Genomic DNA, 72,089 nt, shown 5'->3' on the forward strand with positions numbered 1-72,089 from the left:
AACTTCCCCACATGAATTATCAGAGGTGGAGGACGAATGATATCAGACACAATGTCTTTTATCAAATCGTCACAGAGAACATACGGCCCGCTCGGGGATCGAACTCGTGACCCCGCGATCCGTAGACCAACGCTCTCCCTACTGAGCTAAGCGGGCGGGTTTAACTTATGGTATCCGATCCACAAATAAGCAAGTTCTGTATGACAGTGCTATTGAAATATATCAAATTTTGATGCCTGGTAATCTCATATAATTTTGGTTTCATCAGAAAGTGTATTGTCTACTTAAAAAGAAGATATGAATTACATATCAAAATATGTTATAGAATATTTATTTGTTTTACTTTACATTCTTAAATGATACTCCAACAGAAATCCAGTTATTACAGTGTAAACAGAGCAATCATTTTGCAGTCAAAAAACATGACTTTAACTATTCTTGCATATTATTTATGGTCATCTTATTTACTAATTCTTGTGCAGCAAATGATACCAGAAATACATGGGGTTACCAGGCATCGAAAGTTTACCTATTTGTGGATCGGATACCTTAGATCATATGATCAACTGCAGTGTATTAATTCGCTCAAAGGAAGGCTTTTTGGCATAAGTTTTTACATAGAAATGAACTATCATATAAACCATACATATCCTTTTCACATTTTATTTTACATTCCATTAAAGATGTTTGAATAATTTTATGAACATTTTCTTTTGTATATTTAATAAATATCCATAGGGATTTTTTCATAGCTTTTATTATCAATGTTTGCATTTTCGTTTGATTTCACCATGCAAGTAACAAATAATTTTTAATACTTAAAAAAAAACTGTTTTAATCACACGTTCGACAAACGAAAAAGACAAATAAAAAAAAGGCTTGACATAACTATTTTCCAACGCATTCGAGAATAATTATTAATATATGGTTTTTCCATCCAAATTATCGGATGTGTTCTGTCTTCTCAAAAAAACATTGTATCAAACAGTTACTGAGAAGAAAGAAGATACCACATATGGTTATATTGCATACTCATTCAAAAACTCCGTTCAGTTTCAGTAAAACCTGAAAGGTCAATATTTTTCCATATTGACGTCAAATTTTCTTATCGGGTGTGACGTCATTTGTGACGTCAATTTCGTGTTTACCGTTGCGTTCAAAAGTTCTTTAACGACGATATTTCTAATCTCACTCAGGCTTTATAACAAATTTAAATCATTTATATAATCATCTTAAGTGTAGATACGTATGTAATGAAATATTATTTGATTTGCATCGAGAAATATGCACTCGTTCTTACGCGGAATGATACTGCGCTCCTAAATTCGCGAAATATTTCCGCTGCAAAACTCATGCAAACTTCTCGATACAAATCTAATAACCTATAAATATTCAAAGAAATTAACACTGTTTGACACCACAGAGCATCCACCTAATATAATTCCACTGTGTAACACCAGGGGGCACCTTCTCCATCTGGATCCCGGCAGTAGTTTGCAGCAGCACTGACACTGATGTCTGGAAACGTAGCCGGTTAATTGTTACTGTGACTATGAGGCCATTGTACATCCCACCTTTGACAAATGATGCCGTCGCTGGTAGTTTGACGAGTCCCTTGATACAAGTTTGCAGAACCATCAATGTAGCATCCTCTGTTTGCTAAAATAATTATCCAAATGAAAAAAAAAATGTATGACGAACAGTAATATGACAGATGTACTTATGCATTAAAATCATCTAAGAAACGATAATAACAGACACGAGTATAAAAACGTCCTTTTTTCGCGGCTTGAATTATTCATTTCTGTATATACCTAATTTTAAGTGATCAAAATGCATTAAAACATGTTATACATGTTTTTGTTTTAGGTTTAACATCAGATCGTCACAAATTAGGTCAAAAGGTGACATTGGGCAGATTTTGTTGGTGGAAAACGTCCCATGTGCACCTATGCGCAATTTTTCTGGCATGGCCGGGAAACTGGGTAAAACAAGTGACCTTCCGTTAGCTAGCTTATTGGCTTTCTCACATGATAACTAGTGAACCTCAAGAAAGGTTTCGACACGCATCTGTGAGGGGCAAGTGATTCGGGGTCGACCTTAACCACTCGGCAACGCAGGCCCTTAATAATGTTTACAGTAGACATCCTTTGCCATTTAAAAATAAGCGTATCTATTAATTGTCCAGTTAATTTAATTTGATATCTAGTATGTAATATTTGTTAAAGTCATGTACCTCACGTACAGAATAGTAAAATTTACATGTACAATTGGTGATCTTCAAAGATAATATGACTCCTGTGGACATAACCATTTTCGAAGTACAATAACTCAAAAAATCCAAATATGAAATAATTACGTGTAGGTGTACACGTAGGCTCTATTCCAGTCCAAGTTTCTGTATCACAAAACCGCGTAGAGTCACCTTCTGTTAGGACATAGTCAACATTACACGTGTATGTAGCCGTAGCTCCGTGTGTTGTCACTGGTACTGACACTGTTCCATCCGCAATACTAGACAATGAACCACAGTCTGGAATTAAAAGTAAAAAGTAAGACTTTAAGATGTATTCAAATAAGATCGTGTGTTTCATGCACATGTTCAAGTGCTTAAATGACGTAACAATATTTCCATGGAGGATCACTAACAAACCATATGATTGATTTGTTTTATCGAGACTTATTTATAGCATAGATCAACATTAAAATCTACTCACTCTCCATAGAAATATAGGGAGTCACCACGTGATCACCGTTCAACCAGTGAAAATGCTAGAGTCTAATGGGAGGTAAAACAAGGGCAACCTACAATCCTCCGAGATACCTTACATGTTCACTTATAAGACGCATTATTAGGAGTCATATATCCAGTTCAAGACTGGGGAACATCTTATAAGCGTGTACTACAAGGAAATTAAAAGGAAAAGAACACACTTATTGCATGTCCGATTTCTGAATCAGTTGCGGAATATACAAATCATAAAACGCTTTAGCAATACAATCGAATTTAGAATTTTTAAGACAGTGCATCTTAAATACAAGTGTAATTAATTTCCTTGAGATTATTTATACTCCATATAAAGTTTTGGCAATTCAAGGCTCGTCCGGAAAACCTCTGCCTTAACAGCTGATGAATATCGAAGTAAAATTCGCAGTTTTCGTAATTGCGAAGAAATTGTCAAGCTTCATTGTGTTACTAACAAGCTATTTGTTTGAGCGTGTATATATATATATATATATATATATATATATATATATATATATATATATCTTGACAGACAGACTTGCCCATCAAAAGACAAGTTTGGGTCACGCGACTGAGAAACATAGCACCCGTAAACTTCATAAAGTTCATGTTTTTATTCGTTCCATTCAAAGCGCCGACAAGTCATAATTTAATCGTCATGTCAGATTTTTAAATTTATAAATTGTACATATCGTTTGCATTTTGTAGGTAGAAAATCAGTTATTAATTATAAGAAATAAAACGATTTTGCGAACTCAAGCAATTGAATATTTTTTATTTACCCTGTTTTGAAAAGAAATGACAAGGGCATGACAGAACAACAAAGGGTTGCATTTCTTTTAAAAATTGTTTGTTTAATTGTGCCCTTTAAATACAGCTCTTGGCCTTAAGTATAATTTTATATTGATTGCAAATTAATAAAAAAGAATGTTATAATAGAAATTATACTTATTAAAATAATGTCTTAAAGAAAAATAAATCTTGTTTAAATTTGAAATTTTTAGAATTTAATTTGAATAATTATACGTTTTGTGCAATTGGCAGCCTTGCTCCATTGTCCACTGGTAAGGCAAACAGCATTCACGGCCCCATGGTTCTCCACATTGTTACACTTGTATTTTATTTTTCCCCCAATCTTATAGTTGTTGCCAAGTATCTTTCCGTTCTCCGGAGCACTTGATATCTGACACTCTTATGAAAAATGTATGTTGTATATAAAAACCCTTATATGCATTGATTTTGTTTGTGACACTAATATTAAACTGTCACAAATTAAGTCAATCATACATAGTCATTCATACATATAACTGAAAAAGTTACAAATATGTTTTCGTAAACACTATAACTTACAATCACTGACTGTTTGACATAATTAAAAATACAAATTTTCAAATACCATTCACTACCGAAGCTGTGATCAGGCAACGTTTGTTCAAATGTAGAGTTTTCTCTGTAGGATCATCTGATATTGTCAAAAATTTGAGTTTGAAACATATGGTCAAGTAGTTACTAGGAAATCAGCAGTATTTGTAGATGTAACCCAGAGCTAAAGAATGTCTAAAATATCATTTCCTATACCTAAACTTAGTTGTAGAGTTTTAAAGCATTCGACCTCTTAGTTGTTTAGAAATAAGTTTACATGAAAAACTCCAACTAAATTTGCAAACTGAAAGTAAACAGGCATTTAATTGTGTAAACGGAGGTGTGTAAGCGTTACCCATGACACATTCTATGTAAGGTCATTTATTGATGCCAGAGACGGTTTGACTCGGTGGTGTTATATTTCCTGGTCCTTTAAGATGAAAAAGTCCATTCAAAAGTGTTCTGTGTAAGCTAGGGCGCGGAAGGGTTGTTGCATATTTCCTTTTCCTAATGAGCAGACTCAATCAACCCGAGTCCGTTTTGATTTTGCTTTATGGTGTTATATGTGTTCATAGTATTTTCATATAGACTTTATTGTGTAGTGTTAAAGAATACTATCCTGTATTTTCAATGCATATATTTGTACCGTTTTTTCTGAGTCAATTGCGGGATTGATTTTGACTTTCCACATGTTTGTTTGCCAACTAGAATTCTGAGGTCAGCAAATGCATCAACAACCCTTGTGCCACAAAAAAGTCGACTGGTTACCTACGGGGATAGAAGTTTCAGGGTTGCCGCCGCAAAACTATGGAACTCTCTCCCTGACAATCTCAGAAAAGATTCATCACTTAATTCATTCAAAAGAGCTCTCAAAACACACCTTTTCAAAATTTTCTACAACACATAGATACCAACTGTGACTGTTTCTACTCATAATAAATATGCCATTGTTATTTTTGTAATGCAGAACTACAGCAAGTCATTCGTTGCTGACGAAGGTCTCTTAACTGTACAATTCATCATGTAATTAACTAAATTGACAATCCATCTTTTATTTCATCTTGTCACATTTTAAGGGTTATGACGTTCTATGTGTGTGTTTTTCGCAAGACTTGAGTTTCACTTGAAATGTGTGGCATTTCTATCTAAAACAGTACATGATGGCACCATTTACCGGGAGGTTGAACCACCATATGCAGCCCGTCTGGGCGTACCAGATGTTTAAAGCACTGGTATTGGCAATAAGGGTAAAACGACCTCAGGGGTGGGGGTGCGGTCATGGCTGTTTGTTACAATAAGGCTGTAAATATTATCATTGTTCATTTATGATATTGTTGTTATTTTTTATTATTATGTACAACGCCATTGAAAATATCATTTATAAAAAGGGCGTTTTATCAAATTGTTCAGTTTCAGTTCTGTGATTGCATATGTCATGTTTTGTTATTTTCCTACATATCTGCGATGTGTCACATGTTTAATTGTAAAGCGCCTTTGAACGTATATTACATATGAAAAGGGCGCTCAACAAATCTGGTATAATAATAATAATAATAATATAAATAGCAATGAGATATGAGCCAAAACAAATTGATGCATTTTTTTACGCCACAACACAATAAATATACAGCGTTCTTTATAAATGATTGTATCATAGCTCGGTGTTTTTTCTTAACATATTTGGTGCAGGTAATTCGTATACTCTTGAGTACAGGGTGCGGTAACTAAAAGTGTGCAGGTATTTAATACCCGCACGCTAGTTACTGCACTGTTGGAAAGAAAAGTATGCCATCGTGTCTGGAACAGTAGACTTATTGATTTTCTGCTCCTCTAGCATTGGTTTATTTTACCTGGGCTTTACACATTTGTAAAGCAAGGATTTTAAGTACTCACTGAACTGCGGTATATGGCAATGTGGAACGCCTATAACTGCCATATATGGATGGCTATGATACAAAACAGAAAGAACATTAAAACTCTCGGGCAAACAATTTATACTCGGGGGCTACGCCCCCTTGTACAAATCGTTTACCCTCGAGTTTCAATGCTCTTTCTATTACTTGTACAAATACCTGCTATTTCTAATACTGGTTAAATAACAAACAAGTATGAAGGTTAATAGACAGATATTAAGCTGATAAATATGATTAAAAAGCAAACCATGTCATGTAAACATCTTATAAATGTAACAATGTAACGAACATAAAACGTTAACGAAAGTTACAATAACCAAAAACACTTTTTCATCAAGCTTTAAAAAATAGTCTTAAGTTTCCTGACCCTCATTTATTAGGATGTTTCGAAGAAACTTTAAACCCGTATTTGTATAATCTTACAGCAATGGGCGTTGTACTCTAAATAATGTTTCGATTGTATCAATTAACTATCCAATATATCACAAAACTAAATAGTTCAAATGAATATAAACAATTCAACACCTTTACAAAATTTGGTAATTAGTATTCTTCATTCGACATGTTGCTGTGTTTTACAAATCGGTTAAAAGCGGTTAAATTATCATTAAACATTTTGTTCAGTTACAAACAAGCCGTGTAGTTTCGCTTATAAGACGCATTATTAGGAGTCATATGTCCGGTTCAGAGAGTGGAGATCATTTTATAAGTGTGTACTACAGGAAAATTAAAAGAAAGAGAAACTCCAGATTGCATTATCGACGTCTTATAAGTGAGTGCGTCTAATAAGTGAAAATATACGGTATGCCACATTACGCTAATATTAGGTAAATCAACTGTTTCAGAAATATAGCTATTTTTGAATTTTACCATAAGTCGTAATATGTTCCTTGATATAATTTCTGAAACAAAATCAAAAAATATCATTAATATAATTTAAGTATGTAGATCATCGTTACCTTTGTAGATGCATGCTTGACTTTTTGTGTCGCATACCTTACCCATCTCGCACACATCGCATGGACTCTAGAAAATAGACGCAATTGTAACATATTTAAAGGAAAAACATATTTAGAAAATCATAAATCTATCATGTATATCACAATAAACAGTTTTTGTCATATTAAGATTTGCTACCTGAATATCAGTTTTTTTGCGGTCTGTGCAGTGATTTATTAAGTAAACTGGTATCTATCGACTCACACTTAAATCATTTTACACAAGGGAAACAATATGGTTATAGAGGGATATAGTTCAGTGAAGCGCGTATGTCAATCCTAATCCTATCCATTTAATACGAATAAAATGGAAAAGTAATCTATATTACGTAACTACTATACCGGATGACACAGTCATGCATCCAATGGTTCTGAAATTGTATTCTTTGAATCTTCTCATATTTCTATGTGTTTTTGCTTATACTTTTGCGAATATACATATAATTTTACATTTACATTTTTACCCTGTGAAATTCTGTGAGTTGTAACTTTTTAAGAATCGTTAAATGGTTGAAAAAATGTCACACTTTCACAATAGCAGAATACAATAGAGAATATTTACAGAGTTTTGCACAATGATATCTTGCTACCATGCTAACTAGACTTTTTCCTTTCACCAGTAAAATCGCTGAATTTTACTATTGACATTGAGAATACATCCTTCCCTTGGTATAATGAATTTTATTTAATTCTATAAATATCAAAATTTTAAAAAAGCTCGTTTGCAAGAAATGTAAAAAAGGGAAAAAACAAGAAAAATAATTTGTTTCGGTTTTTCAAAAACAAATTACAAAAACTTTTAAATTGAAACGTCCGGGTCTTACACAGTATGTGTTGTTGTTTGCCATGATATGATAATATCTATGATTATTATATACTTATAAAAATTATGTAAATATCACCTTGTATTTAACAAGTAAATATGAACAAGCAGGAACTATTCCGTATTGTACCTTTTGTATTGCATCTATCGCCGGACTACTTTCATTAATTTGCATGACCCGACACAGTTCTATAAATAACGCATATAAAAACTTCACTAATTTCCATTTTAAGATCGATAAACATTGAAGATTTCGTTCAATAACAAGACAACAAACAAAAAGGTTAGAGGTGTATAATGAAAGGGTCATTATAATAGTAGCTAGATCTGGGATTTTGTTTTCGGCTGTCTTAGATTTTGCATGGTCGGATCAGCCTTGGCGCTTGCACGCCTCGTGAGATCCGATCTGGCAAAAATCTACTCGAGCCGAATACAGCATCCATTATAATAAATCTACTGTAAAAGCAGACATTTTTGCGAGGGTTAAAATTTCGCTACATTCGCGATGCCCTACATACCGCGAAAATTGATCCTCGCGTAAATAATTACCATTAGTACGATTAAAATTCAAGTAGTATACCAGTTTTACAATTTCGCGAATTTTAAACCTCGCGAACATACTCAAAGTTGTTAATTCGCAAAATTTTGACTCAGCGAAAATATGTGGTTTTATAGCATTATATTCTTGTTTGAATAGACCCAATTAAACTACTTGGATGCGTTCCTTGCTTCCAAAAGATCTTTTGTAATATTTTATTAACTGTCAAAAGCAGTCACATCGAACTTTCTGTACTAAACGCGACTGCTGATTAGTCTTATTTGAATCGATAATCTTGTAGCTTTGATCGTTATCTTCCGTAAATTTACGTCCATCTCCGAAGTTTAGCCGGGGCCTATAAACCATGTTATCAATAAAATCGATGCTTAAATTGCCTTAAGCTATATCTAATTAATGGCTCAAAGGACAATCTTGTTTTTACTACTAAATGCTAACGGTAGAAAAACGTCAGTAAATATCTAGGCAAACAGTTCTATATTTAAGTAACATTTGTTCAATTTTAATTTGCGGTTTAAGTAATAGAAAGAGCATTGAAACTTGAGGGTAAACGATTTGTACGAGGGGGCGTAGCCCCCAAGTATAAATCGTTTACCCGAGAGTTTTAATGTTCTTTCTGTTTTGTATCATAGCCATCCATATATGGTAGTTGTAGGCGTTCCACACTGCCATATACAGCAGTTCAGTGAGTACTTAAAATCCTTGCTTTACAAATGTGTAAAGCCCAGGTAAAATAAACCAATGCTAGAGCAGAAAATCAATAAAATACACCTCGCTGTCTACTGTTCCTATCCAACAGTGCGGTAACTAGCGTGCGGGTATTAAATACCTGCACACTTTTAGTTACCGCACTCTGTACTCAGAGTATACGAATTACCTGCACCAAATTTGTTAAGAAAAAACACTGAGCTATGATACAATTAATATTATATCAATGCCAAAGCATATTATTTTAATTGTTTATATATTTCTATGTGTTTACTCTAAAAAAAAATGTGTCAACTTACTGAAGCCACATTAATTCCTTTGCTATAACTAAAGTAACTAGACATTAACATTTCTTCTTCATAGTGATATTTAAAACACGTTATCTACCTCCCTCTTTTTTTCATATTTGTAAAACACGCTTTCTCTTTTATCAAAACTTAATTCTTCGTTTTCTGTTTTAACTGATAAAAACACATAAACTGTCTGTGACTTATCACGTTCTAGTTTTTGCATACAATAAAATAAGTTTCTTCATTTATTGGCACTACTGAACGTTGGTTTAAAACACGCTTTCTTTTTCATATTTAATTTAAGTGTCCTAACTCTTATTAAAAACTACGAAAAGCAATATTTATATGCCGATAGATTTATTCTTTTTTTCCATCTTTATTTCTGTAACATAATAAGCGACGCTATAAGTATGAGATAATTAAAATAGGCACTGACATCCAGATCGTACGACAACAAAAAAAAAGAGAAACTTTTTAGATATGAGAAATTTACTTATGTTTTCCTAAGTGAATGATTATAAGTTATGGAAACACATAAGAATACGTTTTTTATACTAATTTTTCTATTCAATTGTAACGGGATACCGGAGGTAAACTGCCTTAATTATAAAGCTTTATATTTAACGACTTTTAGATACGTGTATTGGTCAAGACAGCACCATCTTAAATTCCATCATATGCATAAACGACCCGATTCAGAAAGCAAGTAATAGAAAGAGAATTGAAACTCGAGGGTAAACGATTTGTACGAGGGGGCGTAGCCCCCGAGTATAAATCGTTTACCCGAGAGTTATAATTCTCTTTCTGTTTTGTATCATAGCCATCCATATATGGTAGTTGTAGGCGTTCGGAATTGCCATATACAGCAGTTCAGTGGGTACTTAAAATCCTTGCTTTACAAATGTGTAAAGCCCAGGTAAAATAAACCAATGCAAGATCAGAAAATCGATAGGATACACTCCGCTGTCTATTGTTCCAGACATGCTGACATACTTTCCAATCCGACAGTGCGGTAACTAGCGTGCGGGTATTAAATACCTGCACGCTTTTAGTTACCGCATCCTGTACTCTGTGTATACGATTTACCTGCACCAAATTTGTTAAGAAAAAACACCGAGCAATGATACAAGAATAATTTATCTAAAATAAAAAATTTAATAATAATAATAATAAATGCCCTTTACGCACGTTTTGATCTTTTGATCTCTCTAGTGGTGATTCTAATGTACATGTTAAAGATACGGTTCATATATCCATGGGTCATAATTTTACGGTCTAAAGAAAACAATTCGACAAATAATCAAGGTGACACTTTCTCTTAGAACACACAACTTTGTGCGTGTCATATTTTAAATAACAAAATCCTGTATATATCTAATCCCTCATTCCTTCTTTCACCATGCATTTGCAGTGCCGAAATTTATATCAATTTAGGAAAAGAAAAAAAGAGCTAAAACAGATAAATAATGATGATCTATTAAAACATAGATTGACTTGGGCATAGACATTAATCTTTACACCACAAAGTCGCTGAAAACGTCTAAAGTAACCGAGTCGTCTGCTTGGATATTACCTCCGCATTCGGGAATCTTCGGAAATTTCCAAGCCGTCCCGAGTCTCCATTTTAAAAGAAATAGCGATTGTATAAAAGGCACAAAGGGTAAGCGAAATAATAAACATTTATTTTATTTTTATATAGTTGAGTCGAGCAATATTTTTTCTTTGAAACATCACCGAAGCAAAAACGATTATTTTTTCCGTTTACCGTATTTTACGCAATATATCAAGGAAAATGACCCTAAATTGTGTCCAAAATTTGACTTTTACTATTGCCTTCAATGGAAAATAAGAGTGGTTATATAAACGGTTCAAAGGGTAAGTGAAATAATAAACTTACAATTTCTAAAATTATATCATCATTTAGAGGAAAGATTAAATCAACGAATGCCGCCAAAGCAAATTCGTTATCTTAAACCATTTAAAAGATATAACGAATAAATCGAATTTACCCTTCTTTATTTAATGTGTCAAAAAACCGATAATACCGATTATTGGAAAAATTGAAAGTTGAATATGAGTCATCTCTAAGTAACGTGTTTTTCGTGCATTAATTGAACGCAGTGTATGTATATTTTCTTGCACACCGGACTGGCGTTTTCGGTGATTTAACCCATGCTGGCAAAACACATCTGGCACCCCCCATTCCAGATGACTCTCATGCTGTTAATGACAACTAATGGTTCATGCACTGATTATTTATTGTTTATGTAAAATACGAAAAAAGAAGGTACCTTGATAGTTTCTCCCCGTTCCTTATAGTGTATTTCTCGATTCAAAACACGTTAGTTTACCTTATACCCCTTTCACATCTACGATTTTTTCTTACGATTCCTTACGATTTGCCAACTCGTAGGCAGTCGCACGCAATCTTAAATAGCTCGTCGGTAGTCGTAAATAGCCCGGCACTACTCGCATACTGTCGCAAGCAATCGTGAACGTTGAGGTAATATTTTTGACATGTCAAAAATTTCTTACGATCGTCCGCGATTTGAATTATCGGTGAACAGCTCGTAAAGAGCTCGTAACAAGTCGTAAGTATCGTAAACAACACGTCAACCACTCGTAACCGCTCGTAAATGTATCGTAAAGACTTTGTTTTACGATTAAATACGATGTGTTTACGACGTGTTTACGAGTTCTTACGATTTCTTTCACGATGAGGTACGAGGGGTTTACGATTTGTTACTGGCACTTTACGAGTACTTTACGAGTATGTACGTATGCTTTACGATTTATAAGAGGTATAAAAGCTGCCAGATTGAACAGTTCCTTTCAGTTGCTGTCAATACGTCAAAGGAGTGAGACCTCAATCATATTTGCAACAATGCCACCTGAAAAGAAGGTAGTCAACAAGAAGAGGTAAGCACGCTCGCCTTCGTGCAAATTTAAATTGCAAAAACATGATATTCGTAACAACTCGTAAACAAATCGTAATGTACTCGTAAAGCCTTTGGTGAATCATGATATTCCGTAATTCACTCGCAACAGCTTGTAAATAGCTCGTAAAACGATCGTATTGATCCGTAATTACTCGGAACAAATCGGTAATTTTAGTCGTAAATGCATCGTAATAACTCGGAATAAATCGCAATTTGATCGTAAACAGCTCTTAAATAGCTCGTAAATGTGGGGAATCGGTGAACTTTTACGATTTTGTGCAATCCGTCACAAATCGTAAGAAAACTCGTAGATGTGAAGGGGGTATTAAGGTATTAGATCACTAATAGTAATGTTTACAAAATGGCCTTTGCTTGGTATATTCTGAAAGGTAACCGTGTTTTGCACTTTTTTGCAATTTTTAAACAACTTTTACCGAGCCGTTTTTTATAAATTTTGTATAACTTATGGTATCTCCTCAAGCTCAAGTAGAGACAAATTTCAAAGTGATAGCCACTATCCAAAACGTTTGCAGAAAACTCATTTTACCATTGATTTTAATAAAAGAAACACCAAACTATTGGTAGACAATTATAAAACACAAAATAAAAATGTCAATATCATTTTTTCTATGGTGCCTCAAGTAAATGGATTTAATGAGGCAGAATTCATACTTCAACATTGGAAAAATATGGTCGAATGCTGTGTTTCGGTTTTGAATTTTGCTTATTCCATTTAAAAATAACCTAAGGGCAGACGTAAAACCTACCTAAATTTCTTCCACAATATATAATCTGAGTGAAAGCAAAATAGAGAACTTTCACCGCGTGTAACTCAATATTTTTAAAGATGTGTAACTTTACCCCTTCTGTTTAAGTAGTAAATTCACTTTGAACACCAAGAAATCGCTTATAAGATTCATCTTTTTCTATTTTTGTACAAGAAATCAATAATAAGTCTTGAAAGAAGTAAAAACTTACTAGAAAAAAAGGAAAATAAGGGAAAAAAATTTGGTCCCAGTAGGGCTTGAACCTACGCCCCCTAAGAATTGCAGTAAAAGTAGGTTTATGGTAGGAATTGAATACTCTTCAAAAAGAAGGTTCTCTATTAGTGATCTAATACCTTAAGAACATAACGTTATGCTACAAACGATAAAACTAAAGTGGAACTTTGTTATTGTGCGTAACGCAAATGATCGTGACGTCACTTCTGCTTACGGACGTTAATTTCACGCGCTTTGTGTTCATTCTCTAATATAAGAAAGAGTGCTACGTAAATATTTCTACCTGTTATTTGTAAATACGGTTTGTAAGAAAAATAATATGCCAGAATAAAATGCTAGCATGTATACGATATGCAAGAAAAAATATCAGTCATGTGTTTACGAATCGGATAGAAATATCCGTCCCTCGGCCACCTGCGCATGGGCGGTAATTCGGCAAGCCTCATTACCGCCAAATGCGCAGGTGCCCTCGGGACCTATTTTTCTATCCGTTTCGTTAACACATGACAGATATTATTATTCTGGTCCTTTAAAATCAAAAAGTAGTTTCAATACATGCTTTTATAGAACTACGCTCGAGCCGGTGCTAGGGGGCGTGAGGGGTGTTGCACTTTTTGTTGCTTCTCCTGAACAGACTCAATAAAACCAAGTCTTTTATCCTTATACTTTGTTATAGTTTAAACTGTCTAAACTTCCAAAAACTTCCAAAAGGATTTGTTATTGGTAAATGAATGAAAAAGTAAATAATTAATTAATTAATTAAACAAATGAATAAATAAACCATCTAATAAAAGTCATGGCAAAACGTTGGTTATGAAGTGACTTACACTACGTAGCTACATTTGTTCGAATCTGTTTTTAATATATAATATACAATATACAACCAATAATCTAAAAAGACCATACTGATATATTTTTTTAAAAATATGTTTGTCTAATAATCTTATTCACCCTATCAAAGGTAAATAAAAATGATAACTGCAGCTTTATTATTTTTAGCATTTTCTTTGAAAAAAAATTCCAATGTATTCAATATTCTTTATTTAATTTAATTTAGATGTTTTTATGGAGACAACAATATACTTTGATAAGATATGGATGCTGTAAAGACCATAAATAAGATTTTGGACTAAACGTCCTATCAGGATCGAAGGTGTGTCAAAAAGCAATAAGCAGATCCGTTAGAGGCATGCAAAGAATAGCAGGCTATGTTTAATTGATTATGTTGAATAGTGGTAATGAAAAGCCCCGACGGTTCCTTTGCACAGGCTAAAGTGAAACTTTAATATGAAGAAACAATGATCACCAATGACAAGAAAAGTTAATTTTTTTCTGTGGACCATTCATGAATCAAGTACGCACTAAACATTCTTAAATCTTGTGTGTTTTTCTTAATTTGAAGTAAACCTTTGATAAACAATTAATGGACATCATCATTACCAGTGACCAGAAAGGTCCCTGTATTTCTGGGGATCGGTTTTGAAGAAAATATTAATCATATCATTATGCCATCTGCTTGGTCTAAAGGGGTAATAGTACCCATACCAAAATCATCAACTGCTGATCCCCGGGATCTTCTTCAGTACAGAGGTTTAACACTTGCTTCATCTATGTATAAACTATATTGTAGCATAATTAGCAATAGAATAAGTAAATGATATTCTTCATGATGAGCAAAATGGTTTTATTAAGGGTAGAAGTACTATTGACCATGTTCATAGCTTAACTAGCATAATAGAAACAAGAAAACTAAAGAAACTTAATACATTTGTACGCTTTGTAGATTTTCGTAAAGCTTATGACTCTGTCAACAGTACAACATTATTGGATAAAATAAAAGAATTTGGTATCGATGGCAGGTTTAATACTGCAATATTATCTTTATATAGGAATGTGGAATGTTGTGTAAGGGTAAATGGGTTTGAATCACGTTGGTTCAAAGTTGGTACTGGTTAAAACCAAGGATGCCCACTGTCACCAATTTTGTTTAATCTGTATATCAATGATCTGAAAACTGCCATTAAGGACCTGGATATATGTATTGAAATTGGTAATGAAAAAATTAGTATCTTGTTGTAATATGCTGATAATGTTGCTCTGTTGGCTGAATCTCCAGAAGACTTACAAAGTATGCTGGACACAGTGAATATTTGGTGTAATAATAATGATATGTTGGTTAACTGTGACAAATCAAATATTGTACATTTTAGACCAAATAAGAAAGCTGTAACAAATTTTGTATTTAAAATGGGAACTGATAGTTTAAAGGTAGTTTCTAAGTATACATATCTAGGCGTATTACTCAGTGAGTTTTCGGATTATGCAGAAATGGCCCAGACAGCAGTTTTATCTACAGGCCGTGCTTTAGTAATATCTAAAAGTAAAACCTTTGGTGGCTTCCAATTCTCTACTTTCACCAAACTGTACGACTGCATGGTGTGGCCAGTCTTAAATTAGTCTGCAGCTGTCTGGGGAGATAAAGACTTTTCTTGTGTTAAAGCTGTACAAAATCGTGCAATGAGGTATTTTCTTGGGGTTGGCAAATATACACCAAATACTGCAATAAATAGGGAAATGGGTTGGATACCAGCAAAGGGGTACAGTTACTCGTCAGTTTTGTCGTTTTAAAAATATGACTCATAATCGTGTCAATACGAAAATATATTTATGGGCTGAGAATGAATCTTTCCGTAACTGTAAAAATAGTGTATTTCGTATGTGTATAATGTTAGAACAAAGGAGCCTTTCCCACATCAAAGATTTGCCATCACCAAATGTTGAAAGTTGTGTTAAAGCAGTAGAAAACAAATTGGTAGAGGTTGAGATTCAGGGATGGAAGGATGCATTGAATAAAGTAGAATCACAAAGGGGTAATGGAAATAATAAACTGCGGACATATAGATTATTTAAAAGTGATTTTGGTCCAGAAAATTATATGACATCTACTATTCCGTCTTATTTTAGAAGTGCCATGGCAAAGTTTCGATGTGGGGTAGCTCCACTGAAATTGGAGACTGGTAGATATGAGAACCTAGATGTTAATGCAAGAACTTGTTTTCATCGTAAGAACTGTGTGGAAGATGAAAAACATGTAATACTTTACTGTCCGTTATATAAGCAGGTAAGAGATAAGTTATACAATGATGCGAAAAATAGTTTTGCCACATTTGAACAGATGAATGACTCTGATAAGTTTATATGGTTTTTCTCCAATAATGAAGTAGCTAAACACACTGCTGGAACCTGCTTTTATATTTTAAAATGTAGGAAAAGTATTTTATTTTGTAAATACTAGATATAATTTCTTGCTCGTTTTAAAGAACTCTAAAAACAATATTTATAAATTCTGGTACACAATGTGACTAGGTTTTAGTTTATTTTAGTCTAGTTTAAGTATTCACCCCTTTTATAAAGAGTGATGTTTTAAGACAGTGTTTTATATAAAGATCAGGAACATTGTTAATATGTATATATGTATTCTGTCTCTTATAGCTCTGTATAGAGCGGCATATGCACATTGTTGTTTTACTATGTGAGTTGATATATGCTGTACATGTGATGAGACATTAATAAAAAAAAATAAAAATAAAAAAAATGAACTAAGTTTGAAATCTTGTGTGCTTGCTTTTCTTGATTTATAGTGAGTCTTTATTAAACAACGAATAGATATCATGATCTCCAATGACCAGAAAGCTTCCTTTATTTCCGGGGACCTGTTCTCTAAGTAATGGTCTTTTTTATTTTTTCGTTTAGTTTCTTCTCTAGATTAATGTCCAGTACAGAATGTTGCCATATATGTTTGATTATGCTAAACTAATTTTTATTTTCTTGAGCCATTGATCGTTGAGACTTAACTTATCGCGAATTATCTGTATGGCCACGGAATACATTTAAATGTTTACAATAATTCGAGCTACACAAATACTTAAAACTCACCCAGGTATTTTCTACCATATTTGTAAATACAACACAGTGAGAAATATCGTATACATTGTATTCGAAGTTCTGATTTCATTTTTTTAAACATTGTTTTGTTTCAGTCATTACTTTTAAAGTATTGTTTATTGAAGGACGAACTAGTCAACTTACGGTATATGTTCGACCAGTAATAATTGTGCTATCGTGAAGTCACAATGGGACAATTCGTTTACTCATCAGCTTGATTTGGGCCTCCGTGGCCGAGTGGTTAATGTCGCTGACTGTGAATTTCTTGCCCCTTACCGATGCAGGCTCGAACCGCACTATGGGCTTTGAAATTTCCATATGAGGAAGGCTCCAAGCTGGCTTACGGAAGGTCTGTACTCGCCCGTAATAAAATAATCCACGGCGGGGAACCCGGGATTTTCCTTCACTATCAAAGCTGGAAAGTCGCCATGTGACCTATAATTGTCGGTATGATGTTTATCCCAACAAAACAAACCATCCCAGTATTGTTAAAATTATTTGTTAAACGTCATATCATAGTCCTATACATTATAAAGACTATAAAACCTAGATGTATGGCAATCGGAGCTTTTCATACACTGCTCCCAAGCTTGGGATCTCCTTTCCCGTCAAGATCAGGGAAGCTGACACGCTGACTGCAATCAAAATCCTGCTAAAACCCACTTCTTTGTATGACATTTCGTAAATTGACCAGTACATTTTTTCTTTTCACATTACAGCATAGAATAATATTTTATTTATTTTGTTGTGTTTAACGTCACGCCGACACAATTATAGGTCATATGGCGACTTTCCATCTTTGATGGTGGAGGAAGACCCCAGGTGCCCCTCCGTGCATTATTTTTATCACGAGCGGGCACTTGGGTAGAACCACCGACCTTCCCTAAGCCAGCTGGATGGCTTCCTCACATGAAGAATTCAACGACCCGAGTGAGGGGCAAGTAATTTGAAGTCAGCAACTTTAACCACTCGGCCACTAGAACAATATTTTATCCTAGGGTCACATAAAATACTTTTAAATACGTATATATGCTTGTTTAGTTTTATCTATATGTTTTACATTCATGAATTTTGTTAAAAGTGGAATTATGCGCATTTTTCAAGTAAAAGTCCAGTTGAAATAGATGTGTGTGTAAAAGGGTGGAGGAAATTATAGCTTTTATTTAAGAAATAATAAGTTCCTTACCGTTGTTTATCGTGGAATTTATGATGGTTTGGAGTTCAGATGCGTAGTAATTAAACCACGAGGGCGTTAGCCCGAGTGGTTTAATAACAAGCATCTGAACGACAAAACCATCATAAATTCCACGATAAACAACGGTAAGGAACTTATTATTTCGATTCTAACATGGTTTTTAGTGGTTTATTGCCTGAACATTGTCATACTACATTTCGTGGCGTAAGCCTGTTGTTAGGAAAGTCACGTGGTATAAACATTTCGGCTGTTAGAATAACCTCCCCATTGAAATATAACACTATTTCTTTTTTATTGCAATATGCAGTTTAATGTAGTTACTTCGACCTTCTCATCGTTCAAATAAGTCAAAAAATCTATTATCTCATCTGAAAGATTAAAAATCACAATAAATGTTAAGAAAACTTAAATAGAAAGTTTTAAAACTGAAACGAGGTCAGTAAACGGCAGCCATGAATCATGATGATGGTCATGAGGCATGACAGGAAGTGAACAGTTTTATTGGATTAATTAAAGTTTTAACGTCAAAAACGGTAAGCAGAACTTTCTTATTAAATTATTTTGCATTGTAAACGTTAACTGTAATAGTGCTCGAGGCAATGCTGCCTGTGAACATGTGTAAGGCACGACTGTCGCTGATAGAAGACATGTTCATGTCTATATCCCTGCTGCTGGTGCTGGTGTTGGTTGTGACACTTTCATTTGTTGAACAACCATGCTCAGATTCTTGGAGATCAGATGATATAGCCATAGCTGCGGGTTCTGATGCAGCCGGTAAAGTCTCACTTCTGGTCTCTTGCCTCTTGATAGAACTAGGAGAAATGTTTTCCTGAAAAAAAAAATTGAAAAACCCTAATCAGCTGATCAGTACAATTTTTTCTTTTTTAATTTTATACAAAATTTTAAGTTTTATTTACATTAAAAAAAACAAAATATTTTTAAATTTGTATGTAATTTGCGACTAGATTTGGCAACCATAAATTTACTGAGATTTTGCAGCTTCATTCGCTAGTAAAAATAATTTGACATTCAGATTGTTTTATAATTTTATTTGTGAAGGATAATCTGATAATATTTATAACCGTAAAAACTTCAAAGGACCAAAATATTGAAGAATAAGTCACAGTACTCGGTAATGTAAAATTACTAGTTTTATCGCTTGCGGATATCGTGTGTAGACACAGTTTTCATAAATAATATACAGTAAAAATACAAGCATACATTATGTATTTATACAAGAAAATTTTAAGATGATAGATACTGTACCCATCTTTTATTTTATGCTGGAATTCTGAGACAATTAAATTCAAACCCTAGGGACATAAAATATGATGGTAAACTTGATAAATTAGTGGAAAAACTCATTTTATTGACAGATCAGTAATTATTTAGCATTTTTCTGACTTATATTAAATACATTTATTTTTATAGCTCTTTGGGTGTATCAGCAATACTAAAAAATGATGATGACTTTTTTTCCAGTCTTATATATAGCAGAAAATCTGTAATTGAAAATTCATTCACGGTTCAGATATATAATCGCTTTAGTAGTTAAATTTTGGAAAACTTACTTCATTATTCTGATATCCTGCATAATTTAGGGCTTTGCTGATGCTGTATCTCTCCTCATCGGATGGTTTCACATACGAATTAAGACTGGATACATTTCTATGGCCAGTTACAGACATTATTGCTCTGCTTGAATAGCCCTTCTTATGTAGATGGGAACCAACAAAGGCTCTTACACAGTGATTTGTGTACCTTTGACTGAGACATGCTTTTTCAGACAACCTAGACATGAAACTTTGCAAAGTGTTCACACCCACAGCTTTGTTTGGGTACCAGGTTTTATGAGCAGGCTGGAATTTGTCAATAGGTCGCTGAAAGAGACTAGGGCACTCTGGACTTAACTTTGATATATACTTCAAGTAAGATCTCATCGGGCAACATGGACCTTCGTTTTCATACAAACGTGGCTTTTTTGGATCTTCTCTATGGTCTAAACCATGATTGGTTTTGTCTGCTTTGTTGTATGACATCCTGATATATTGACGGCCCTTTGAGTCCATTTTTACAACAAAGGAGTCCTTCCTAAGGTCATGGAGGCCTTCCTGGCCACGGCGGCCGAACTGACTAAGGATATCATACAGAACTTTATTCTGCAGAGTTCTTGGATTATCCTCTGAAAACAGTCCACTCTCAAACAGGTTATTTACATCATCCTCAGTAATTGGCTCTTTGTGTTTACTGAGGTCCTTTCCTTCACGTTAAAGACCCTTAACTAATCCAGACAAAACCTGATTAGAAAACATGAAGTCCCTGTCTTTCATGATATTTATTTGCCGTGACACAGGTGGTGTAGTTAGATAACGATTTATTCCTGCTCTGATACCTCCAACCATTCAAACTCAGTACTTTCGTAACCGGTTTCTTTCATCCAATCTGTAGTAAATTTATATATTTAAGTAGGGGTGTTATGATACACTAGTCTCACAATACAATATATACCGGGATACAGATACAACGATACGGTACCGTACATATAACGATACATGTCAGCATTCATGTGACAAAAAAAACAACAATTTTACTATATTTGGAAAGTATTTGAAATTTTTCTTCCAAGTTCAAGAAAGTTTTATTAATAATAAACTTGTTTAGTTACTATCTTTAACATTGATTGTATTATTGTTAGCTTTTTACTGTATCGTTTCTGTATCCTGAAACAGGCTTTTCATACCATATGTGTACCAACTGATATATGATAGGTATCGTGATACAGTGAATATCTATATATCGTTAAAATCTCTCATTTAAGGTAGTGGGATCCTAATGGACTGTTCTCCAGATTCTCTATATCATAACATTTTTAAAATCTATATGCAAATACAGGATTGTATGTGAAATATTAAAAGAATTTCACCAACAGTTACGGAAATATAGCGATTTCATTTGCCCACCCCCTATTACTGAAAGTCGGTTAAATTGTACCAGGGGTGCATTTGCAAAAATGACTATTTTTTAATGAATTTTCACCCTTTTTATTTATTATATGATTTCATTTCATTCACAATACATATATCTAATGAAACAAGTGCATATTAAAAGCTCAAACTATAGTAAACAGATATTTTGAAGCTAAACGGCATGGTTACCCAAGAAAAATCACACAAATTTTCACAAATAATCAAAAATACATGTTTTTTTAATTAAAAAAAATTCAGCTATTTAATACTAGTCAATTAAGGTCCTCTTCTATTTTTTAGCTAAATATTATTTCAAACAAAATATACAAAGAAAAAAAATTTTTACCATCTGTAATTTAAGAAATATAATTTTGCATATGGCTACCCCACAAACAAGATTTTCACAAAAAAATGACGAAATACACAATGTCTCAAATATGGTCAAACTATGTTTAAGGAAAGCAACATTTTCTACATGCAACTATATATACTAACTGTTTAAGTTATAAAAAGACAGTTAAGATATCAAAATATTTAAAAATCTTCATTTCTTGTTGACATTGTAAGAGATCCTGGTCATCAGTGTCTTTGAAAAATTAGTGTGAATTTTGCCTATTAGAACTTCATAAAGAAGTTGTGTTTCAATGATACTGCAACAAGTTACATTCTTTGGACTGAATTGAACATTATGTCTTGTAAATTACATGTTTCTGATAAAATAGAGAAAGTCCTGACTGAAAACAAAAACCAAAATATTTTTTCCACAGCTGGAAAAATACTGAGCCAACTTCAGGCAAGTACAATGAATTTTGACCTCTTCTAAAGACAGAAAAATTCCTGAGTTTAGTACATGCATAATTATATATAATTATTTCACTGATAATCAGTGCAGATTAGAATTTCCTGTCTAAATGAAATGGTTACCTGTTTAGGGGGTAACGAGGCTCTGCCGAGTTAACACATATACAGTTACCCGAGAGCCGGATATTCCTATCAACATCGACAACCAGTGATAGAATTTTTTCTTGCATACCATATTCAAATAATAATAATAAAAAAAAAATGAATCAAATGACTTTCTTTTTAGAACTAGTTCTATATAGTAGCTAGTTCTGTATAGTAGTGTATTCATACAAAGTAAGTGAAACCAACATCCATAAACAGGAAAGACATCACAACATTTCGAAGACAAGTAACAAGATCTAGTTCCAGTTTTATTTTATCAGTTTCTGCCTAACTTTCTGTATTTTTTGATAAAATAGTGTTTCTTGAATTGAGAAATATACATCAATCATAGCACAACAGTCGTCTGACACCCCGAGGTGCAGGATAGAATTTCCATCACCAGCAAAAATACCGGAAATCTTGGTCTTGTATGCAAGAAAATTACATATTTGGCAGCATATGTTTGTTTTCCATAAAAGACTAAATCTTGGTTTTTATACACCAAGTAAAAATCATAATCAAAATGCAAATACTTCACAAATATACTAATCAGCATGTCATCAATGATGATTCAATTAATGTACTTTCTGAATCACAGATTATTCATACAAGTACCTATGTCTATGAAGGTACATTTGATGAAAAATACTGACAAAACTTGGGAACAGTTTCCTCTAGAACTTTTTTTGAGTTTGTTACTCTCGGTAAGCCATCACAGTTTACAGCTGTAAATGTATTTCTAAGTCCATCTTCACCTGAGCGCCTAAATATAACTTTCAGATGTTCAACACTCAAACCAGAGCCAGCAATGTTTTCTGCTGTAGGACGTTTGCATATCCCCTTGCTTATTAATGGATCAAAGGAGCGCAGATTTTTCGATTTTTCACAATTGAACAGTAAAGAATTTTTCACAGCCACAGGAGAAAAACTGAAGTTTAGGAGATCAGACACTTCACATAGTTTTAGAAGATGTCCAAGAGCCTCAACATCAGCCTCTGCATTGTGGGCATTGTATGTCATACCAAGATGTTGTCGTGCAAGGTCTTCCTGTTTTAATGACTCTCCAGGGTACTTCTTTCTAAACACAGACAAACTATCGACAAAGCCAAATACTGATTTGAAAAAGACATCTGTGGTTTTGGTTTTCTGTACAGCTGTCATGAGAATTGGAAAGTCAAATCTCCTTCCGTTATGAGCAATGAGAAACACATTGGAAAACTGGTCAAGCCACCTGCACAGCTTCTCAATGGCAGACTGAATATGAATAGACTCTACCAGATTTCCATTCACAACTATATCGCCGTTGTCATCAACACATATTCCAGTTACCCTTTGGGCTTCAGATGTAACTGCCATCTTTGGTTTTGTGTAAACTGCAAACTGGGCACCAGACTTTACCTCCACTGCTGCCAGCTGTGTGATGTGCGGCATAACAGAACCACGTACTGAAGCAAACAATGTGAATGATCAGTACAGAAAACTTGAAGAATTAATTTATCGAGGAGATTTGTTTGGTACAGTGCAAGATCCGAATTTTTCAGTGAGTGAACACCAGACGCAATATTTGCACAGTAGTGTAACCGCAAGATTTAATGTACACCAGTGAAATATTTCTTATCTTGCATGTAAAACAAAAAGTTTTCTTTTTTCTGTTTAAAATTGTCTTTCCAGTGATAGAAAATATTGTGATAAACAAAAAGAAGGTATATGTATTTGTTAGAGTATTGCAATACTGACCAGCAGACTGAATTTAGAATAATATTGACAAGAAAGAGAAAGTGCTGTATCTGTTTAAAATTTTTGTTCTTACTCAGGTCTGTAGTTTCCAGGTCTATGGCTATGATTGTAGGTTGTCCAATTTCAACTTTCACGGGTTTGAAATTGCCACGCGGGACAGCATCTGGAAGTTTCTCAATATCAACACTGGAGGAATGGCCAACTTCTGCAATGCACAATATAATTTCAACAAAAACCTTAACCACAATATTTAGATCTACAATGCAGCATTTTAAAAAAGTCTAAGACTCATGTACGAATTTTACTTTTTTGGAGCACATGCTATCTGGTATTGCAACAGACAATGAATAACTTGTCGAACTTGGTTATCACATAATACTCTTACATGCACATAGACAGGGATTCAAACCCAGGTCGCCTCTTTGAGAAGTAATTACACAGTATGATACAAGCAAACATATTTCAGTTATTTTACCAAGATAAAAAACTTACCAGATTGATATGAAACACCTTCTAAGGCTTCAAGAGCTCCCTGGTTAATCGAACGCTCCTGTTTCAGAACAAGTCTGCGCCTTTTAACTGATGGAAGTTGTTGGCGTTGCTGCTTCTGTAGACGTCGCTTGAGACATTTATCTGCGTACTTTATGGTATGACTTCCAGGTGACAATCCAAGGTTCATATTGGTCTGAAAATTTAAATACATATATGTGTTTTCTTTTCCATGGTTTATATCTTTACTAGTGCATTATAATAATACAGTAATGTATAATGTAATTGGAAAGCTAGGTGATTGCTTAATTTAAACCTATAAAAGCCTTTATAAACAAGGGCTGGCTGTAAGACAACAGACTCAACTTTTCTCAGTGCTCGACTTTGATCTTTGCCAATAACCGACGCGAGTGCAACAGCTCTAGTTTTTCTTCGAAAAGCAGAGCAAGCAATGTAATCTTGTTATCACTTATATTAAAAGTATTAATATCATGAGCAAGTAATAAACAAGAAAAATATCAACATACCATAACATCTGTAGAACTGCAACCAAAGTGGCCTAGTACCGAAGATCAACTGTGTAACAGTAAACGAACAGCAGTCAACTGTTGAACAGAAACAATGTAAACTTTGAACAAGCTAAAAAAAAACAATTCTTCAGTTGTCGTGAAATATAATAAACTGGTTTTATCACATGTTTGACGTCACGGGAGTGTAATGAAGCGATTAAATAAAAATGATAATACACTAGTGTAATAAAGCTTTGACGTTGACGTCATTTATAGTAAAAGTGACGTCGGTCAAACTGTTTTGTTTATATAGTAAAAGAAAGTCGATTTTTTTATGTTTCGATAAGAAAGGTTAACATGTGATAAAAAGAATATTACATTTGTGACTTTCCATATTGAATTTATTAAACGAGTTGAATAAAATTAATAAAATGCTCGGCAGAGCCCCGCATTTTATAACTTTATTCAACTGGTTTAATAAATTCAATATGAAAAGACACTTGTGTAATATCCTCTATTTATAAACTAATCAGTTCATGTAACATTCTGGACATTTAAGTGGAAGAGTGAAATAAAACTTTAACAAAAACTGAAAAATTATGAACAATAACAACAGAACTAAATCAAAACAATAATAAAGTCTTAACAGTTTATATTTTGGAATTACCTCTGGTATATAGTGTCTACCGTCATTAATATAAGAGGCTGTGGCATGCACTCTGTAGTCAAGGGATTTAGAATGTCCATAGTGGTGTGATTTGGGTGCTCGGAGGCTGACTTCTTTGTTGGCATGCTCACACTGCTGACTGGATCCTAAATCAGCATATTGCCGTGCATTTGCTACCAATGGGTCAAATATTTGCTGAAGTTTTTCACGAAGAGTGTCATCCTTCAGTGATCTTTTGAACGGTAGACTTTTGTGTATATACACTTCACCAGGCTTTCGTTTGAATACACAAAACCTCTCATTGCACAATGAATGATCTCCAAACTGGTGGGGAATTAGAGCCTTCAAATTCTCACGTAAAGCCTCACTATCACCCTGATTTCTGGCAAATGCATATTTCAAGCATTTCTCTATATGAATAATAACAGTCTTACTTAAAATAGCCGCCAATTTTAATTTGCCACGGACAATAATTGGCAAAAACGTCAAGTACTTCTACAAAGACTTTGAACTTTAAAATAGTACTGAATGATAGCCCATATCTACCATATACCAGCCAACAACTTTCATCATTCTAGTCTTATTATTTTAATAAATATTGCTATTATAATATTCTGTTTCCCATGGGAATTGGCCGATTTCCTATGGGAAACGGTCATTTCCCATGGGAAAATGGCTTTCCCATGGGACGGCGTCTTCCCATCTTGTTGAATAGCGAACAGCGCAGACCATGATCAGGCTGCACGGATATATGATCTACAATGGTCCAGTTTTTTTTAAATCAACAGTTAACCTTTAGCCTGTTGGCGGCAAGTGATAATGTCTTTGCCTTTGTGGCCAGTGCAGAACAAGATCAGCCTGCACATCCGTGAAGGCTGATCATGGTCTGTACTGTTCGCTATTCAGTCAGTAAATTTTCCATGAACACTCCTTTAAATAATAAATGGTACTGCCCGAACGGAATGATGGATCAGTCCATTTTAGAAATTTTTCAGGGTAAGGGTTAATCAACACTGACATGAGACGTAAACACATAATATATTACATGACAGACTCTTTGCTGTTATACTTATGTCGCCGACCTCGCCAGCCGGTAGATTGAGTAATGACAACTCAAGTCGGGGTTCTAATGATATGTATTTGACGACAGATACGATCCTGCAACTCTATATATATATAATTTAGCATAAAATGGCTATGCCTTGTTTACACTTTTGAATATGACGGTGTGGTTGTGATTGGTTATTGATTCATGCAAATGAATGTAAGTAGAAGATTAATCGAACACAGATATGAGATTAAAGGTCTAAAGGTAGTAAATTCTACGTAATATGACTATTTTGGTCTACTGATTACAGCTACTATATTAACTAACGGAACTGTATAAGGTGTTTTCGACTAAGTATAAAGACTAAAATCTTTCTATTTAGCACTAACTAAACAAACCAAATCTATAAAAATAGTTGTAGCTTTGGCACGAAACGTGTATAAACAAAGGTATTAAATACAACACACTCTATGACACTAACAATAAGAAAAGCACTTGAAGACTTTATTGCGTATACACGTGATTTATTTTATATACCATATTATTATGAAACATTGTATTTTTCTTTTTATTCTGGCAGGTAAAAGTCAACCAATTTTCCAAAGCGTACGCAAGTTTATTTAAATATTGTCGGAAATTTCTGAAATGCTCTTGAATGTCTCCCACCCAGCTAAGAGGCCTGTACTGTTTTTTTTTCATGAAAGACGGATTCGCGTGTATCGGTGCTATACACATGACACGTTGAAGAACAGGCTGTTTATTCGCTAAGAGCTAGGGCATGCCTGTTCTTAGGATTTTCTCTCACCCTGTCCATCTGATTAGATCGCTCTGTTTCTGTTCTGGTAGAGGATGGCTTTTGAGCATTGATTGGTTGTCTTCCTTCGTATGTAAAGCACCTTTGAACGTGTTTTTCATGAAAAAGGTGCTTATAAGTAAGGTATAATATATTATATAATACCGGTATCTATCACAACTACAAACAACCCTTTTGAAGGGCAATCATATCAGAGAGGAGAAATGTACGTCAATTCACATACAAAAATTTCCACTTCGAGTTTGGTCTTTCATGTGGCGCTGCTCAAAAAACGGTCACATTGTACAAATGCTAGCTTGCAGATTTTCGTTAATTTCAACGACATTATGGCTTCAGAAGCATGCATACGGAATATGGCCAGTAATGAAGCCTAATTACATAAAGTATTGAAGTAGCAGAAAGTGTTAAAGCTATTAAGTTTCAGAGTGTTTTGTTTACATTACAGGAAGCACGACATCAATTCATATACTACACAACAAATGTTACGTCGTATAAGTTCTTAAAGGGCAGAGCAATGACTTTGTATTTGTATTGTATATTTTCCATACTTATTTTGTGCCAGTTTCGACGGGTCGGTGTTACGATAAGATTTTTGCTCTAAAAACAACGAAAAAGACCGAAGCTTTCGAATCCCATGGAAACTTTTAATCTTTTTTTCTGTGCGAGCAATTGTAATTGCACTGGCAAGTTGAGAAACTGCGTTTGCAATACATAGACCCAAAGCTATTTTTTTCTGATGAAAGTTTTTTCTTATGTGCGCTACTGGTCAACGGTATACTAGTATATGTACTTATAGATCTGTCAGTCTCAGTAAGGTGGAAAATAAGCATAATTAACGGGCCACCGACTAGCTCCTCTTGTCATATAGTTAGAATAATCAAGCATGTTTGTTAGACCGGAAGTCAATGCTTTACGTCATTTATCCAGGTGACACAACAACTCATTTTTTATTCGAAATACAAGGTACCGGTATATTAATTGCATAAATAGGATAATGCTTTTGGGGTTTAGTCTTTATGGTATTAAGTATACAGAAAACACTTAAATGTACAAAGCGGTCAATTACTCCTGTATTCCATAATAAGTTACATACTAGGATAAAAAGTAACAGTTTTATATCCACATTCACGTTGAATAATATTCTTATTTTACCTTGTTTCTGAGATATAGATCTATTTCACGTAAGTATATCTTCATAAGGACTACATGTATGTTGAAATCTTCACTGATTTCGTGTTGTTCGTTTTGGTAACATTTTATTTTGTTAGATAACTGGACATTGTTTAAACTCTTTTTTAATATGATAAGTGATACAAAATATACTTTTATACATACTAGAAAATTAGATTCCGAAATAAAGCAGCAGTTGAAAGGCTAAATGGTTTTCCATCGAATATGAAAACGCGATTGATAAAAACAAAACTATAGAAACTTTAAGGTATCACTAAAATAGTTATCATTCACTGGTTGAATGTTGTTCTTTATTAATTACAGATTATTTATTAAATAAGGAACTGATCTGAATTCAATCCTATTTCGTTTTATGGGTTGTTTTGAAGTTAAAACATTTGCATTTTAAATCTTTAGGCCATACGGAAGACTAAAAATAAAATTACGCGCCATGAAATGGGGCAAACGCAACATGAAATTAAACATCCTAATAATTATTAGTTTTGTACTATAAGTATTTATTGGAGATAAAGAACAATACAAATTAAATTTCACGTTCCTAGTTCTAATTATCGAGTTATCAGATATGAAAATGGTGTTTCAGAGATTGTTTGTAGCATTATCTATATATGTATGTGACATTTGATATAATTATATTTGCAAGTATCAGTTTCTTGTAAGAGCCTAGAGAAAATGCAAATAGATAGACTAAGTCCTGTGAAACTATATATATTTTTGAATATATATGCATTATATCAGAGTTTCAGACTTTAAATAGATGATACAAATGTATTGTTGTTTGTTCTTCACGAAATGCTAGCTGATGTTATTGCAAGAGAAGGCAGTGTGGTTTTCTTGAAATAGTAAAATTTCGTAACTCGTAATGAATTTTGTTTATATTTCAGACGTTAATACATTAGCCAAAATGGTCACGGTACAACTCTGGTTTCTGTTACTATGTGTAGTGCGCGTGTTTGGCGGTCGTCTAGAACAGTTAGAGGAAAGAGTGATGGCGATTCAAACTTTGACCTTTCAGGTAAACACAACATTTCACCATTTCGGTCAGCTCCTTGATCGCAATGTCACTATAAATTGGTCAAGAAATAAATAATATCCACATATTTGTAAATTGCGTATTTACATTTTATAATTCTTTACATCAAAATAACGACGCGTTCGTTTTTTTCTACTTTTCATTTGTTGAATTCAATACTAGTAACTTTAATTTCTTTTTTGAGGCTTGTTGCTTTGTAGCTTGGAATATGATACGAATAAATGTTGCCCGTTGTTGATTGGTGGGCAAGTTACATAATCTATTTTCTCAATGTAAAGATCTACAATACCGTTTGAGGTCAATTGATGGCGATAATATTTTATAATTGTTGATTAAGGTTTAGCAGTATCATCAAACCACAGAAATATTTGGTAAACGAACAAAACTTAATCAACAACATACCTATCAAATATCTGTTTACCGTACTATCCCGTATGACTGGATACTTACAATATTCTAAAAAAGTTGTCCCCCTTTAAAAAATGAATGTTATTTCTAGAGAAATAAAAATAAACAATAGCTTGGGACATTATTGCAAATGCATGAAATCAACGATAGGTAACAGTACTTTACCGGCATTCAATGCATATATCTGTAAATTGACATTCGAGTAAAATACAAGTTTCAAATGTTGTTCAATTTTCATTTAAAACAACTCTTTCTTTCTATGATTTAGTATTGTTTGAAATTTGTTCTCTCTTCAAAATATCAGCATTTTATATTCGTAATGTACGAGTTTCCTGGTCATAATATCCGTATGTCTCCCAAAACATATTGGCATATTGTTTTAGAAAAGGCCTTACCTTTACATCATAATTACAATACAAGCGCCACTCAGCTTTTGGTTACTTTTTAGCAAAACTTGATTTAATTAATTGAGTAGTTGTATTTGCAGGATATAAGTATGCTAAGAGAGTCCGTTGATAGAAACTATGGAGAAGTACAACGGCTAACCGAGTTTATCAACACCACTCTGTCACAGGTCATACAGACAGCAAAACCAGTATCAACAACAACGCAAGATCAGAAAGATGGAACATGGAGTCCGGAGGGAAATGAAATGAAATCGGACTTGATCAGGCTAAAACGAGCTTTTAGGGATCAAAAATCGTCAGTTCAGGCTTTGCATTCAGAGTTAGACGATAAATTAGAAAATCTTAGGAATGACCTGATATTGCAGGGGAGGGAAACTCTTAATAAAACCGAGGGGCAAGCTAAAGAAATTCTTGAAAAAGTTATGGAGACAATGGACACAGTGAGCTCGGTATGGTCTATCGCAACAGACACTATAGGTGGCATTACAGAAATACAAAAAAAACTGAATTCAACTGCCGATAATATTACAAATACAATAAAGCGTGCATTGATGAACACAAAGAAACTAGATAATCTAATCGAGGCAAGTGGTCGTTTTAGTGAGGAATGTGTCTTGAAGATGAAACAAATTGAAGATAAGCGCAAACAAGAGACTGAGGGTTTAAAAGATGACATAAAGAACACTTGCTCTGTAGTTTCAAATAACTATCAAAATATAATTGATTTACTATTTACACTTCGTCATAGCACAGATATACGATTGATAGGCTATTCTCCATCTTCCGGTCGTCTTGAAGTATTTCTTTATGGCAAATGGGGTACAGTTTGTGATGATGGTTTTGAGATAAATGCGGCCAAGGTTGTCTGCAGAATGCTGGGATATAGACGAGGCGAAAAGCATGGTTTAGCATATTATGGGCGAGGAACTGGTCCTATACTTCTTGATGATGTCAGATGTACTGGTAACGAACATATCTTATTTGATTGTGAGATTGATTACGATACGAGCGATTGTGGACATAACGAGGATGTTGGAGTGTCATGTTACAGATAAACATGGTACGTCTAATACGAAATACCTGTTATAGTATCATTTTCGTAAGGAAAGTCAGTATATTAAAACGTGTCGATTGTTGTACAGAAGTCTGCTGTAATATTGATTTTATATATTAATGCTATTTTTTGAACGCGCTAATAGGCACCACTTCTGTAGAAGAACATCACTAAGACAGAAATTCGTTTGATGTACATAGTTTGTTGTTGTGAGGTTGATATAGTAAGAAACTGATCTACTTTGAAAGCAATTGTTTGCATAGAAGGGAGCAGATTGTTGCACAGTTAGTTTATTTCTCTCGATTCTCAGAATGTCATTTTTTAACTCTTTGCCCATGGAAGGTTAGTTTTAAACCATTGACCAACTTTTTATTTATTGAGGTTATGAATATCTACACGACAGAAGTGATTTGCGAAAGCTGAAGCTACAGATATTAAATGAAATAGAGCTATTCTTTATATTAATATGATGAGTGCATAGCGCGGGAGAAAGCCATATTTACGAAAACGAATACAATTTTTTTTTTCATGCTAATTGATGAAAATCAAACAAAAGGAATAAACAAAACATTGTATCTTTAGTATGTTTAGTGTGTTATTGTAAATGTTTCACTTACAAAACACAGTAAACACTGAATGGATTTAACTATTGAACTTCAATTGTAGTAAATTAAACAGCAGTAAGATCATTGACACATAAGCTTAGATTTAAACATGATTTATATACTTGTATGCACGAGCTCATGAAAAGTTCTTTAAGAAATTGTTAGACACAACCTGAATTTATATATGGTGATCTTTGTAGAAAATTTAAAAATTATATTCAGCATTATAATGTCATTAAATATTTGATAAAAATTCAACATGCAAATAAAAACATAATATATTATGAGTTTATGATGGGCTTATAATAATTATAAGAATTTGTTGTGTACATTAGATTTTTATGATGATTAGCTGAAAGAAAATGTTCGTAATGTCATGAATATTTTACTTAATGCTTTTGTTGTACATTGTACACGTACCATTACCTTGTTTGCTTTGTGTAAATGAGATTAAACCGAAATGTAAAAGAAGGACAAAATTTACAAAAATACTTTTCCGAGCTGTTAACCTTTATTTCGTTTTTGAATTTGAAATATACGCAAATATTTTCTAAACATGGCGGAATAATTATAGTAGTATGGATTGTACACTACGCATTATAATGTCTCTATGTATATTTGTCAGTATGCTTCTTAGACATGTTTTCTTAATGTCACTGTTCACCGCATATTATACTTTGCTTGTCCTCATCGGCTTCTTACTCTATTTGAATATAAATATATTACGAAGTATATAATAAACACTTATATATTCTTCTCTTATGTTTCCTATATGACTTTGGTTGTAGGTGTCGACATTTACTGGTCTAGCAGACTCTGTCATAACAGAATAAAAATATGCAATAAACGATTGTTCAGACGAATATGTCACACGTACATGCAGAGCATTGAGAAACATAGCATCATCAACAAAAAGAAATAGAATAGAATAGAATTGAGCATAATAGAATAGAATAATTTCCAATAATAATAATATCTTTCGGATCTATGCAAATCCGCCCCAACCGCACCCTCATCCCCAATCCTAATATCCCTTTCGGACGCTTGTCCCCACCCCGAAAACAACAACAACAAACACACAGCAAAAAACGACCACCACACCCCCCCCCCCCCCCCCCCCCAAAAAAAAAAAAATTAAAATCACACGCACCTTATATGGAACATCCAATAACGATATATCCTTAATAATTATTATGAAAAATGACTTCGTTTAAGTTGATAGAGTCGAGGACTGCAATAGCACATTACACCCTATTGTTCACAATTCATTTTAAAGACCGATCATTGTGCTTTGTTTAACCGTAATTTTCACACTAACGAATTCGTCACACGTGTGAACATTTCGCATGAATTCCTCACACATTGCGTGACAAATACGTACGAATATGTCTAAAGTAGGCATTGTGAAATTTTCGAGCCCCGTTTTTTAATCACCTCTTAGCACCCACGAAATTTGCACAAATATGTCATACATGTGTGAGGAATTCGTACGAATTTTCACACATGTGACGAATTTGTGTGTGAAAAATACGGTTCAACAGAGGGTCTGTGTGAATTAAGCAGAATAACAGAAAATCAGAACAACTCAAGCAGAAGAGCAGTATGGCAGAATAACTCCAGCAGAATAGTAGAACGACGAATTTCAAGGGCATATTTGGGGGGAGAGGGATCAAGGTCAAAAGTGAACATCTTGGCGAGAAAGTGGACACCATGGAATTTGTGTGTGTGTGTGTGTGTGTGTGTGTGTGTGTTGGAGGGGGGTGAGGTGGTTAAAGTTAGCAGAATAGCAGAATGACAAATTTCAAGGGCATATTTAGGGTTGGGGGGGGGGGGGCGGAGGATGGGGTTCAAGGTCGAAAGTGAACATCTTGGCAAGTTGTTCTCCTATTGACCAGCAACCACTTTTATATTTTCAGAAAAAAAATAATTAAAACAAGAAACAAACAAAAACAATCATGAAAAATAAAATGCCGGTGCCGGGATTCGAAGGCCAGACCATTACATATTCAGTCCAGTGTGCTAACCACTGTGCCACTGCGGAAATTCAAATTTTTATATCAAATTACGTACATATATGTATAAACCTACTATGTATACGCCACAATGGTGTATTTTTCTGGAGCTGTCGGCATTCGCGTCGCAATCGGCTGCTTCGGATATTCGGCTCTTATACCACAACCGTTCGTATGCCACACCTCGAATACATGCCGAACGAGTCCGATGGCAAGGCTGCGCCCATTTTTTTTTATGATTCCCGAAACTAGTAAAAAAATTTTTTCGCAACCCTTCCGCAAAGCATCGGGCTGTAAGTGGACGACAGGTCTCTTTGTTAACATTTTTGCCAAGTCATTCTATAATCCCACTTTGCATGGCAAAGCAATACCCCAGACACCAACAACACCATCTTATATAGTGAAAATCAACAAAGTTCAAAGCGCACTGTGCTCTTAGCCTTTATGCTATAGACCTGGGTTATTTGCAAACCAATACGTGAATCATGAAGTAATTGACCGGACACGAAATTCGACGGGCAGAAGTATCAGTGTCAAAGGATTATCAAAATATTGATTGCTGAAAAATAGGACATTTTACCCCTGTGACCTTGACCTTTGATCCAATGAACCAAAATTATGCTTGGGTCATCTACTCAATATGTTCTGTAATCCGGGAAAAATGCGGCTCTATCAAACATAGCAAAACCAATATGCCTCCATGATCTGTGTAAGTGACTAGGAATGTGTGAAATGCTCGTATGAACAATATTTTTACATATGTTTTTCTACGTTTTTTGACTCGTGAAGTATACGTTTCTGCTTTGGGGGCGGTGGGTATAGGTACAGAACTAATTTTACACAAATGTGTGACATATTCTTACGTATTTGTCACACACTGTGTTAGGAATTCGAACGATTTTTTCACATATGTGACGAATTTGTATGTGTGAAAATTACGGTTCAACAGTGCTTTATACAGGGTACGAAGTCATATGCTTCTCCAGGAAACTTTGAATTGATTTGCATTTCTATTATTTGGTTTATCGGTCTATTAGGAAAAAGTGGCGAAGCAAAAATGTTTGAAATTTTAAATAGCATTTTTCACGTATCACCATTACGCATTCGTATTCTGTCATCATGTTTTTGTATATTGACATTGAAGTCCGAAATACCATGACCGTGTAATTACGAAAGACGATACGCAACGATATGATAGCTATACACGATAGTGTGATGGCGAAGCGTGAACGGGCGATTGCGTTGCGCAAATGTGCAGTAGGTGTGACCATCTTACTTTGAATGATAACCAGGACGAGACAAGGTGTCGCGCGCAAAACCCACGCCATAAGCTGAAAGGTCAAGGACACCTTTGGAAGTTATAGGTAAACTAATGGTGACAATATAGCTTTCTTGTGTGGTCTTTAACGTCCTTATCAATTGAAACATTTTGAAATCGATTAATACAACTGATCATCACGAGGACACGAGGAAACACAGGCAATACCCAGGTCCGTAACTGAAAGGTTGAAATCACATTTAGACTGTTAAATGCTTGTATGTTATATTGTGTATGCTGTGTCCTGATATGTCAACGATAGAGACAATGCCAAGTGGAAAGAAGTGCTCTAAATGAATTCTTCATACACGAATTCCTCGCCAGTGAAGAGTTCATGCGAATATTTCACAAAAATTGTACAAATATGTCACAAATTTGTGACTTTATGTTTCACATCTATACCCCTATAAAATCAAAAACGTCACATTTCTAATTTGTGATATTTTTGGCCTTATTTGTAACAAGTGTGTGATGAATTCTCACGAATTCTTTACGTGTGAGGAATTCGTTTCTGTGAAATTTACGGCGTAAACGAAATGCTAAAGAAGCACATCTGTACTTGAACTTATTTCTGACTTTATGAAGTATAGTCTGTTCATATAGCGTTCCCATTTTTCAACATTCCATGAAAACGAAATTTTGTTTGCAAATCAAAATGTCAGCAAAACCTACAGAGAAGTTTACAGGATATATAGATATGTGTTTACCGTGAAAGTTTTATAATGTATTATTCAAACAGCAACGCGCAATATCTGGGACATTTTACATTGAATCATGATATTCATGGAAATATATGTTTCTTTATTCTGACTATTATGCAAGGAAGTGAATAATTATGTGTATTACTAGTGGTTCCCTTTATGAAATTTTGTTCGTTACAACTTAAACACGTTTGCTAATTTTTCATATATATATTTTTTGTTATAAACCTCTGCCAAAGCACATATAAAAGCGTATTATTAATATACAGATATGTATCAATGTTCTGTAACTCTATTCCTTCAAGTAGGGGGATGCTATATAAAATGCAATAAAACTGTAAGCATTGATACAAAAATTGATACAGGGAAAAACTTTTTATTATCTTTAGTGAAATATATCTTTTATTAATCATAAGAACTATGATATCATTTTGTTTCATTTGTTTTGAGATTCAGAATACCTTTCCAAAATCGATGGGATGTTAGCAGTTAGCAGGTACAGCAGTTAACTGATACAACACTAGCAGTTAGAGAAGTTAATAAGTACAACAGCGATCATGGATGATGAAATAAACAAGTAATCCTAATAGTGATCGTGGTGATTTAATAATAAGCAAGAAGAAAGAAGAATTCGGCCATGAATTTTCGAAAATATCATGTAATTACCGCCCCTGATTTTATGTCATTAAAACCACTGTAGGAAATGTCCATTTGTATAGAAGTATAAAATAGTTTCGTATTTTTGCCCGGACACTATTTTTATATAAAACTCATAGATGAATTTTACATGTACAAATATTCAATTGTTAAGTTACCATGATGATAGTTGAACAAAGGAGAGGAGAAAATGATATAAATTGCACGGAAAGGCAATCAACCGAGTGAACGGGTATCAAAGTCGGCCCTGAACGGATATTCTTGATTTTTCTTGGCGGCGTCCAGTCCCGTAACAGTAGAAGAACCCGGGATCAAAGCGGGCGGGCGATGTAGAAAGGGTGGATGCCCAACACGCCCAGGTGGTAGTCATTCTGGGTAAACTCTTGTTTTCGAGCAAGGATGGACCGATGTGTTTGGCCAGGAATATACTTTAAAACGTCTTTTTTTGCCTCCTGCAGTTGATTGCATGTGGTGGCCGTTGTAGAGGTGTTCGTGCATATGGACCCAGAATAGCGGCTACCCGGAAAAACTTTGGTTTTCTCGTAGGAGGGCATCAAAGTCGGCCCTGAACGGATACTTTCGCTTTTTCCTGGCGACGTCCAATCCCGTGACAGTAGAAGAAACCGGGATCAAGCCGGGTGGGCGATGGAGAGAGGGTGGATGCCCACCACGCCCAGGTGGTGGTCATCCTGGGAAAACTCTTGATTTCGAGCAAGGGTTGACCGTTTTGTTTGGCCAGAAATGCTTTAAAACGTATTTTTTTTGCCTCCTGCAGTTGATTGCATGGACGTAACCATAGAAAAATCACGGGTGCCATGTGGTGCCCGTTGTAGAGGGGTCAGTGCATATGGACCCAGCATAACGGCCACCCGGGAAATCTTTTGTTTTCTCGTAAGCGGGCATCAAAGTCGACCCTGAACGGATATTCTCGATTTTTCTTAGCGACGTCCAGTCCCGTGACAATAGAAGAACCCGGGGACCTACGGCGTATAGGTAATGATGATTGGCGTAGTGAAGTTAAGAAATAAACAGTAACACCACAGTAAATGTGAAATAAAATTAACTTATAGGCAGAAAATATGTTGGTATACATGATGAAGCAACTCTTTAAGGATTAAATTATTTTGAACTTCTTTCATGTTGGGTCAGAATTCCCAATCAACTATATCTTGACTCACTATAGTTAATCCTACCACCACTCATTCATAAATATCAGGCGGTCTCAGAACATTCCGTTTCTTGCAAACCATGTACGCAACTGGGGAATATTTCTCTTGCGACGATAAATTATGTAAACTTAGAAATCAAAGAAATCATTTAAGGTTTTGGTACTAGAATTGATAAAAATTTCGTTTTAATATTTGTCTTCTGTTATTTATCGATATGTATCATTTGAACACACGCCACAAGTGCTACGTATAGAAAAATATAAATTTAAACAAATACACGTGAACTGACTGATAGATCTTCACAAAACTTGGTCTGTACCATTCCTGTATTTGTCTCTCTCAGTGTTGTTCAAATGCTTTAAGGGGCAGTTAGAGGTTGTATGTACTTCTTACAAGATTTCTCAAACAGTCTGCTTGACCCCCTTTTTCGGACCGCCGGGGCAGAAAATATAATAGGGTTATTATAACAGTGGCTAGATCTGGGATTTTGTATTCGGCTGTCGTAGATTTTTGCCAGATCGTATCTTATGAAGCGCGCAAGCGCCGAGTGTGATGCGACCTTGTAAAATCCGCGAGAGCCGAATGCAAAATACTGTTATAATGCCTCTTTTATTACATAACTCTACCTTTTGGTTTGTTGTTTTGTTATTAAACGAACTCTTTCATGTTTCTCGATATTAAAATGGAACTAAACCAAGTTTTTATGCGCGCTATTTATAGCACTGTGTCAGGAAAACCCAGAGCATTAGCTATAGAAACATTTGAAATTCTGAACAATATTGCTCCACCTGTCTTTAATGATATTATTCAAGTTCATTCATGATGCTGGTTATAATTTTAGGTGTACCAACTTACTAGAAGTCCCCCGGATATCAACAAATAAATGGTAAAATTAGTTTTAGATATGCCTGTCCGGTTCTGTAGAACTCGCTTCCAGAAAATGTCAGGAAGACATCAAGCTTTTGCCAATTCAAAAGCCTGATTGCACATTGGAATGGCCAGGATTACATGTGTTCGATGTGTAAATTTACTTAGCAACCTGTTTTGCAGAATTGGACGACATTTTCTCAACGCCTTTTAGTTAATATTATGCTTGTACTCTTAGCTTTGTGCCTTTTACTTTTTTGTTTATTTTGTAGTTTACTTTGTTAAGTTGCTTAAGATGTATATGTATGCCCTGCTGCTTTAGTATGTATACGTTGTTTTCCTTTTTAGTTACTTTAGTATTATACCTTGCTGTCTGTTAATTAATATATAGAAACATGCTTGTCGTAATATGCTTTGAATGTGCTTTTGTCATTATAACATCATTTTATGCTATGTATTGTGTGTTACTGTAAAGGAGCTGCTGCTCAGTTCACTTCAGATCTGATCTGAGTGAAATCCTCGTTTAGCAAATCTTTATTCAGCGCTTTGCGACCGTTTTGTCCATCAGTTTTTTTTTATTCCTGTTTATTTTAAGCTTTTCGTAGGCCTATGGTCAATAGCAGCAGATCTTTTACAGGTTTCACCACATTATTTGTGCTGCTATATGTTCATGTGCTATAACCTTGTCTCTTATATTACAGCTTTCTTACTATATTTTATTTGTTTATCTTTGTTCTTGATAGTCGGTTCAAAAGCGCTTGCCGCTTATGTATGTTTTTCTGTCTTGCCGACTATAAATAAAACTTATCTTATCTTATCTTAGGTCATGCATATTATGAAAGTAGTCCTGCAGCATACATTACAAAAGGTACAATACGGAAACACTTTTCTGCATGTTCATATCTAATTGTGAAATACAAGCCGATTTGTTTTACAGAATTTATATAGGTATATAATTTCTCGTTGTTCTAGTGTTCTCAGTGTATAAGTTGTATGAACGTCTTCAAAGATTTCCAAAACGGTCTGCTTGACCCCTTTTTAGGACTGCCGGGGCAGAAAATATAAAATTATATAAACATCTTCTCCTTTGATCCTAACAGGATTACACAAAACTTGGTCTGTACCATTCTTGTATGGACATCTCTCAATTTTGTTTGTATCGTTTGCCTTCATCTAGGAGCCGTCCAAGCTAAAATAGAAGACACTTTAACGACTTTTCAGCAACTTTTCTATAGCTTAACCCCTTTAACTACACCTAAAAATAGGAAAATACCGTTTAAATGACTTCCAATTATATCATCTTCACAATACCAGGGCTCAGTTGTTCGAAACTTTCTCTGGCGATTAGTCTTACGATATTCTTTTAACGTTATGTTTCGACATTTCAGAAGCCTTAAAAACAAATGAATGGGTTAAGAATAATCAACACTAAAAGCATCTAAACAATAAAATCAAAACGCCATAGATTACTAGTGTTTCCGACCAAGAAAAGTATTTTGAATCAAAATTTAACCGGCCGTTAGTTTAACAGCCGGTTAAGTTTCGAACAACTTAGCCCATGGGAGTAACTTAGTTAAATATAGTTTATAAGTTTAATTTGTAGTTATATCCTCTCAAATTTAATGTCTTTAATACAGATATGGTTTATAACTGGGTTAAAGCAATAGGGTTGTAAAACAAAATTAAACACGAGAACAAAAATGCACTGTTGAATCTTTCTGAAATGTCTTTAAATTCACTATATGGAATCTTTCTTAAACGTTTATTTTGAACAAACAGCACATGTTAGTTCCCGTCCGTTCACGTAAGGTGGACATCGCAATGACCCACAGCGTGCCTCAACAAAATAGAACAACTTTCCATTGGCATTAGATGGTCCTCCGCCAATAAATCCCGGCTCGCCGTCTAAACAAACAAATTCGGTTGTTGCCTGATCGTTTTCATGTCCACTGGTGAGATACCCGCTATATTCCAATGTCCATCCGTCATTACAGATGTTTCGACCCGGTAACGTTATAACACTTGGTCGGTTTGTCCTACAGACACAGCATGGCACATCTTTGGCGAGCAAGGTCTTTCCAAAGAACTTATCCATATGTCTTTCTTTGAGTTCATACTCTGCTCCATAGACGGTTCCAGATACCTGCTCTGAATCTTCATAAACACCCCACACTGGTTCCTCGGGTAAACATAAATAATTGCTTGCGGCACCTCTTTTATCATAATGTCCACCACCTGCATATCCCTTGTACACCATTTCTGTTCCATTTCCGGGACATTCTGTTCTTCCCCAGCGGACGTATGTGTTTCCTGCCCCACTGTACGACTTTGTCGCGTCTTTCTCTTTTATCCTTTTTTTTACACGGTCTACTATTGCTCGAGTATGAAGGCTCTCCTCTGTAATATACAATACAATTCTGAAGAAATTCTGGAGACACGAGACATGATTTTGTTTTGACAACGCAGCATTATAATAGTAATAAGCATGTTTCATACGTATATATTGACGGATGTTTTATGTATTTGGTCTAATAGTTTTCTAAAACAGACTTTCATTTCAATCAACTAGTAAATTAAAAGATGAGAAATTCTGCAGCAATGAAACAAGTCCGACGTCTGATGTCTGTGCGACTGTAAAGGGGATTCAGAAAGTTCTTGGTAGACTCATGTTATTTGTGGGGGTCTCCGTAGCTGAGTGGTTAAGGTCGCTGACTTTGAATCACATGCCCCTCACCATGTAAGGAAGACATCAAGCAGGCTTACGGAAAGTGCCCGCTTGTGATGAAATAATGCATGGAGGAGCACCTAGGGTATTCATCCATCATTAAAGCTGGAATCTACATGTGACATATAATATTGGGTCGGTGCGACGTTAAACCCAACAAAACAATCAAAACATATTATGTGTTGCACACTTATTACATAGACATGATGAATACCAAACATGGCTATGATACGGATTTACGTAGAAAATTCAGGTTCTTCTAACCTTAAAGTAATAATGTATGATGCCTTAATTACGGAGTATATAATATACATCATAAGATGGAAAGGAATTTGAGGATTGTCGACATGATTTTACTCAAACATGTAAATGATCCCGTGATATGTTCAGCATATTTGTAAAAAAAACTATCTAAACTTCAAAAATAAACATTCAATGATAATTTGGATCAAGTGAAAATACATGTTCAATGCAAATGAAGAAACAAAAGTAATCAAAATTACGGCTTTGGTTTTATCATATCTGTCTAGAGCAATATTCACGCGATGGTTATCTGACTCAAACTAGAAACAGTGAAGCCATTATTTATATCGTATTATAATAACAATTAAAAAATATGATTTTTAAAATTTTTGAATTTCACATGGAGGCGCTTTTGAAATCAAAGAGTCGTTTTTACAAAATCGTCCGTTTAGTTTACAAACTTTTCGGAAATTGGCATTTTTATGCCTTTTGTTGAAGTCCTACTGTCTTGTTTAATATAAAAGCAAGATATTGATTTAAACTGTTGATATAAAATAAACTTGATATGTTTCATGTAGATCTATTAATGTTAACATAGGAACTCAAAGTATAGCAAGCATTTTGTACATAGGAATGTAATACACTTTTTAGACTTTTAGAAAAGTTATATAACTAACGTATGCATTGTTGTGCAAAGGAGAACGAAATTACGAGAAACCCATGTTTTGCAATTGGTGATCCGGCAGCAAGTACAGAAATAATTCTTATATCATATTCAGTAACACATAATATATGTGAGTAAATCTTGGTAATTGTGACGGGCTTTGAAAGCATGGTGCAGAAATGAAATACGAGCCTTGACCAAAATAGTCCACATGACCAAGTGATCTTTGTTTGAAAAGATAAAAATACTGGAAACAAATTTTAAAACATGTCACGAATTTCCAAAAAAAAAAAAAAAAAGGAAAAAATTGAAAAAATAAAGTGTTATAACTGAACTCATTTAACTAAATTCTTGTTGTAGATAAATGTACAGATAGGACATGTCATCAAAATTTTATTCGTGCGTGTTTTTAAAAATCTCTATATTTGATCCCTATCAGCAATATTCTAACTGCTATATTCATTTTGAAACAATATTTACAAATTCAGAATATAAAGTGACTTTTACCTTTCAATATATTTGTTAGTTTAATCACTTCCTCAGTGAATTCCTTTATTTTGTTATGTTCGATTTCCAACATTACCATTTTATGTAACATTTTATATTCGTAGTCGGATCTAGATGTACATACTGGTTCCTCCATTTGTTTGACCATTGCAATTACACGTCGGTTAAATGATATGAATAAATATAGTACTGTACACGGTATTATATTAAATGTAGCCACCATGTTTTTCTTGTCTGTACGATCTAACTTTAACACAGCAGATGCCGATCGTTAGAAATGCACTGAAGTTAACAAGCTACAGCTAACGCCAACGCTTCACATTACTGTTGGCGGCTTGGTGTAAGATGATAAGTTGCTGGCCGGCTCTGAAATTCCCTTCAACATTTCACACTTTAGAACAGTACAGAGTTTTCCCATGAACTATTTACAACAGCGGAGGTAGAGAGCTTTGTTGTCATGGGAAATTCGTGAAAAATACAATACATTGTGTTCAACGTTACTTGATTTCATATATCTTACTTTATATCAATTTTATATTAATAGTTAGACATTAAGACAGTGGACGCGTAACGACACTCGGCGACTTCCATGTGATTACGTATTCTCGTTAGGAAATTCGGCATACTTCGGACGAAAACGTTGTTCAACGCGAACATGAATTTCCGTTAATACTAGAGAATACCGAAATCACTTACAGAGCTCACGTAATTTGCCGATTGTCTTTACGTGGCCACTGCCTTAACCCTTACCTTGCTAAACTTTTTTAATGAATTTGTTCATCTTCCAATTTGGACAGTACCATTAACTGTTAAAAGGGGTGCGTACATGTACCAAAAGGATACTTGTTAAATAGCGAACAGTGCAGATCATGATCAGACTGCACGGATGTGCGGCTGATCATGTTTAACACTGGTCGCATAGGCAGAATTAATCGTGTCCAGCATGGTACTTGGAATGACTAGCATTTGTAATTCAGTTTTTAAATCAACAGTTACACCCTGTCACCGTCACCTCATCAAAAGCGCGTCAGGCGCGTATCCAGGTATACGCACGTACGCCGATGCGCACATTTCATCTGTAAAAGTAAAAAAAAAATCTAAATATGCAATAAAAACAGAAGGCTAGTGGTGGTGGTGGTACTTTCTAATTAGCATATTTGCCCGATGTAATCATATCCGATAACGAACAGTCACGCTTTCTTTGCTTGAAGTTACTAGTTTGTATCCCTTGATGTTGTCTCCCTTGATGTTGTATCGCTGTACTGTATTGGTATCCGAGTGATGTTTACGAAGCGGTATTTTTCAAAATGTCAACCTCATCGAATCCATCAGACGGTGACATATTGACGATACATTAGAAGACAGCCAAAAGCATGAATTGCTGACCTCGACATGGGACAATGTTCATAAATAAACGTTCACTTCCAGATTAGTATCTATCTAGGAATAGACAGATACCTCATAGGCGTAGCAAGGATTTTCTGGATTTGGATGCGGGAGGGGGTTCCCTGTCATGCAGAGGTGTGAGTATGGGAGCCTCCGCAATAATTTTTTAAAGGCTTGAATGTATTTCGTGCAATCTGACGTATATCTGAGAACTTGTCGAATTAGGACTTGTTCTCGGTTTGTCAAAGAAACCAACAGAATCATGTCAATTACAAATTTCAAATATTTTTCAGATGCGATTATATTGTCTGATAAACGGGAACGATTGACATAAACTTACACCAGTTGTGAATATAGCATTACTGGATTGTCTGGTGAATATGTACTACATTTCCTGCCTTCTATTTATGTATTTCTTGACACACAACATTTTGTTCGAATATTAAATGAACTACGTGAAGTAAATACTTTAATAATGTTTATTTGAGAAAAAAAAAGATTTTTACGTTACAGTAATTAGATTTAAAGTCCTAACGTACAAAGAATAATAAATTTCTAATCTTCAGGAATTTGAGATGAATTTAATGCCTACCAATTTACCACACCTTAAGTTTATAGCATTAGTTATCAATACAAACATTTTATCCCACATTTTACTTTATCACTGTCGGCTACCGAAGTAAAACAAATTATTTTCCATCACTTAAACTTGATAAAAACTGCTACATTTGCTAAGTTACATAAACTGAGTATTATGTTAAAAGTTAAGAAATTGTATGTAAACGTTAACATAATTATTCTTTGGAGTTTGAATGTATTTCTAATTAAATTAATCAACCACTTTAGGAGATTGATTTGACTTAAGCTCTTTGTACCTAATTTCATAATTTCTACTGTTCCATAAAAACTGTCACAGCATCACGTTACGAACATCATTGGTGATGGTAAAGATTTTCGACTATAGTTAAACATAATATTTCCTTATTCTGATAACATGGATTTCATATTAATCTGTTCTCTTCGTTATCTGATTTCAAGCAAAATCGCATAATTTCAAAGACTGGTGCTTGCATTGTCATTAATTTCAAATTAATAATTCTTTGAACATTTCTTGTAAAGTAGGAAGCCTTGGTAAAACAATTAATGCATAATTTTGAAATTCGTAATAGTTTTAGCATTTTCGGAGAATGAAAGGTGATATCGCTGAAATATTACTTGCATCTGGCACCTTAAGGTAGGTCGATACCTTATTCGTCAAGTATGGCATTCCCTCCGATTTTGATGAAACTTGGTCCAACTGTAGCACTATGGTTCTAAACTATTTTTCCGTCGTCTTGGCAACAATGCATTATCAGTGATGACGTCACGAACGTCACAACTAAGGGCGCCAAAATGTCGAAATTCTGCCGTTTTGAGTCCTCTAAAATGCCTAATTATGATTTAAAATCAGCGAAACTGTACAGTTTTACACTTTATTTAATTTATATTAGGACTAGCGTGTGTGGAAGTGGTATCGCACCATATTACAACGAACATTTATCATTTGATAAAGCAAACCATGTTCCTTCTGATATAAAATTTTGACAAAAAAATTGGCAAATATACGCGAAAATTACATCTTTTAAAATCTACAGGCCCATTAAAAGTCAAAATTTCGGCACAAGTGATCAATTTGCAAATGAAATGTCAAATAAAAAAGGGAACTTTACGTTTTCAGTTTTTCGCAATACTTTGTTGAAGACAAACTGTCCTTCCGATTTTTGGACGTACAACTCAACGTTTTGACGTTAGATGACATGTACGTAAAGCGCGCCATAGCAATTTGATATCTATACATGTGTTCGTTCTTCGAGGAGATCACATAATAAGCAAATATAACTAAGGGTAATTAATTGTAAACTTTGATATCATATCGTGCATAGTTGATAAAAGTATGTGAATGTTATAAGGACAGCTCCAGATTTAATTGTATGGGAGGGTCGGAAGGCACTTTTTGAAAAAAAAAAAGAAGAAAAAAACACCACCCATACTTTTTTATTATCCTCCAACCCCACTTCCCATGATTTATGATTTTCCTCCACCCCCACTACCTATAATGATGAATTTTCTACTAACTCCCACCACCTACAATTACTAAATGTACAAAAATCGAAACATGCAAAAAGAGTCTTTGGAATTTACCGTTTTTCCTTTCTACATCTCAAAACGTCTAAGAGTCATCAAACTGCTTCATTCCGCTTTGAAAATTTGCCGTTAGAATGGAAAAATGTCTAAACCCTAGGCCACCCATCTGATTTATTATAAGTTCACCCGTAAAGCATGTTCGTTTACAGCTTCCAACCCAGCACTTCAAGAAGTGAGTCACCAGAACAAGTGAAACAATTGCCATTACATACCTGTTAGTGTTTAAACGTTAACATCCTTTCTTATTTTTGAAACCATGAATATAATATTAAATACTCGAATAAAAAAAAATCATAAGAGCCTGTGAATGTCATCAGTCATCCGTTCATCAAATAATAGAGTCAGTGGCGCAGTGGTTAGCAGGTTGGACTATAACGCCAGCGGTCCGGGTTCGATTCCCGGTTGCGGCTGATATCCTGACTAGTTTTCAGTGCTGGGTGATATGCTTAAATTGGTACTGTTTCCAGCAGTATCGGCCTAGACTGGATGCTGGGGAGGTAAATATGACACCTGCCGTGGGCTCGGCTGGAAATAATCCCCATCCCAGGTGGGGACTTTCGTCGACTACCCACGTTAAATAAGGAACTTTAGCTTCAACTTCTTTTAATGATTTCACGCAGTATATGTTTTAGTAAACTTCTTTTAAACGCATTGACCTCTAGATTTTAGGACAACAAAAAAGAAAAAACATAGATATCAAAAATTATTGCTATGTTTCTTAAGGTTTTAAAACTACTCTCTTGATTTGGTAGTTTAAGACAGATTAGAAACAAAAAATCGTGTTCTAATGGTCAAAACATGACTAAACTTTAAGCGAAAATCTGGAGGCCAGTGCCTTTAAATGGCTAAACGTGAAAGAATCTTGTCATTTTTGTCTACATACTGTTTAACCTATAATGGAAATAATGTAAGACTGGTTATTTTTAGGAAAAGATGTGAAATATTTCGCATGTCACATTTTTGTTTTACTTTGAAGCGTAATATAGGTTTTTAAAAAGTTTTCTTTTTACGATGGTGTCTTTGTCATTAATACTTCTAACTGCAAAAATGCACTTATTTATGATAGGTCTGTCTATTATTTACATTAATCTGGGTGGGGGAGGGGGGCAAAATATGACTGGAAACTAACAGAAGATAAGTTCATATTGCAAATCAGATAAACATGCAGGTATTTTAAAGAAACTGATGTTCGCGATTTTTTACAGTTTAACTTTTCAGTGATGCATAAGCGATTTAACTGAAAAATATAGTTCAAATACATGTTAAGCCACGTATTAGAAGAGAAAATATTGCGTAACTCTGTATTAGATATAATTGTATGCAACATTAGTGACTTCACATAATTGTAGACGAGAATGACTGCTGGGAATATTATACTGTTGGTTTTCTTAGAGATTTACACATTTTGCTGTGGAAAAAAGATTTCCGAATCGGCTAGTGCTTCACAATTATATCAAAATACCTGAGGCAGATATGTCCTTAATATGGATGATGACGATATAACAATTCCGTCGGCATTGGATAATGAAATCGGTAGCATTGATTTATCAACATATGATTTTGTGTGGAATTGCACGATGAATCTGTACGCCTGTTTTAAATAGTCGTGCAGCATGTAAAATTCGACTAATATTAGGGAAAAGTGATTTACATGCAAAAAAAAAAACAACTTAATTCACGCATGTTTTCGTTTCGGCCTGCCTCGGTGTCATTTAGCTACATTCTATTTCTTTTTCTCCGGTTCAGTTTTTGGTGCGTATGCGAAACAGCCATTACTAAGATACTCATACGCGCAACGTGCCAGACAGAATACACGTGCGAATGAAGGGCGGGATTAAGGACGCTGACTGCAAGTTCAGCGGGAACGAGACAAAAAAAAAAATATTAAATGAACATAAATAAAAGGAAAGCTCATATTTGTTAGATCGGTGATGTCAAAATTACGTTCCGTGTATCGCGGTCAGTTAAGTAGTGACTTGTAGTTAAAAAGGAAGGAAAATGTCCTTGCGTGAAACCCAGATAGCTCGTAGTGCGTCAATATTAGAAAGACTGAGGCATATTAATTTATCAAAGTTGTTGGCTCATGAATACAGTTGAAATGGACCAAAGATATAACGCGCAACGATGCAAACAATAAGCAACGTCGATAAAACGTTGCGTTTTACGTCCAAAAATCGGAAGGACAGTTTGTCTTTAACACAATATTGTGAAAAACTGAAAACGTAAAGTTCCCTTTTTTATTTGACATTTCATTTTCAAATTGATCGCTTGTGCTGAAAATCAGACTTTTAATGGGCTTGTAGTTTTTTAAAGATGTCATTTTTGCGTATATTTGCCGATTTTTGGTCAAAATTTTATATCAGAAGGAAATGGGTTGCTCAATAAAATTATAAATGTCCGTCGTAATGTGGTGCGATACCACTTAAAAACACACTAGTCCATGTGTGAATTAGATAAAGTATGATATTGTGAAGTTTCGCTTATTTTAAATCTTGATTAGATATTTTATAAGACCTATTACGGCGGATTTTGGGCATTTTGGCGCCCTACGTTGCGACGTTCGTGACGTCATCACATATTATTTATTGTTGCCAAGACGACTGAAAAACAAAAAAAGGAACTATAGCGGTATAGTTGGACCAAGTTTCATCAAAATCGGAAGGAATGTCATATTTGATGAATAAGGTTTCGACCCACCTTAACAGTATTTGTTTCACTGTTATGCGTACGTTAATCATTCTTTTCATTATAATTCACTATTAGATATGATAAGTGAAAGATAAAAGATACCGGGATACTTTCACGTAGCCGTACCTTAAATGAAGCGTGTAACAAGAACTTTCTAGCCAGCAGTAATTTGCGTTGCAGTTCTTACCTATTGTATGATCTGCCTTTTCTGTAACAAGGTGTTTCCTTCATTTGTGTTTAAAAATAAGAATTTTTAAAACTTTCAAAATATAGATTAATTTTGAATTTATCATCAAAAACGATTGGAGTCGCTTACTTTTTAATGTAAATTTCGGCAATTTTGGACACCAAAAATGTTAAAATTTAATATTTTGCTTTATTTTATGACGGATTGTTATACATATATTTTGTAATAGCTAGTATGAACGGAATTGTTTTGTGCGCAAAGTTTGTAATATTTCGATATTTCAATTTTACCCGATTTTCACAATGGGAAAATTACATTAATTTTGTTTTTGCCGTTAAATTGACATTCTTTTAAATAATTATTAAATCATACCACTGTTTGTTTGTTATTTTGTTGGGTTAAACGGAACATCGGGACATTTGGCCACTTTCCAGCTTTTGATGGTGGTTGAAGACCTCGAATGACCCTCCGTGCATTATTTCATCACGGGCTTGCACCTTGGTAGAACTACCGACCTTCTGTAAGACCAGCTGGAGGGTTTCCTCACATGAAGCTACAACGTCAGCAACCTTAACCGCTTTGCAACGAAGCAGCCCTTGGGGTATATAGTTCATATCTTGATCTTGCAAAATAAAGTCACAATTAGTGAAAAAAATCACAGTGATGGATTATGTGGATGAAACAGTAAGTTCATTGAAATCCTGCATTTTCGTCGCTTGGAACTTAATGTGTTATTGAAGTGAGATCGTACAAAAAGAAAAACATGGTGGCTACGTTTAATATGTTACCCTGGACAGTACTGTATTTAGTCATTTCTTTAAATCGACATATACTTGCAATGGGCAAACAAATGGAAGAACCAATATGTACATCTAGATTCGACTACGAATATAAAATGTTACATAAAATTGTCATGTTGGAAACGGAACAAAACAAAATGAAGGAATTAATGGAGGACACAAATAATATACAGGACAAACTGAAAGGTAAAAGTCATTTTAAATTCTGAATTTACAAATATTGCTTCTTTTGGAATTGTTTAAACTATCGTATGCAGAATGTGACAAATACATTTTAAGAAAACTATTCAGATCAAAGCATTGGCTATGATTTCCCCTTATTGACTTAGATTTTAATAATCTTTCATTAGTGGAATATCCTGCGCGGGGTTACTGTTTTCGCGTTGACGAGGCTCTGCAGAGTTACCACCAAAAGAGCTATCCGGGAGCAAGATACATATTATTTTATTTTTTATTGCTACCGTATAATATAAATACCCTTTGTAGCACTCGCTCTTATAGTCATGATAGTAGTGTATTCAGATAAAGCGAGGGAAATTAATGTCCGTAAACAGTACAAGGTTTCAAACAACAATAAAATTCCGGTTAAGCCTATCATTTGTTGTGTAACGCTTTGTTTTATTATAACATTTATTGAACCAAGAAACACACTCTAAGGAATAAAGAGCAATAACTAAGTATTTGAATTTCATTCAATTTAACATAAGAAACATATATTCAATGCATGCATCGCTAGTTGTCGTTTACAGCACGAGAGTCAGTCATCTAGCATTTGGGGTTCCAGACGTATAAAACACTTCATAAAATTTGAAAATGTTGACAGAATTCTAGAGAGTTTACCCTTTAATAAAGTCATTAAACATCTAGGCTAATACAGTAGCTGTTTCAAAAGTTTTGTTTATTGGTAGAAATATTATTCACAGTATAATCACACTAGTAGTAGCATTTTAAAAACGTTTTAGTAAACGTCATGTCAAACATAAAAAACTCATTCATTATAAATAAATGCATATACTATCAACGTGAAACATCGCGTCTATGCTGATTTCTTCAGAACTGTATTGTATATTACAGAAGATAGTCTTCGAAGGCATGCAACAGTAGAGCGAGTTGAAAACAGACTGAAGCAGATAGAAGTAGAAAGGTCGTTTGATGGAATAGGAAATACGTATATCCGCTGGGGAAGAACAGAATGCCCTAAGAATGGAACAGAAATGGTGTACAAGGGGTATGCCGCAGGTGGACATTATAGCAAGAAAGGTGCCGCAAGCAATTATTTGTGTTTTCCCGAGGAACCAGTATGGGGTATTTATGAAGATTCAGAGCAGGTGGCTGGAACTGTCTATGGAGCAGAGTATGAACTCCATGGTAGAAATATGGATAAGTTCTTTGGCAGGACTATGCTTAACCACGACGTGCCATGCAGTGTGTGTAGGACAAAGAGGCCAAGTGTTCTGTTTGTACCAGGTCGAAACATCTGTTTTGACGGTTGGACGTTGGAATATAGCGGGTATCTGACCAGCGGACACGACTCTCATCATGCATCCACCAGATATGTTTGCCTTGATGTCAACCCAGAGATTATAGCTGGAGGAGTATCTGATGCCGATGGAAAGCTTTTCTATTTTGTTGAGGCTCGTTGTGGATCATTGAAATGTCCACCTTACGTGAACGGACGAGAGCTTACGTGTGCTGTGTGCTCCAAATAACAAAACTGTATTGATGTGCGTTTTCGAAACGAACTGATCTGAAAATAAGACGTAAATGGCAACAAAATGTCATTCGGGAGACATTTCTTTTCTACTATAATGTGACTTTTACGAGGATAAATTTGCAAAGTGAACATATTTATACAAAGGTTTGGCTGCTCAACGAAAACATTGGTTGAAGTAAAAGATTGCACCTCGGTCAGCAACATTTGCTCTATCATATTTCTTCTATTTCGTGTAGAATGCGTTTTTAAAGAAAAAGCACCCATACATGTTACTGTTGGTACAATATGACTGTATAGGAAGCATCAAGCCCTTTTTCCATCTACACAGGATCCATCTAGTCTAATATTTTCATTTCAAAGAACGTTAGCAGTGTGGATGCCTATCTTAATTAAGTTTGTACAATCCGAAATCTGATCAAACTTTACGTTTCGTACATATTGCCTTCTATATGATAAAAAATATTACTAACTGTTTGATCTGCTTGATTCGTAACAGGGATCATTTTTGCTGCTTCATTTTGCACGATCAAACTATACATAATATTCGAAGGTATCCGAGTAGGGTAGTAGGATGGCCTTTTATAATGTCGAATGTATGGTCAAAAATATAATTTCCAATTTCAAGATTATAATTTCGAAAAGTTGTTTATTTCAGAATGTTGCTTTTTATGAAATATCCGTTCAGAAATAAAGTCAAAATTACATTTTACTGACTGCAAAGTGATTGTCTGTGAAATATATATCAACATGAGTGATTTAAAATAATCATAAGAAATGTTAATGAAATAATTGTAAAAGTATAAGAATATATTTACCAGGGCAACACTACGCACAACAGACCCACTGTAACTTCTGTAGTGTTTTTTCTGTATGAAGTACTTAAAGAACCAAATCAGTAATCCGAACACATGCATGATACGGGATTACATTTCAGCTTAGTACAATACGGAGTTTGTTTTATACGGAGTTTGTTTCCATTCAGTTGGTATATACTTGTGAAATACAAACCGTACATTTTTACAGAATTTTATATGTATCTGATAATCTGCTTGATCAGAATGTGATAAATATAGATGTGTGTATAAGGAGGGAATAGAGGATAAATTATACAAAAAATATAAAGGTACAGATATCTCCTTGACAAAAGCGATACTGCCTTGGAACTTTCAACAGGGAAGTTAAACTGTTTGTTTGTCTGTCAACTGCACACTTTCTCTACATTTAACTTGTAAGATGAGATAGATAAAATATTTACCCGCTGGCATGGTGAATTTTATTACAACGCAAATCAAAAATGAAGTTGGTAGCAGCAGTAGGAGCAAAAACATGAAATGGGCAGTAGCAGTAACAGCAACAGTAGTAGCAGTAGTAAAACATGAAATGGGCAGTAGCAGTAGCAGCAGTAGCAGTATCAAAAACGTGACATTGGCAGTAGCAGTTACAGCAGTAGCAGTAGCAAAAACATGAAATGGACAGTAGCAATAGCAGCAATAACTGTAGTAAAAACATGAAAATGGCAGTAGCAGTAGTAGCAAAAACATGAAATGGACAGTAACAATAGTGGCAAAAGCAGTAGCAAAAGCATGAAATTTGCAGACGAAGTAGCAGTAGGAAAAAACGTGAAATTGGCAGTAGCAGTGGCAGTAGTAGCAGAAACGTAAAATTGGTAGTAGCAGCAGCGACTGTGGCTATAAACAGATCTTGCCTGATATATATTACAGACTCTGGTATATACCGGATTTAAGCGATTGGAATGACGAGTAACTTTAAGGTATATATTTTGTAACTATGGTAATCCTAACATTGAACTTTACTGCTATTGCAGTTTCACGTTTTTGCTACTTTTACTGCTACTGCCCATTACACAGTTTTGCTACTAGTACTGCCTGTTTCACTTTTTTTGCAACTGCTACTTCTACTGCAAATTTCATGTTTGCTATTGTCACTGTTGTTACCTTTACTACGAACTTTACGTATTTGCTGCTGCTACTTGCTACTACTGCTACCGCTTTTACGAATTTCACGTATTTCTTGCTACTGTTACTGCAAATGTTACATTTTCTGCTTACTGCTATTGCCTGTTTCACGTTTTTGCCACACTGCTGCTACTGATACTGCCAGTTTCATATTAATAAAGTTTGTACTACAGCTACTGCTGCTACAGCCCACTTCACATTTTCGCTACTGCAACTGACACTGTCCATTTCAAGTTTTTTCTACTGCTACTGCTGCTTCTGCTACTGCCCATTTCATGATTTTGATACTGCTATTGCTGCTATTGCTACTGCCCATTTCACGATTTGTGCTACCGCTACTGTCGCTACAGCTTCTGCCAATTTCATGTTTTGCTCACAAAACTAAATAGGAAGATTGATAATGACAAGCATATGACCCCTATTGACTTTTAGATCAGTAAGTCAAAGGTCAAGTAACAGTGACCCGGAACAGTTAAATTATTTCCGGACGATACCTAGAGAACGCTTTGACCTAAGATCAAGAAACTAAATAGGAGGTTGACCATCACCAGCAGATGACCCCTGTTGATTTTGAGGTCACGCGTGCAAAGGTCAAGGTCTCATTGTCCTAGAATAGTAGGACTTTTGTTTTGCCAAATGACTAGAGAATGCTTTGATCTAAGACCACATTTGATACGCAGGTCACTTATGGTTGGTAAATGACCCATAATTATTGATTTGAGGTCAGTACGTCAAACGTCCAGTGCACAGTGACCAAAATAATTTCTGTTCCTTGTGTAGTTACTGAATGCATCAAGGGGACATTTTGTGTTCTACGATCTCTTGTTGTAATTGTTGTCAATGCATATGCTCACCATATGTATGGAGAAGGAAGAACGTTTATAAATATATGTGTTTTGCACGAATAAATGGCAAATCACTGAATGCAAATTAGCTTAAATGTCGATGCAAAACATATGAAAACACAGACTGGAGTAAAACATTCACATCTGCACAATATTCTCGCAGATGACTGACAGATCTATTATAACGCACGCAAGGAAACAAAATAGTGTAAGTAGAATTTAATAATTTAGGAGTGGACGAGTATTAACATATAGAGTAAGTATGAATACAGATTGTCAGACTGACTGAAATCTGCTTACGTCATGTATAAAATATATCATGAAGCAATAAAAAAGCAAATGATTGGGAAAAAATCATATTCAATGTATTTGGTTGGTTTAGAGTTTAAAGCCTCAACTGAAGTATGTAAAATTATTTTTTAGAAAATCAGGTGCTTATTTTATTAAATTACAGATGTCAATTTAAACCCAAAGAGATGGTTAATCCCCAGTTATTTACGCTCAAACTATTATTAGAAGATGCAAATAAATGAACAGGTGAATGACCTATGATTAAAGTTAACATCAAACTAAATAATTTGACATAAGTATATCCACATTTAAAATGAATTACGTCATTCGTTAAATAACTATATTGTCCTAAACGTACCCTTTTAATTATCTGTTTTTTTTTTAAGAATACATGGCCTTTTTGAATTCATATATTAGCACCTTTACATAAATAGTCAATGAAAATTAAAAGAAACACTAGATTTCTATTGGAATTTGAAGTGATGTCGATACTAAGTTTGACTGGTTATTAAACTTGATATAATGTTTGATGATTTTTCTATATCTTGGAGTCAATTTCAATTTGGTATGTTATATGAAAAGTCAATGAAAAAAAAAAAAGAAACAATAGTCTTCTATTGGAAGTTTGACTTGTTATTAAACTTGATATAAAGTTTCATGGTTTTTCTATATCTTGGAGTCAATTTTACAGTTTTGGTATGTTTCTTTCATAAGAGACTGATTAGATTTCTCTTCTTTCCCAACGATCACCTGCACCTTTTCTGACGTTTAATGTTATTGACAAACCTTTTTCTACGATTCCTGTTTTCATCCCTTCATTCTTACGAATTTTAAATGCTTCTCTGGCCAGAACTGCCAAATACGAAACACTGTGTTTTATCTTGGGGCCAAACGCCGCTCTTCATGGAATTACACGCCTCAACACGTGTATTATTGAAGGTTCCATGATCATCGCTGTTTGAATACATCTGCGGATGTCTCTAAATTGCTTTTTGTACTTTTAGCATGTGTAAATGTTGAGTTCTACTCAACCCGGGGCTAGAGGGCGTGGACGGTAGCATGCATATCCACTACCGTCCATGAACAGGCTCAATCAAACCGAGTCTGCAACATTTTCGTTTTTGTCGTGTTGAGCGACCTGTGAAGTTTCCACTTTCCTCTATTTTATTATCACAGCAGCGTTGTTTGTGCCGTGTGGCGCCCGTAAAAAGTCTCCCCGTACATTCAATCAGGGCTGTTATATTTCGATCTTCTCAGATCGTTCAGCACGACTTTTATGTCGTGTTTTTGGTACTGTTTAGTTTCTCAACATGACCATTTCGGTCTGGGTGGTTACAATACTCCCGCTTTCATAGCCTTAGGTATTGTATAATCACCCCTTGGATATGGTGCCTGCTCTTTAATTTTGTCTTTTGACAGTTCCTGTGATACGCAGGCTCCATAACCTCAGATCCCCTTCCTAAATTCCAGTTTGTTTAGTTCTGCCCATTGTTTTCTCGTTTGGGGCAAACCCATTATTTTATCTGGGGACCAAACGCCGCTCTTCATGGAATTACACGCCTCAACACGTGTATCATTGAAGGTTCCATGTTCATCGCTGTTTGAATACATCTGGGATGGCTCTAAATTGCTTTTTGTACTTTTAGCATGTGTAAATGTTGAGTTCTGCTCAACCCGGGGCTAGAGGGCGTGGACAGTAGCATGCATTTCCACTACCGTCCATGAACAGGCTCAATCAAACCGAGCCTGCAACATTTTCGTTTTTGTCGTGTTGAGCGACCTGTGAAGTTTCCACTTTCCTCTATTTTATTTGATTTATAAAGAAATTCGCCATTTATTTTTAAAAAATACAATTTTCTTTTATACAGTTAGATGATAATACCAAATGTTTAGGTAAAATTATATCCAGTTTTACTCAATCTTCATGATGACTGTTTAAAAGTCGTAAATTTCATATGAAAGAAATAGTAATGCATTTCATTTTTACTTCAGTACATGTTAAAGTTACCTAAAGGCAAAGGCGTAGAAACAAAACTCCTGTTACCTTTCAGATTTAGGTTTTAAACTTCATTTTATGGACTTTTTATATGTTTCAACAATTGTTTTGCAATGTAACTGATAAAGCATAACAATTTGTATTATAGTACATAGTACATGTAAATGAACGCCTCAGGCTATTGCTTTGCTTCTTTCCTCTTTACTCGACATCCAAAGAGATATTTTCATTTTATAATTTGGAACATTAAGGCAACTACCTTACTTTTTGAGAGACAGACATCCATCCCTATAAATAATTTAGTACCTAAATCAGCGTGAAAGAATTAATTCAAGTATTATTCATTTAATTTACCGTTAGGTGAACATATGTCGTTTTCGTTTGACTGTTCATTACATTTGTCTGCGTTAGCTTGTTAACAAATTAATGTGCGAGTGGCAGCTCTATCGAAATTGTCCTACCAGACGACATAAATGCTATTTATTGTTATATATCGTAAGCGATTGTCTAAGTGCATCATCTGCACATTTATCAATTCTAGCGACGTTTTTATCTTTATATTTTCGATTAGTATTGATGATATTTCACAAGTTCCTGACTTTCTTATGATTGTTATCATTTTAATAACTTTTGTAAAAATATGCAAAATATATGTCAACGAAATCGGGTTTTAAATTTTCTATGTCATTAGTTTTTTTTCTGTGAACAATATTTCTCTTTTGAAATTAATGGATGGAAATCAAGACTTTAACCCACTCAGAGTGAGGAAAGAGCTCTAGATGAACGCCTTCTTTGATGTATCACATATGCGTGCAGAATAGGTTAAGTTTAACTTAGTGAGATCTTACTGACTTAATTACTAATTTATCATAGCAAGTCATTTTATTACAGTTGTCCACCCTATAGCAATAGCAACGTATTTCACATTGATCCATCGTTTTTATTTTATTTGAGCGCTGATCTAATATAACTTTTTAATGTATTATTTTTTCAGTTTGTTACGATATACGTTGAGCAATTAATGATGCTTTAAAGCGTAAGAATAGAATATAACTGATACGATTTGGTAATGTTTATTCTTTTTTATTTTTCTTGTTGGGTATACCGCCGCCCCGACACAATTATAGGTCATATGGCTGCGTTCCAGCTTAGATGATAGAGTAAGACCCCAGGTGCTCGTCCATGCATTATTTCGTCAGGAGCGGACTGCCGGGTAGCACCAACGACCTTCCGTATGCCTGCCGGATGGCTTCGTCATAAGGAGAATTCCAAGCCCCGAGTAAGTGAGGCTCGAACCAGCACCGGTGAGAGTTAGTTATGTTTACACACGCCAAATGTGTGTATAAAAAGGAATAGATGTTGCAGTTGTCGGTATTTTAAGAGATAAAACAATAAATTACAATCATCATAATTATGAGGAATTTATCTGTTAAAACAGAATTAGTTGTTGTTCTTGGCTCTGGCAAGTCTGGATAAACATTGGGCTATCATGGGTCAAACTTATTACCAACATCCGACAACCGGTTGCGATTCTCGTGATAACCTAAATGACGTTCAGGCTTTACGCGCCGTACATGGACTCAGTGTTGTTAATATTTCTAGTCTATTTGGAGTTTATTTCAATCTTCTTTTAAATCCATCTTTGAGGTCGTGACTGTTGTTGCATTTTTCTCCAACTGAATCTACTATTACCTTGCTTTGTTGCATTCTATAAATTCAAACATTGAAAAGTTCTTCTTGGATATTTTTACTGTTATATATTGTTTTTCATATCAACTTCTTTTCCATACATTTCATTCAGTTAATTTGTTTTCAACTAACGCCCTGAAAGTGCAACGCAATAAGGAAATAAATTGATTATAAGTTTTAACAAATATCTCGCCTCTTCATTAAGCTTGCTTTTACTTAATTAGGGTCTTGTCAGTTGAGATGTTTTCAATTGCCAATTCTTTTGGATGGCATCGACTTGATTTGTAACAACTGGTGTACAACAAGTTTGTTAATGATTGCACTTTAAGCCGAAACGTGATCGGCTTAATATAGTTTCTAATACTTTTACGTTGTCATAGAATGCCGAGAATATCAATTATCTCACAGAATACATCGCTGCGTGTCTCAGCTCCTTCGAATATAAAGAATTCGTAAATCTGGTTTTTAAAAGCTGATTAGATTAATTAAATAGATAACAAAGCTCAATTCCAAGACTAGTTTTGTTGAAAACATAAATGTGAAGTGCTTAAGATTCAGTAATGATCTACATTTTTTTTTTTCGTTTTCATAGAGGAAGAGATAATTCTATATTGAAATGAGAAGATATCATTTACAGGAAGTACTCGAGAAAAGTAAAAAAGGGCGAAATATACACCAGGAGAATAACACAGCCCATAGTGTATTCAGAACGGGGATCCCGTGCGATCGAAATAAAGATTAATGGCGACATATACCAAACTGTTAGACCATGTCTGAATGTCACAAAAAGACATGTCCCCAGTCAGAGTTCCGCGACTGGACCGATCTATGACGTCATCAAAATGGCGGCCAAATTTGAAAATATAACTTTGCGTAATTCATTATTTATTTATGTTACACAGCAAAACTTCAAATCATTATCTTTGGTTTTCCATCCTTGAATATTTGTTGTCAATGTAATAACAATATAGAAGTATATAAACAATTAGATAATGTGAAATAATAAAATATATATTACTCCACCCACTTTATTTCAACAGATTATTTTCTTGTTGAATAAATTTGTCTGGTATATGCTATACCATCAAAATATACGAATATCATCATATTCCAAAAGTGCTGTAGCTGTTTATTAGTGCTTTATGACTCTGCTACACATGAACACTGTACCAATTTGCTGGTCCACCATTCGTATTGCGTTGAACTCCACATTGACTTTAAACATTCGCACTTAATTAAGTGCAATGATTAGAATTCCTACCTTAATCAAGTGCAATGATTAGAATTCCTACGTTTCCTTCCCGATAGATATGTTTTAGTTTGATTGAACTCAACGTTAGGATTAATAGTTTCCATAGGACCTCAAAACTTTATTGAACAATAATAGAGTTTTAAACAATAACCTTTCCATAGTCCATAGTTTGGATTGTTACCTTCATATGTCAATCATTTTAGCCCTGTTTGTGAGAAGGGAACTTTTCATTATAGGTATCTTGACTGTGTGATGAAACATTTGCCATCGTCTGGCATTCTGAGGACTCTTGAAAGTTCTGTGATAATTTTATCAATTGTCAAGGGCTGGCACGACATTTGACATTTTTGGAGAATTTTCCTAACAGTTCTACGACAAAATTCTTGCTATCAAAAGTGTCTTTCTTGAAATTACAACTGTCAACGGCAAAGAACATATGGCGACTATTCACAAAGTTTCTTGGAATACATTTTGTATAGGCAACCTAATTAGAGAACAGTTGCCGTATACTATTATTATTAGCTATCAGATTCTAATTGGCTACATGTAAGAGTAGTATACATAAATATATAACCCGTGTAAGAAGTATTTTAGTTGTTTAATATATAATACACAGGATGCAACCTGTAAATGTTATTAGTTATAACCACGAATAGTTGCAGTAGGTTTGTGGATGTATGCGTACATGTAAAGTCGAGCACATAAAATTATGTGACGAGTTGGGAACGTTGCTGTCCTTGCCATGTTCAAATTGTCATACTCGCTTTCCGAGGAAGACCCAGCATCAACCAACACAGATAACATGCAATACATTAGGTATGGACTTCCCAATAAGATCTTGGTAATAAGCAGTAACTGTTACTGGTCCTGTTAGTACCAGCCTGAGGGATGAGTATCATTTTTCCCTTAATTAAGAATTTGGCTGTAAAGGAAAGCTCTTTTATGTTAACCTTTCCGTCCAAAAACTGAATTGCTATGTATTCGTTTCACCGACAATAGCTTGGAATATTTCGTGTTTGTTGCCGAATTTAGACGTATTTGAAATATTGTAAGACTTTTTGATTGCCGTTTGTACTTTTTCACCCACAGAGCAATGACCTCTTTCAACAACTAATATTTGCGATTGCCTGTCTTAACAGAAAACAAACAAGCTTTTTATACGCCCGAAGGGAGTGTATTATATTATGACGTCGGTGTCCGTCCGTCCGTCCGTCCGTCTGTCCGTAAGCAATGTCGTGTCCGCTCTGTAACTCTTGAACCCCTTGAAGGATTTCAAAGGAACTTACACAAATGTTCACCACATCAAGAAGACGGACAGAGCGCATATTTTGAATGATACGCTTCAAGGTCACGGTCACATTGAGGGATCAAATGCAAAATGACTCTTGTTTCGTGTCCGCTCAGTAACTCTTGAACTGCTTGAAGGATTTTAAAGACACTTGGCACAGATTTTCACCATATCGAGACGAAATGCAGAGCGCATGTTTCGGATGGCTTGCTTCAAGGTCAAGGTCACACTTAGGGGTAACATGTCATACCTTCAGGCGTATATTTATCCGCACTTCGGTGCTCCTGTTTCTTATAACACTTCTAGTTAGTACTAGGGGTGTTTGTTTATTTTCAGTCACATTTGACTCAATTGCTTAAGCAACAATAATCGTTTCGTATCTGATCTTAGCGCAGTCCACTGTGTCCCTTCTGACGCGGCTGTATCGCAATCTCTTTACCAAAATGCAAAGCCAGTCTATGTCAGAGAAATCACCATCATCATATTAAATGCATTCTCGAATGTTAGAAAAGACTGCTGCATAAGCGCTAGCGCAGATGTTACCACCGTATGTTTAATATATCATACCCGTAGATAGTTTCCATATCGTGCAAACTTGTGCTGCTTGAGCTTAGTGGTGTTGGTATCAGACATTTTGATACATATTAACAGGTATAAAACAGTAATAATTAAAACAATACGGGGAAGATATAAAAAAACAGATGATAAAACATTGTTAAAAAAAGCTTGTTAGAAGCAAATTTATTGATGTGTTTCATACAGCAACTGAAACATTTTTGAAATGACTGTGAAATGCTCCACAGACATCATGTCAGTTTTCACTGAATGCTGTGTGTATTTTACGGAAGAGTGATATTTCATGGATAAAGGGTTTATTGACGACACATCAATTTGAAAGGGTCAATAGCGATATATGAATGTCACAACGACAGCAACAAAAAGTAGAAACTAACTTTTAAATATGAAACATAAATAAGATATAGTTGTAGTTTTTTGTTCTATAGTAATGTCCAGCTGTGTTAAACAGCAAGACAATAGATCAATAAAAAGAACAAGAGTTTACTCATTCAGAAAGATAAATCTAGAATTATATTACAGTAAATTAATATTCAATTTTTAAGGGTCGTGAGTACAAGTCCCTGCGAGGCAATTGTGCTTTAGTTTATAAGCTTGTCTAATCTACTATTTCAGTTATGTAAGACTATTACTATTAGATAATTATCAACAGGTTTTCTACTTTTTATTTACATTTAATAACGATGCAGCATAGAACTTACTTCATCAAAGTGTTTCCTTTATTTCACATCCGTTTAAAGATGTACTATGCTCACCTTTTACATAAATATTTCATCATTGCATATTGATATAAATCTAGAAAATCCTCATTTAACATTTTTACCTTGGCTAAATATAAAAACTAACTGTGTATACTGCAATCACAATTAAATGTCTGTTAAGTAACAATCATTTGTTTCAAACAAACTCATAGAGTTTTAGTAGCGTAATATGTTCATTTCATTACATTAATTAGTATGTAGTATTTAAACCTCACACACTACCTTTCATACTCACAAACATGGTTATTTTATAATTCCATAAATGATCTGCGATAATTGTTCATGTATTCAAATATGAAATTTAAGCATAATATATCTTTAATATTGTATAATTGTAATTCCTGTTATCTAAAATAACATAATGCTAAATAACCATGCATATGTACGATGTACACTACAACAAAATTCACTTTCAGCAACAAAAACAAACAACTCCATTAATCATTTGAAGCTGATAATATATTTAGTTTTTAAAAAATGGCCGCCATTTTGATGACGTTATAACTCGGTCCAGTCGCAGAATTCACACTGCCGACATGGCTTAGAATGAAATTCATACATTACGGAACAGATTGGGTTATGTCGCCATTAATCTTTTTCTCAATCGCACGGGACCCAAAATTTGGCTCTAAGCAAATACACTAGTTGCTGAAACTGATTTTTACGAAAGACCCGTGGTGACATTTCAACTTCATTATTTCACGATTTCTGCTTCATGATTTCACGATTTCCACTTCATGAATTCACGATTTCACGATTTCCACTTCATGAATTCACGATTTCACGAACTCACGATTTCACGAAAAAACTTAACGATTTCTTGATTTCACGATTTCATGATTTCACGATTTCTTGATTTCACGATTTCATGATTTCACGATTTCCACTTCATGAATTCACGATTTCACGATTTCTGCTTCCTGAATTCACGATTTCCACTTCTTGAATTCACGATTTCACGATTTCCACTTCACAATTTCACGATTTCAACTTCACGAATTCACGATTTCCACTTCACGAATTCACGATTTCAACTTCATGAATTCACGATTTCCACTTCACGAATTCACGATTTCTACTTCATGATTTCACGATTTCAACTTCATGAATTCACGATTTCCACTTCACGAATTCACGATTTCCACTTCATGAATTCTCGATTTCACGATTTTACTTCACGAATTCACGATTTCACGATTTCCACTTCATGAATTCACGATTTCCACTTCACCAATTCACGATTTCCACTTCATGAATTCACGATTTCACGATTTCAACTTCATGAATTTACGATTTCCACTTCACGAATTCACGATTTCAACTTCATGAATTCACGATTTCCACTTCACGAATTCACGATTTCACGATTTCAACTTCACGAATTCACGATTTCCGCTTCACGAATTCACGATTTCACGATTTCAACTTCATGAATTCACGATTTCACGATGGATTTCACCATCGTGAAATCGTGAATTCGTGAAGTGGAAATCGTGAAATCGTGAATTCGTGAAGTGGAAATCGTGAATTCATGAAGTGGAAATCGTGAAATCGTGAATTCATGAGGTGGAAATCGTGAAATCATGAAGCAGAAATCGTGAAATAATGAAGTTGAAATGTCACCACGGGTCTTTCGTAGATTTTTCAACATTTTCATGATTTTCCGCTTTTTTTATAAATACCAACCAAAGTATGCAGAAAGACAGCATAATAACGTTTATTCTTTTTACAGATATTATTATATACTTATTTCATATCATAGTCATATTTATAATACAATGTCATTACAATTATGCGTACAAACAGAAAAAAGTCTGTTTTATATTCACTTTTGTGAACTTTTTTTCAATGGAAATTACTCATAGTAAAGAACATTTTTTTTAAATTTTGAAAAACTGTTTCTAGATTTTTTTCCTGTTTTCATTGTAAATGTACGGTGGTATGTTTAGGACATGCAATTATTTTTTTAGGATTAAATTATCTTGAGCGATCAACATCTTATCTCGTGCGCACGACATCTTATCTTGAGCGATCAACATCTTAGTTCGAGCGATCAACATATTATCTTGAGCGATCAGCATCTTATCTTGAGCGATCAAAATCTTATTTCGTGTGCACGACATCTTATCTTGAGCGATCAACATCTTATCTCGTGTGCACGACATCTTATCTTGAGCGATTAACATCTTATCTCGAGCGATCAACATATTATCTTGAGCGATCAACATATTATCTTGAGCGATCAATATCTTATCTCGAGTGATCAACATATTATCTTGAGCGATCAACATCTTATTTCGTGCGCACGACATCTTGTCTTGAGCGATCAACATCTTATCTCGAGCGATCAATATATTATCTCGAGCGATCAACATATTATCTTGAGCGATCAACCTATTATCTTGAGCGATCAACATATTATTTTGAGCGATTAACATCTTATCTCGTGCGCACGACATCTTATCTTGAGCGATCAACATCTTATATCGAGCGATCAACATATTATCTTGAGCGATCAACATATTATCTTGAGCGATCAACATCTAATCTTGAGCGATCAACATCTTATCTCGAGCGATCAACATATTATCTTGAGCGATCAACATCTTATCTTGAGCGATCAACATCTTATTTCGTGCGCACGAGATCTTATCTTGAGCGATCAACATCTTATCTCGTGCGCACGACATCTTATCTTGAGCGATCAACATCTTATCTCGAGCGATCAACATATTATCTTGAGCGATCAACATATTATCTTGAGCGATCAACATCTTATCTCGAGTGATCAACATATTATCTCGAGCGATCAACATCTTATTTCGTGCGCACGAAATATTGTCTTGAGCGATCAACATCTTATCTCGAGCGATCAATATCTTATCTCGAGCGATCAACATATTATCTTGAGCGATCAAAATCTTATCTCGTGCGCACGACATCTTATCTTGAGCGATCAACATATTATCTTGAGCGATCAACATCTTATTTCGTGCGCACGACATCTTATCTTGAGCGATCAACATCTTATCTCGTTCGATCAACATATTATCTCCAGCGATCCACATAATTCGAGCGATCAACATCTTATCTTGAGTGATCAACATATTATCTTGAGCGATCAATATCTTATCTCGTGCGCACGACATCTAATCTTGAGCGATCAACATATTATTTTGAGCGATCAACATCTTATTTCGTGCGCACGACATCTTATGTTGAGCGATCAACATCTTTTCTCGAGCGATCAACATAATATCTTGAGCGATCAACATATTATCTTGAGCGATCAACATCTTATCTCGAGCGATCAACATATTATCTTGAGCGAACAACATATTATTTTGAGCGATCAACATCTTATCTCGTGCGCACGACATCTTATCTTGAGCGATCAACATCTTATCTTGAGCGATCAACGTATTATCTCGAGCGATCAACATCTTTTCTTGGTCATCTTATCAATATCTATTAAGGACCTTTGTGTGAATTCAGATCATTAGTAAAAACATACGGTTGCCACCGTTTTTGTTTTTATTTAGATTATACCTATAACCGTTTCAAATGTTTGCAGGGTTAGACATTTAAATACGGAAACTGATAAAAAAGGCAGAAAAAAATCAGTGATGATGCAAAGAAATAAATTTAAGTCCTTGACAAAAAAAATAGTATGTAGGCTTCGCTATGGAAGGGACAATTGATTTCCGTACTTCCCACTTCTGACTTCTAACTTTTGCACTTCTCACTTCCAACTCCTTGACTTCCTACTTCCTACTTCTAACTTCCACACTTCTGACTTCTAACTTCCGCACTTCTGACTTCCAACTTCCCGACTTTCGACTTCTGATTTCCAACTTCCACACTTCTTACTTCCGACTTTTGGCTTCTTACTTCCTTCTTCTAACTTTCGCACTTTTGACTTCTAACTTCCGCACTTCTGACTTCCAGCTTCCTGACTTTATACTTCCGACTTCCAACTTCCAGTGGCAGTCAGAAGTGCGGAAGTTGGAAGTCGGAAGTTAGAAGTCAAAAGTGTGGAAGTTAGAAGTCAGAAGTGCGATAGTTAGAAGAGGAAAGTAAGAAGTCAAGAAGTCGGAAGTAAGAAGTGTGGAAGTTGGAAATCAGAAGTCGAAAGGCAGGAAATTAGAAGTCAGAAGTGCGATAGTTAGAAGAGGAAAGTAAGAAGTCAAGAAGTCGGAAGTAAGAAGTGTGGAAGTTGGAAATCAGAAGTCGAAAGGCAGGAAATTAGAAGTCAGAAGTGCGGAAGTTAGAAGTCAGAAGCGCGGAAGTTAGAAGAGGGAAGTAACAAGTCAAGAAGTCGGAAGTAAGAAGTGTGGAAGTTGGAAATCAGAAGTCGAAAGGCAGGAAGTTAGAAGTCAGAAGTGCGGAAGTTAGAAGTAAGAAAAGTGCGGAAGTTAGAAGAGGGAAGTAAGAAGTCAAAAAGTCGGAAGTAAGAAGTGTGGAAGTTGGAAATCAGAAGTGCGGAAGTTAGAAGACGGGTAAGAAGTCAAGAAAACGGAAGTAAGAAGTGTGGAAGTTTGAAATCAGAAGTCGAAAGTCAGAAAGTTGGAAGTCAGAAGTGTGGAAGTTAGAAGTCAGAAGTGTGGAAGTTAGAAGTAGGAAGTAGGAAGTCAAGAAGTTGGAAGTGAGAAGTGCAAAAGTTAGAAGTCAGGAGTGGGAAGTACGGAAATCAATTGTCCCTCCAGGGCTTCCATACTTCGCCCATATATTAAACGATTTTCCTTGTTTTCCCTTAATTCATACATGCAACTTTTCTGCGCGAATTTATCAGTCGAACTGAAATTTGTTGCTGTTCTAACATGCAGTATGCATCATTGGTTAAGTTCATTTGATTTTGAAGATAGGATGACCAATTATATGCATTGCTTTCCCAATTGATGTGATAAACTTGTACATGTACTCGTGGGAAGTTTAAATAACAGCGGAATAGGCGGGACCCTAATTAACAACTTGTCCGTATGTTTTACTGATGACCTAAATGCACACACAAAGGGCCTTAATATATATATATAAGATGTCGTGCGCTCGAGATAAGATGCTGATCGCACAAGATAAGATGTTGATCGCTCAAGATAATATGTTGATTGCTCGAGATAAGATGTTGTTCGCTCAAGATAATATGTTGATCGCTCGAGATAAGATGTTGATCGCTCAAGATAATATGTTGATCGCTCGAGATAAGATGTTGATCGCTCAAGATAAGATGTTGTGCGCACGAGATAAGATGTTGATCGCTTAAGATAAGATGTCGTGCACACGAGATAATTTAATCTTAAAAAAAAAATAACATATAATTATCCTAAACATACCACCGTATAAATGAACAATTGTATTGTGAAAATAAAAATGGCAACAACAGTATTGGTCACCGGGCTAAATTTTATGTTAAGGCTGCTTGAATGCAACATCTGTTCGGACGAAAAATGGCACCAACCTGAACAAATTGGTTACATCTATATCTGCTAGAATTTTAAAAAAACTTTTAATAATTCTTAATTATTTCTATAATTAAATACTAAATAATCTGAAAGGGGATGTTGTCTTATCAATACCAAGTTAATTGTCTAACATTTATAAACAACCCTGTCTTTGTACTAAAATGCGCTGTCAAAACAGAGCCGCAAAAATGGCAGGATACATATCAGACTTGATACATGTCAATACAACATAAACCTGTATCAACATTTGATTACTGATAAAAAAAAGTTATTTTATTCAATATTTCTCATATTTAAGATTGTCTGTCACATGTTTCAACAAATGTTGACTTCACTTCAATTTTCTATAGATAGTGTCGGCTTCGCAGAAAGATGCGCATAAAAAACTGCCGGAATTCCCTTTAAGTGTACGTCTGAGATGTATTATATATATTCCCTTTGGTATGCTGTAATGTCTTCGTATCTTGCCCTGAACAAAAGAAATAAATGTGTTTTCGGCAAAAGGTGAAAACAGAAATGGTTCATATTATTTCATTTTCTCTTTGGAATAATGACTGGTATGTTTCTACATGTACCTATTGTGAATGTACCAAATGAACATAACACTGAGTTGACTGAAACAGTCACTGGTAAATGTCAAAGTTATTTATATTAGAAAAACGACATAAATGTCCTGTCATCTTTTTATGTCAATAACAATTCCTTGTCTAGCAGTTTTCTATCTGGTGACTATACAGTTATATACTTTAAATGTAGAATTGTTCTGAAAATGTTTGCGTAATACTTCAGTCTTAGTTTCACGTGTATACAATATAATTTTATCTGACGAATAAATTGTAAATATGCTCTCTTCACAAAGTCCTTAAATATCCTTGAAACACGATGCTGTAAAAGTAATGTGTAGAAAGTAGTAAATGGAGAAAACAACGAGACCAACTTGTCTGTCTTTCATCCGTGCTGTTATTTCTTAATTATCTAGATACTTACATTAAATTTGTAAAATGACATATCTTCCCGTTGTCATTTAATTTACTTTATCCTCAGTTGTAGATTTCTTCCCTTTGGTAATTCTAGTGATCTGTCTGATTAAAGTCAGCCGATTGGCATATCTTTCACCAGTTATAAATATACAACACTGCACTGTCTGGTGAATATGTATTACATTGTCTGCCTATTTCCTTTTGTCTTGAAACAAAAAGGTTAGTTTTTGCAAATTAACCTGCAACTCTATATATGGTTACAAAAACTTAAGTGCATTTGGGAAATAAAACTAATATTATTAATAGGATTTTACACGGCAATATTTCAAATCACTGAATATTCCATATTAAGACTTCTTAATTTCAGATATTCGCAATTTGAGATTTTTATTCGATTCCCATCAATTTGCCACAGCAACATTAATGGAATGAGTGTTTTCAGATGAACGCAACCAAATTTACATTTTTTATTGCTTTTCCTTTTGGCTTAAATTATTTTTATTATCTTCCACGATAATAAACGAAATTTTACAGAAGCATTTTAGACATGTCACGCTACATAGAGCAATGTCAAGAACAATATACAGATCGTTCGAAGGTACTTTAACGGAATGGTAGAATAGATTAGATAGAACTTATGAAGACATTGTGTGTATCATATTTTACCAAAATATTATAATTAGGTAGTAATGAACATGTGATACTGTAACAAACATCCCACTCCATCGTCCTTTTCCAATTTCATAATTTCACTGCTTTTGTACTTGGAATTTAACACAATCAGCTTATGGATTAATATACTTATTTAATCACAAGAACAATAGAGGTATTTACAGATACGTTTCAATGTATTTATGCAACTGCTAACGGATTTACACGACCCGCATGCTATAACCCTTACCTTGCTCAATGTCTGTAATGAACTTGTCAGTCTTTCAATTTGGACAGTACCATTGACTGTTTGAAGGGTTGCTTACCAAAAAGATACTGACCGAATGGCGAGCAGTGAAGATCTTGGCCAGACTGCACGGATGTGCATGCTGATCATGATCTACACTGGTTGCAAAGGCAGAATCAATTCTCTCTAGCATGATAAGGGTTGATACAACCACATGTATACGGTTGGAAACAATAAATAAATGACTACAGGAATATCAACTATGACCAAATAGTTTTTTAAGCCAGGACTTTTACTTTAGAGAATTCTTTCACTTAGCAATTTCTTGTTTAAACAATAAATGTGTAAATTTTTAAAAGTTGATAGTCTAGCATTTTCTAAGCGAATATCTATATGTAATACTTTCAGTTTACATGACAATTATATTTCATTCGTGAAGAATTCTGGTAGCCATGGTAATGCAATATGATAAAAATATATATAACAAAAATCCTGCCTTCAGAAACCGCTGAATGTGTAATGTTTTAAAAGTTAATAATCGAGCATTTTCTAAGCAACTATCTATATGTAATATTTTCAGTTAATATGACAATTATATTTCATTCGTGCAGAATTCTGGTAGCCATTGTAAATAATATGACAAAAATATATATAACAAAAATCCTCCCTTCAGAAACCTCTAAATGTGTACATTTTTTAAAATTAATAATAGAGCATTTTCTAAGCGAATATCTTTATATAAAATTTTCAGTTAATATGACAATTATATTTCATTCGTGCAGAATTCTGGTAGCCATGGTAAACAATATGACAAAAATATAAATAACAAAAATGTCCCCTTCAGAAACCGCTAAATGTGTAAATTTTTAAAAGTTTACAATAGAGCATTTTCTAAGCGAATATATATATATATATATATATATATATATGTAAAACTTTCAGTTAATATGACAATTATATTTCATTTGTGCAGAATTCTGGTAGCCATGGCAACCAATATGACAAAATTATAAATAACAAAATTCTCCCCTTTAGAAAGCGCTACATGTGTAAATTTCAAGACAGTTTAGACACAAAAGCTCATATTCTAATGTTCATAATATGACAAAATTTCAATTTCAATTTTGAAGAAAGATTATCTTACCCAAAATTTTGAGGGCAGATCCTTGATGATTCATCCATAATACATGAAGAAAACAGAAAAACAATATATCTTTATTTTGATTAATTTTGTTCATTATTCACTTTGTCACTTCAATATGCTAAACTAGCATAACATGATTTCACACTTCTGAACTCCTGGGGGATATTATTTGTTATGACAGCTGAATTATCGTCATGACATATAATAAATAAATGAACCCAATGTAAAGCCAATTTTCAGACTTGTCTTTGGCATGTTTACCAACAAGACGTTTCTTAAGGTCTAAACAAATTTGAGACACAAGTATAACAAAAACAATATACAGTCCAAGTGCCTGTATCACAAAACCGCGTAGAGTCACCTTCTGTTAGGAAATAGTCAACATTACACGTGTATGTAGCAGTAGCTCCGTGTGTTGTCACTGGTACTGACACTGTTCCATCCGCAATACTAGACAATGAACCACAGTCTGGAATTAAAAGTGAAAAGTAAGACTTTAAAATGTATTCAAATAAGATCGTGTGTTACATGCACATGTTCAAGTGCTTAAATGACGTAACCATATTTTCATGGAAGATCACTAACAAACCATATGATTGATTTGTTTTATCGAGACTTATTTATAGCATAGATCAACATTAAAATCTACTCACTCTCTATAGAAATATAGGGAGTCACCACGTGATCACCGTTCAACCAGTGAAAATGCTAGAGTCTAATGGGAAGTAAAACAAGGGCAACCTACAATCCTCCGAGATATCTT

General features: G+C 34.6%; 5 protein-coding genes across 5 annotated transcripts; 2 read left to right on the forward strand and 3 right to left on the reverse strand.

Annotated features, from left to right (window-relative positions):
- Window positions 1-18,584: 18,584 nt before the first annotated feature.
- LOC128546541 (uncharacterized) lies at window positions 18,585-20,719 on the reverse strand. The gene is made up of 2 exons (XM_053517252.1): window positions 20,048-20,719; window positions 18,585-19,305 (listed from the first exon to the last, which is right to left on the reverse strand). Exons 1-2 carry the CDS (start codon window positions 20,543-20,545, stop codon window positions 19,033-19,035), a joined length of 771 nt encoding a protein of 256 aa, XP_053373227.1. The 5' UTR covers window positions 20,546-20,719; the 3' UTR covers window positions 18,585-19,032.
- Window positions 20,720-22,737: 2,018 nt separating this feature from the next.
- LOC123534232 (uncharacterized) lies at window positions 22,738-26,209 on the reverse strand. Its single transcript, XM_053517253.1, has 5 exons — window positions 25,790-26,209; window positions 25,141-25,218; window positions 24,617-24,809; window positions 24,198-24,329; window positions 22,738-23,832 (listed from the first exon to the last, which is right to left on the reverse strand). The coding sequence occupies exons 2-5, from the start codon at window positions 25,141-25,143 to the stop codon at window positions 23,009-23,011; spliced, it is 1,152 nt and encodes a 383-aa protein (XP_053373228.1). The 5' UTR covers window positions 25,144-25,218; window positions 25,790-26,209; the 3' UTR covers window positions 22,738-23,008.
- A 2,530-nt stretch (window positions 26,210-28,739) lies between these two features.
- LOC123532595 (uncharacterized) lies at window positions 28,740-33,105 on the forward strand. Its single transcript, XM_045314058.2, has 3 exons — window positions 28,740-28,832; window positions 29,727-29,857; window positions 30,771-33,105. The coding sequence occupies exons 2-3, from the start codon at window positions 29,747-29,749 to the stop codon at window positions 31,743-31,745; spliced, it is 1,086 nt and encodes a 361-aa protein (XP_045169993.2). The 5' UTR covers window positions 28,740-28,832; window positions 29,727-29,746; the 3' UTR covers window positions 31,746-33,105.
- Window positions 33,106-40,034: 6,929 nt separating this feature from the next.
- On the reverse strand, window positions 40,035-43,360 carry LOC123530928 (uncharacterized). The gene is made up of 2 exons (XM_053518062.1): window positions 43,213-43,360; window positions 40,035-41,470 (listed from the first exon to the last, which is right to left on the reverse strand). Exons 1-2 carry the CDS (start codon window positions 43,358-43,360, stop codon window positions 40,836-40,838), a joined length of 783 nt encoding a protein of 260 aa, XP_053374037.1. The 3' UTR covers window positions 40,035-40,835.
- A 6,902-nt stretch (window positions 43,361-50,262) lies between these two features.
- On the forward strand, window positions 50,263-52,891 carry LOC123532603 (uncharacterized). The gene is made up of 2 exons (XM_045314068.2): window positions 50,263-50,643; window positions 51,532-52,891. The coding sequence occupies exons 1-2, from the start codon at window positions 50,421-50,423 to the stop codon at window positions 52,164-52,166; spliced, it is 858 nt and encodes a 285-aa protein (XP_045170003.2). The 5' UTR covers window positions 50,263-50,420; the 3' UTR covers window positions 52,167-52,891.
- The last annotated feature ends 19,198 nt before the right edge of the window (window positions 52,892-72,089 follow it).

Source organism: Mercenaria mercenaria, chromosome 11 (genome assembly GCF_021730395.1).
Source record: "Mercenaria mercenaria strain notata chromosome 11, MADL_Memer_1, whole genome shotgun sequence".
Lineage (NCBI taxonomy): Eukaryota > Metazoa > Mollusca > Bivalvia > Venerida > Veneridae > Mercenaria > Mercenaria mercenaria.

Excerpts from the sequence above, each read along its gene's own strand:
- LOC123532595 (XM_045314058.2), top strand. The coding sequence starts at position 29,747 with ATGGTCACGGTACAACTCTGGTTTCTGTTACTATGTGTAGTGCGCGTG. Across the intron at positions 29,858-30,770 it reads TTCAAACTTTGACCTTTCAG|GATATAAGTATGCTAAGAGA; the intron begins GTAAACACAACA and ends TTGTATTTGCAG.
- LOC128546541 (XM_053517252.1), bottom strand. The coding sequence starts at position 20,545 with ATGGACTCAAAGGGCCGTCAATATATCAGGATGTCATACAACAAAGCA. Across the intron at positions 19,306-20,047 it reads CAGGATATCAGAATAATGAA|GAAAACATTTCTCCTAGTTC; the intron begins GTAAGTTTTCCA and ends TTTTTTTTTCAG.
- LOC123534232 (XM_053517253.1), bottom strand. Across the intron at positions 24,330-24,616 it reads AGGTGTTTCATATCAATCTG|AAGTTGGCCATTCCTCCAGT; the intron begins GTAAGTTTTTTA and ends TGTGCATTGCAG. Across the intron at positions 23,833-24,197 it reads CCTGGAAACTACAGACCTGA|TACGTGGTTCTGTTATGCCG; the intron begins GTAAGAACAAAA and ends TGTTTGCTTCAG.
- LOC123532603 (XM_045314068.2), top strand. The coding sequence starts at position 50,421 with ATGGTGGCTACGTTTAATATGTTACCCTGGACAGTACTGTATTTAGTC. Across the intron at positions 50,644-51,531 it reads TATACAGGACAAACTGAAAG|AAGATAGTCTTCGAAGGCAT; the intron begins GTAAAAGTCATT and ends TGTATATTACAG.
- LOC123530928 (XM_053518062.1), bottom strand. The coding sequence starts at position 43,360 with ATGGTCAAACAAATGGAGGAACCAGTATGTACATCTAGATCCGACTAC. Across the intron at positions 41,471-43,212 it reads ACTAACAAATATATTGAAAG|AGGAGAGCCTTCATACTCGA; the intron begins GTAAAAGTCACT and ends TGTATATTACAG.